This window comes from Balaenoptera physalus (assembly GCF_965194825.1).
Source record: "Balaenoptera physalus genome assembly, chromosome: 17".
Classification (NCBI taxonomy): Eukaryota; Metazoa; Chordata; class Mammalia; order Artiodactyla; family Balaenopteridae; genus Balaenoptera; species Balaenoptera physalus.
In genome coordinates, this window is record NC_138895.1 from 78,171,412 (window position 1) to 78,243,500 (window position 72,089).

Consider the following 72,089-nt stretch of genomic DNA (forward strand, 5'->3'; position numbering starts at 1 on the left):
CTTTGGTGTGTCATCACCTCCCCCAGGCACACCTGAGAAAAGTCACCTCAACACCTGAATCTCACACAGCAAAGAGGGTTATTTCTGCCATCACTCTTCTTTCTGGCTATGCAGGGAGAGCAATAGCTGTACCTATATATCTACATATTCTGTAGAGCAAAGGGTCACTTGTTTTCAGGGAACCCAGCACTTATTCTCTCCTTGCTCCCTTTAATATCCTCCCTAAATTCTGAGGACTCTTTCAGAGTCTCAGGGTCAGACACATCAAATATCTCAGTGACTTTTTGCTATTCCTCCCAAGCCATTCCTTTCCCCGACGCAGCAAATGGATGAGACCCCCTTGCAGCAAGCAGGAAGGGTCTCAGTGCAGCAGGAAATCTGAAGAAAAGAATCACATTTGTTAACATATTGAAATACCATCCCAGCACAGAGAAAAATGATGGTACAAGAGGACCACAGAGCTACTGCATTAATGAGCTGATTCCTCAAAACATTCACATCATTAGCATTTAATAAATTGCCATTATTATACAACGTCTAGATATGGAAAGTATCATCAGATTAAACATGAACCAAATTTTTCACTGTGTGCTCTGCGGGTGTTGTCTGTAGATGGGACTAATGGGCTGTTGGTGACACCTGGAAGGACAGTATGAATTTGGAAAGCCCTGAACAGCCGAGATGGAGAGAGTGAGTGAAATGTGGCAGTGACATCTGCAGAGTGGCTCGGATCATTGCTGGCGGCTGGAGTCCAAATCTGTGAAAGTAGGGGAACATAAAAGTTAATAAGCAGGGGAGGGAGACCTGTATCCTGTTCCCTGGACAGAGCTGCACCAGGATCCTTTTGAAGGCTTAACCGCCAATGTACTTCTGGTCTTAGCCCCCAGGACAGGGAATACATTACGGTGGAAGGACCCAGGGCCAGACAGGTCTGGGCGTGAGCTCTCCAGAATCAGCCTAGTGTCCCTAAGAGCTGGTTCCAAAGTCAGACACCCTGGCTCTGCCACGGAAGTGCTGTGACCTTGGGCAACTTGCTCCACCTCTTTTTCCCCTCCGTTTCCTAATCAATAAAATGGAAAGAAAATTGTGTGGGAGGGATGTAGAAAAACCTTCTCTTTGCCTGTGGTTTCCAGGAGAAATGACTGACCCTAAAAACTCCTGGTCTCTTGCCCCATCCTCCCCCCTTTCCATCAGAGGTGGAGTTACCTGGTGGATGAACCACAGGCATTGGTACACATATTTTGTTTGAGTGGAGCTAACTTACCAAAAGTCCTAAGCACAAGCGTTTCCATCTCTTTTAGGTTCTTACCTTGTCTGGATAAGTGAAGGGACTTCGGCATCCATGTGTCCACTCTGCAGACCCCAAAAATCCATTGAGTGGGCTTTTCTAAGGACCAACCTGGAGACAGGAGCATTAGGCGGCGTGGTGGTGCCACTCATCAAGTCTTGTTCTCTAATTCAGCTTTCCTTAATATTTTAGCTGACCTAAGGTCCCCATCATATTACATAGTTGCCATTTCTTTTTTTGTGGTGAGAACATTTAAGATCTGCTCTCTTAGCAACTTTCAAGTGTATAACATTAACTATAGTCACCACGTTGTACATTAGATCCCCCAGCACTTGTAACTGCAAGTTTGTAACCCTAACCCACATCTCTTCACTTCCACTTACCCGTCCTCAGTCCCTGGCAACCACTATTCTACTCGCTGTTTCTACTGTATGATCTAACTTCATTTTCCAATTGCTGCTGACCTTGTATCCAGAAGCATGAACCTTCTTATTAATTCTAAAAAACAGATATTTTAGCTGATCCATTACTTCCATCTGCCTCTCTGCTCTGTATTCCTTATTGGTTCCCTCAAACTCCTATAGTAATGGCTCCTGCCTTGCACAATCCCGGTGAGGATGAATTACTGAGATAATAAAGATGTAAAGTGTCTGGAACATAGTACATGCTCAGTAAATGTTTGCTATTGTAATTATTATTATTATTATTATTTTTAATTACTAGAATGGACACATATATTTTGATCTATTCAAAAAACATAGTACAGGGGCTTCCCTGGTGGCGCAGTGGTTGAGAATCTGCCTGCCAATGCAGGGGACACGGGTTCGAGCCCTGGTCTAGGAGGATCCCACGTGCCGCGGAGCAACTGGGCCCGTGAGCCACAACTACTGAGCCTGCGCGTCTGGAGCCTGTGCTCCGCAACAAGAGAGGCCGCGATAGTGAGAGGCCCGCGCACCGCGATGAAGAGTGGCCCCCGCTCGCCGCAACTAGAGAAAGCCCTCGCACAGAAACGAAGACCCAGCACAGCCAAAAATACATAAATAAATAAATAAAAACCCATTTAGCCATCCATTAAAAAAAAAAAAACATAGTACATAACAATGAAAATAATGAATTATTGATACACAAAACCAATACGGATGGTCTCACAGACATAGCACTGAGTGAAAAAGCTAGATATAAATAAAGTATCGGAAGTGTATTTTCGTTTATAAGAAGTTCAGAAATTGGCAAAACCAATCCATGATGATAGAGGACTCAGAGTGGTTAGACTTATGGTAGAGTGTTCATTAATAGGGCTCAAAGGTATGCTATTGTAATTATTAATAGATATTTCACTTTTAAAAATCACATAAGCTCTCATTCTCTGTATCCTTGTCTGTAAAATGCCATTAATAATTGTACAGGTTAACTAAGGAAATGTATATAAATCACATGGCACATAGCTGGCGCTCAGTAAACATTACCTCCCCTATCCTAGTTAAAATGTGTTATTCTTAGAAAGGCGTGTTGACTCTGCTCCATGTTGTGTTGACAGACAAGGGAAGAATGCTCTACAAATACTGCACCCCAGGATGGGTCTCCCAAAATGTATGTAACATATGTCCCCATCTGAGGTAACTGACATGCTGTATACGCCTCTCTCAAGGTTTTCACCCATGTACTCTCTTCTACAAAGATTTCTGTAGATCACCTAATGTCTGAGATAACTGACATGCTGAGATAACTGACATGCTCTATATGCCTCTCTCAAGGTTTTCACCCATGTACTCTCTTCTACAAAGATTTCTGTAGATCACCTAATGTCTGAGATAACTGACATGCTGAGATAACTGACATGCTGTATATGCCTCTCTCAAGGTTTTCACCCATGTACTCTCTTCTACAAAGATTTCTGTAGATCACCTAATGTCCTATAGAACCATATCCTCCCCATTTTACCCTGTGCATAAAAGATACCTGTTTGTGTATTTTATCTCAGAAGTGGAGTGGCATTTGAAGACAGGACATCCAAGTTCCCAAACTGAGCCTGCCAGTTACAGACCCCTGACCTATGTCTTGGTTGTTTTATATGTAAGAGGGCTGTGCATGATGAGATGCGTTGGAGCACTGCACTGAGAAGTACGCGAGAGAATCACAGGAAGGTGCTTGGAAACAAGAAAGTGCTGTAAAAGCAATGTTGTGTCAAGAGTGAACCTAGGTTAACGAGAAGTGGGTAGCCATCTTCCCTGTGGGCACTCTAGTTTAAAATAACTCAAACCTCAAGAAAATTGATGCCATCTGTGCTTGTTTCAACGTGTGCAACCAACTGTCTTCTCCTGGTAAAGTCAGTTTGCAAGGCATCAGGAGCTTTAAGTAATTCCATTTATGGAATTTTACGGCTCTGAGGATATAGTTGCCATTATTATTATCCTTTATCAGGCTTATGTAATATGCTAGGGCAGAAGAAAGGGAAAAGTTATTTAAGACAGAAACCCACCACAGCTACTTCTCACTTCCAAGAGAGTGACATAATTCATCTTCAGAGGAGAAGGTGCAGTTGTTTGTGAAAGCATCTTGATGTTTTGGTGAGAAAGTGAAGCGCCCTAGGCTGAGCCCAAATGAGAAGAAAGGAACAAAAAGAGAGAGAGAGGACTTGCTCTAAATCCTACTGGGAAGGAGTTTTGAGCCTGGGAAATTAAGAAACAGAGGGAGAGGCAAGAGTTTTTAGGGAGGGAAGAGAGAAAGGGAGAAAAAGAGAAGTGGAGTGTGGTAGACTTAGAGACCCAAACCGTATGACACCAGGAAGGGGTCAAAGAGAAATCAGTTGCTAGGAATTGGAGGGCAGTGATTCCTGCCATCCAATATGATGTTGCTACTGTTCTGTGCCCCTCAACGATAATCTGTATCCCCAAAGCCTTCCTTAAAAGTCTGTCATAACTGGTAGCTTCATAAAAGTGGTGCACTGGGGAAATTAAAAGAGAGAGAGAGAATCAGTATCAGAATCCAACAACATGAGAAAATGGTGCGGAAGGAGGGCTTTTACGCCAGGACACAAGTCTGTGAACAGGGCTGTCTATAACCCTGGGGAAACCGGAAATGAGAGAGGTAAGCATGAGTGTGTAACCCCCTGTATATCCGCAACCACGGAAGTCTCAGAAATTGTAGTGAAGGGAAAAACTGTGTGCTGTGGGGCCTCAGATAACCGTATTTAAATCTTTCTTTTTTTTTTTTTAACATCTTTATTGGAGTATAATTGCTTTACAATGGTGTGTTAGTTTCTGCTGTATAACAAAGTGAATCAGTTATACATCCGTATTTAAATCTTAAAGGCAAGAGTGTCCCCAAAATATGGACAAATTAAACTTGGAGGCGGATTTCTGGAATCCTCTGAATTGATCTCTATTCTTTCTAAAATTTGAATTGAGGAGCAAGCCCAGAGATCATCAGCTGCAACCGCCTCATTCTGATAATGAGAAAATAGAGACCCAGAGCTATGGGCAGCTTGAACAGTTCACTAGCTTATTGAGCAAGGTACACTTGATGAGTACAGTAAAGAGGTTTTATTTGTTTGTTTACTGTTTTAGCACTGCCTCCCTCTGTTCCACCGGATCTCCCTCATCCTCCCGTTAACAGCATCTCAAGCACATACTAAAGATTTTTAGTTATTTTCAGCTACAATTACAGTTCCATTTTTAGATATCAGAAAAACCTAAACTTATTACATCAACCCTTTAATCTCAGCATCCTCTTTAAAGCTCTTTCTACTCCAAGGCTCTGGCCACCAGGGAGGTGGGGTGGGAGGGGAGCAAGGGTAAGAGTCATGGCTGGTTCCATCAATACCTCCCTCCCTGCTCCTACTCTTCCCCAATTTCCTCTGTTCTTCTGGGCTCCTCCAGTGTCCAACAGGAATGAAAGAGAAGAGGAAGAGGCAAACAGTGCCTTTTATTTAGCTTGAGTATTTGAGGCCCTCTTGATTGTTAAATGTCCTATCGTGGCAGACATTCCAATGCAAGCGCTTTCTTGTGGAAGGACTTTGAGGGTTTTTGAGCATCTCCAGCTCACAGCACAGGGAAAGCCTGTAAGTTCACCAAACATCAAGCCAATCCATGCCATCGTGGACCGCTCCAAATTACTAAGTGTTCCTCATAATTGACTTAGGTTGGGGGACCCCATTCCTCTCCTATTTTAGGGGGTCCTCCACTTTTCAAATTGCCTTCAAAGACACCTCCTCAATCGCTCTCCAGTCTTTTCTCCATGAAGAGTGATGCTCATTGGATCTGTACCTGCATTTCATGGTGAAATGGGATCTTAGACTGCATGGGGCCTTGCCACCCATGTGACCTTGGCCAGTTTACTTTACCTCTCAATCCCCTGGTTTCCTTATTGGCAAAATAGGGATTATGATCGTAGTATTAACCCTAGTTTTGTAAGGGTTAAATGAATAAATATGTGTAAAGCTCTAAGAGCAGTGTCTGGCCCATAAATGTAAATGTTAGCTATTACTTTTATTATTGTCCTCAGCTGTGGGTCCTTAGCCAAAACTCTGAAGCCCTAGAATATAACCTACTTAATATCTGTATCACTCAGATATTTCCTAGTTCAACCACCTCATCTTCTATTGAGGAAACAGAGACCCAGAGGCACTGGGAGAGATCCAACCTTCACTGTGTTTTCCCTGTTTCAGTGTCCACAACATTCATTACCTGAATTATATATTTTGGAACATGATTGCATTTGATTACAGAGTGTCTAATCCTTTTCTCTATAATGGGATGCTGAATAAGACATTTTCTTATTTTCTACGATTTAAGGCTTAGAACCGAGAACAATGAAGCCCAAATTACCCCATATTCTAAAGAGGACTGTAAACAATTAGGCTGGACTTCTCTCCCAGGCTTGCTAAGAGGTTCAAAACATGCCCTATAACAGCCTTCAAGCCTCCCCCTCTCCTCCCCATGCTGTAAAGGGGAGGAATGAAGAAAGGAACAGAGAGAGGGCAAGAGAAATTGTCCTTGCAGGTATAGGTGTCCAATAAAATAGATAACACACAATTAAATTTGAATTTGAATATCAGATAAACAGGAATAATTCACTATGAGCATATCCTAAATATTACATGGGACATACTTATACTAAAAGCTTATTACTTGTTTACCTGAAATTCCAACTTACCTGGCTGTCATGTATTTTTGTTTGCTAAACCTGGCAACCCTATTGTGAGGAGAGTGGTGTTTTTGGTAAGAGTGATTCTGTCCCTTCTGAGATGGCAAGGGTAGATAGAGCTGAGCACCACATAGAAAACCACACACAATCCTCCTCAGAGTCTCCCATCCTTGGCGAAATTACTAAGAGGAGGTCAAGAGACAGACTAGGAATGTCTTTCCACTACTAACATATCATAACTTGCAAAACAGAATCCCTGCCTCCTCCAGCCCCTGGGAAGAGGGGAGGAAGTATTCTCTCACCTTAGGGTAGGGAAGATTAAAATCTCCCATCACATACACACACACACACACTCCATGGTACCAAAGTGATGGGAGAAATGAATGCAGATCACACATCCCTCCCCATTTCAGGTCACTCAATACGAAGGTTGAAAATGTTATTTCAGATTGAAGTTTTAATCTGGAGCCCATTTTTAATGATCAAGAAAGGCCAGAACTTTCACTTCTGCAAAGATGGAGTAGATGTACTTTATCCTATTCCATCCACTAAGTATGACTAAGAACCCAGGACATTGTATATAAAACAAACAAAAGAAAACTGCAAGGTAGAAAGAAGGCAGACAAATGGACAAGCTAGGAACCTGAGGACCCAAGAAATGATATGGTGATGAGTTCCCTGTTTTATTGTTTGTTTTCTGGTTCTTTTTTTCCTTGTATATCCAGACTGGATACTGCAGAACCCAGCAATCCAGAAATGCCGATGGGTACAGGCTAAGAAAGCCCCATGAAAAACCTGCTCTTTCTAGCTAAAGGAGTCAAAAAGGGGTAGCCTAGCAAGATAGAAAACGCTTAGACAATGATTTCTCTACTCTAGCTAAACACCACAGAAACAACCCTGAACCCCACCCTCAGCGTCTCCAACAAAGGCCAAGTGGAGAGCATGGACTTCACCCTTACTGGGCTGGAACAAGGCACCCAACTCCCTTGCTGGGACAGACCCAGAGAGCTGAGTGGGGAGCCGAGATTTTCACTACTACTCAACAGTAAGGAGGTCTCTCTCCAAGCCCCTTTCTCTCCCTTTTTTTGAGGTGTCAGTGGGGACCACATGGGAGGCTGGACTTCCACTCCACTTGGTAGTAATAAGTTCCATTCCCTCTCCACTAGGGTGGTGTCAGAGAAGATCTAGTGAACAGTCAGGACTTTCATACCATTCCTCATCAGTATTGAGGCATTCCACCCACGGAGTCAGGGAGGGCCCTGGGGGGGAGCAGTAATGAGGTATCCTTCACCCTCCCAGATGGAGCAGTAGTAGCAGAGACCTAGTGGGAGCCAGAGCTCCCACACCCACCCAGCAGCAGTAAGGAACCCCTTCCTCACCCACAAATGCCAATGAAGGCTGAATGGAGAAGCTGCAATTCCACCCCATCTGGCAGTAATGAGGTGGTACCACATCCATCAGACTAGTTTCAGAGGGTGCTTGCCAAAATAGAATACATAGCATCCTTTTAAAACTCTTCTAACATAATAACCAAAATGGCCCAGTTTCAACTGAAAATGATTCATCATACCAAGAACCAGGAAGATCTCAAAGTGAGTTTAAAAAAATAAACAACCAATAGATACCCAACACCGAGATGACAACAATGTTAAAGTTATCTGACAGGAATTTTACAGCAATCATTATAAAAATGCTTTAATGAACAACTGTGAAGACACTTGAAACAAATGTTAAAGTGGAATGTTTCAGCAAAGAAATAGAAAACCTCAGCAAACAAACAGAAGATATAAAGAGGAACTGAACAGAAATTTTAGAGCTGAAAAATAAATAATGGCTAAAGGAAGTTCTCTAAACAGAAAGGAAATGATAAAAGAAGGAATCTTGGAATATCTGGAAGAAGGAATTTTGGAACATCTGGAAGAAGAAACACAGAAAGAGCAATATAGGAGCAAATACAGTTTACTGTCTTCCTTCTCTTGAGTTTTCTAAATTACGTGTGATGGCTCAAGCCAGAATTGTTAACTCTGCCTGATGTAGTTCTCAATGTGTGTAAAGGAACCTCTGAGACAATTATATTAAAAATGAGAGAGGGTAAAGGGACATAAATGGAGGTTAAGATTTTTACCCTTCACTCAAACGGGTGAAGTGTTGACATCTGTAGATTGTGATAAGTCATGTATATGCAGTGTAATACCTGAACACTAAAATAGCTATACAAAGATACAGACTCAGAAGCACTCCTCCAGATCAAATAAACCAGAATTTGAAAAGAAAGTTCAAGTGAACCACAGATAGGCAAGCAAAAGAAAACAGAGAAGCAAAACAGAGAGGCCAAACAGAAAACAAAAAATAAAGTGGCAAACTTGAACCTTAACTTATTAATAATTACATTAAATGGAAAATGTCTAAGTTTACCAATTAAAACACAGAGATTAAGAGAGTGGATTTAAAAAGAAATATGACCCAACTATATGCTGTCTACATGAAATCACTTCAAATATAATAATTTTTATAAGTTGATAGTGAAAGAATAGAAAAAATACCATGGAAACATTAACCAAAAAAAAAAAAAAAAAAAAGACGTTGGTGTATTCATATTAGTCAAGCAAATTACCAAAGATGGAGAGAGACATTATATAATGATAAAAAGGTCAATCCACAAAGAAGACATAGAAATCCTAGGGACTTCCCTGGAGGTCCAGTGGTTAAGACTCTGCGCTTCCAATCCAGGGGGTGCAGGTTCGATCCCTGGTCGGGGAACTAAGAACCCACATGCCACATGGCATAGCCAAAAAAAAAAAAGAAAAAGAAAAAAAAAGAAATCCTAACTGTGTATGCACCAAACAATAAAGTTGAAGAATATGTGAAGCAAAAACTAATAAAACTGAAAGGAGAAATAGACACATACAATACAAAATTATCACTGGAGATTTTAACATTCATCCCTCAACAATTGATAAAACAATTAGACAAAAAGTTACCAAAGATACAGAAGAAGCCAACAATACCAACAACCAACAGGTTATAATCAATGTGTATAGAATGTTTCCCACTAACTCCAGCAGAATACACTCTCTCTTTATGTGCCTACAGAACATATGCCAAGATAGAGCATATCGTGGGCCATAAAACAACCTCAACAAATGTGAAAGAACTGAAATCATGAAAACTGTACTTTCTGACAAAAATAGAATCAAACTAGAAATCAATAAAAGAAAAACAAGAAAATCTTCAAACACTTTTAAACTAAACAACCCACTTCTAAATAATCTGTGAGTAAAAGAGGAATAAAACAATACACTGAACTGAATGAGAATAAAAACACTATGTATAAAAATATACAGGTCTCAGAGCAGTGCTGAGAGAGAAATTATAGCACTAAATGTTTACATCATCAGTATAATTACAAATCAATTATCTAAGTCCTTACCCTAAGATACTAGAAAAAAAAGAACAAAATAAACTCAAACTAAGCAGAAGTAAGGAAATAACAAAGATAAGGGCAGAAATTAATGAAATTTAAAGCAGAAAAACAAAGAAAAAATCAATGAAACAAAAAGCTGGTTTCTTTTAAAAGGTCAGTCAGATTGACAAACCTCTAGCAAGAGTGAAAAAGGAAAAAAAAGAGATAAGAAGCATTTTATTAATATCAGGAATAAAACAAGAATATTACTACAGACCTTGTAGATAACAAAAGGATAATAAGGAAGCACTATGCATTCTACACAAATCAATTTCACAACATAGATGATATAGGACAATTCCTCAAAAAGTACAAACTAACAAATCTTACCCAATATGAAATAGATCATTTGAATAGCCCTGTAACTATTAAGGAAACTAAATTCATAATTTAAAACTCCTGAAAAGACATCTCCAAGTCCAGATGGTTTTGCTAGAAATTTTTACCAAATGTTTGAAGAAGAATTAACAATTCTACACAATCCCTTCCATAAAAATAGGAGAGAAAGGAACATACCCAGCTCATTCCATGAAACCAGTATTACATTCATATTCATACCAAAACCAAAGACATCATTATAATAGAAAACCACAGATCAATATCCCTTATGAAGATAGATACAAAAATCCTTAACAAGATGTTAGTAAATTAAATCCATCAGCTTTTACATAATTCAACACCCACTCATGATATAAAACAAAACTCTCAAAAAATAAATGTAGAAAGGAAGTTCTTCAACTTGAGAAAGAATGTCTACAACAATGAAAGACTGAATGCTTTCTCCCTGAGACTGGGAACAAGGTAAAGACATCTCTCACCACACTCTTCAATGTAGGGCTGAAATTTTTAGCTGACGCAATAAGGTAATAAAAGGAGATGAAAGGCATACAGATCATTAAAGAATTGTCTCTATTTGCTGATGGCGTAATTGCCTTTATAATATGATCATCCCAAGGAATCTACATACAATCTCCTAGAATGAATTAAGTGAGTTCAGCAAGGTTGCAGAATGTAAGATCAACATACAAAGGTCAACTGTATTTCTACATACTAACAATAAACACATAGACACCAGAATTTTTTTTTAAATACCATTTACTATTGCTAAAAAATAAATATTAAACACTTTAGTGCCAATCTGACAAACCATGTACAGGATATATGCTGAAAACTGATGAAAGAAATCAAAGAAGATCCAAAATGAATGGAGAGACATACCATGTTTGTGGATTGGAAGACTCAACATAGTAAATGTCATCAGTTCCCTCCAAATTGATATACATGTTTAATGCAATTCCTATAAAATCCCAGCAAATTATTTTTGTAGATATATAAGATTATTTTAATATTTATTTGGAAAGGCAAAATAATTAGAATGGTGTGGTAGGTAGAACAATGCCTGCTCCTAAAATGTCCATGTCCTCATCCTAAGAATTGCAAATACGTTAGTTCACTTGGCAAGGGGAATTAAGGCAGATGAAATTAAGATTGCTAACCATTGTCTTAAAGCAAGGAAACTAACCCATATTATCCAGGCGGGTCCACGGTAATCACAAGATCCTTATAAATGGAATAGGAAGGCAGAGAGATGGAAGTTTGAGAAGGATTCAGACTGATGTTTCTGGCTGTGAAGATGGAGAAAGGATGTCATGAGCTGAGGAATATGGGTAACCTCGAAAAGCTGGAAAAGGCAAGAAAGTGGATTCTTCCTTAGAGCTTCTTGCATTAGAGACACAGCCCTGTTGACACCTAAGTTTTAGCCCAGAGAGATCTATTTTTAATTTCTAACTGCCAGAACTTTGATAATAAATTTGTATTGTTTAAGCTACTATATTTATAGCAGCCATGGAAAGCTAATACAAATAGCTAGAATTTTTTTAAAAAAAGAAGAAAATGGAAGGAATCACTCTATCTGATATCAAGACTGTTATGGAATTGGCAAGAGACAGACACACAGATCAATGGAACAGAATAGAAAACCCAGATATAGCCTCACACAAGTATGGCCGACTGATTTTGACAAAGGTGTAGAGGCAACTCAGTGGAGGGAGGATAGTCTTTTCAAGAAATTGTACAGGAGCAACTGGACATTCAAAGTCATAGATAGATAGATACATAGAAGATAGATAGATAAACCTCCACCCAAACCTCACATCTTGTACAAATGGTAACTCAAATATATCATAGATTTAAATATAAAACATAAAACTAAAAAAAGTTTTGGAAGATCATATAGGAGCAAATCTTTATGATCCAGGACTTGCTGAAGTGTTCTTTAGATACAGCACCAAAAAAATATGATAATAAAATGAAAAATTGATAAATTGGACTTCATTAAAATTAAAAACATTTCCTCTTTGAAAGTTCCTGCTAAGAAGATAAAAAGACAACCTACAGACTGAGAAAATTTGTAAACCACACATCTGACAAGTGACTAGTATCTAGGATATATTTTTTAAAACTCTCAAAACTCAACACTAAAAAATAAACAATTTAATTAGAAAGTGAACAACAGTCATGAATTAAGTTTAACTTAATTTCTAAGATTAGCTCTTGTGACATAGATGCTGCATAAAGCAGTGAAAATTTTGAAGAAGCATGGAATGGAAAGAAGATGAGTAAGAAAAATAGGAAATGCCCAAAGTCAGGGATTTATAGAAAATGGTTGGGAACGTCAAGGAAGAGCATGAAAATGGCTTATGTAATAGCTTTCCTGTGTCAATGATCAATACATAACTTTCATTTGTCTTATCTCCACCACCCGGACCCCATCCATGTCTTCATTTTTCTTCAGCATTTGAAAACTACTTATTCATTTAATAAATATATATTGTAGACCTATGCTAGGCTCTAAGGACCCAGAGTTGAACATACTAGACACTGCAATTCTCAGCTGGGCACATAAGAGCAAAGTTGAAATCGTGCAGGAAGCTTTGATTCAAACTATAATACTTCCCCCCTCTTCCTCCTACAGAACCCAGCCACATATTTTTACATCCCTTCCATCAAGAAAGGGTCCATTCCCAGAACAATCAGCAGGTACAGATCAGAGTTTATCCTATTCCTCAGGTGTGTTTCAGCAGAGAAGCAAAGTCTGAGGACTTCTGATTTACATAAGTGTCACGAGAGGGTGAAGGATGTCTCAATTTAACTGACACGCTGAGAACCTACCAGGTCGCAAGTGCTGTAGGCTAGTACCCAGGGTTCAAAGATTTCAAGAGAGATTCGGTCCTCATTGAGATTAGAGTTGACCAAGGCAGGCAAACCTGTATATGAAAAGAACAATGACAAAGCAAAACATTAAGTCACTTTTCTGTACAACAGAAATTAAACACAAGATTGTAAATCAACTATACTTCAATAAACATTTTTTTAAAAAGTAGGCTCATAGGGACCATTTATATGAGTGTACTTGTTTTTATTGGGCTGGGTGGGGTTTAGTTGGAAAACTGCCTAGCTTAAATGCTTCTTAAAATATTAGAAACCCTTTCCCAGCCCTCCCATCTTTCTGAGTCTGTTGTCACTGCCTCCACTGAATTTTTAATATCTGGTACTTGCAGATAACAAAGGTACTGATCATTAGATGTCACCATGAGTAACCAAAAGAAAAGGTAAAAGCTAACTATTTCCCAGCACGTATATACATAATACACACATAAGATCACACTGAAACAAAATGTCATAATAATAAAACATATAATTTATTGCGTCCTTACTGTGTGCCAGGTATTGTACAAAGCATTTTACAGCCATTATCATATCTAATTTTCACAACACTATTGTAAAGAGGTAATTATTACCCCTACTTAATGGGCAGGAAACTAAAGCTCAGAGCACTACACAGATCGTCAACAGGAGAACCAGGATTCCAACCCAGTCTAGAGTTGCTGTTTGATGGGATCAAAAAATAATACCCCTCAAGTTCAAACCAACTGACATATGGGCATATGGAGTCAGACAGATGGAAATCACAATGCCAGCTTTATTACCAGTAAAATTTGGAAGGAGGACATGGCTAAACTGTGCGAAGAAACAAGTTTAATGATACTCCTCTGAATTGAAGCTGCCCTCCCTCCAAAATGCAGGCCCTTACTGCCCAATGCACTTTACCCAAGGACCCACATTGGAATGCTTTCTCTTTGCAGGTTTACCCCAAAGAGAGGAGAGAAAATGCCCTTCAAGCCCAGGGTTCAGTGAGTAAAAGGAACCAGTGGGACCGATAGTATTGGGTTAGGGAAGTCTTCTAAGAGCAAAAGGAAGGAGAGAGAAACAAATGATCCACCCTAGCATGCCCTGGGGCTGGGCTCTCTTAATCCACTGGGTTTGATTTTTTTTATCCTATCATCTGCAGGAGGGAAGCTCTGTCTTCAGGAAAAGACCTCAGCTCTAATACCAGACACTGTTCCATTGAGAGTCACTCTGGAACTACAGATGGGTAGCTTGGATGTTGCCCCCAGAAATAGTTTGAATAATCAATTCATTATATGAACTCTAAAAACTTCTTCATATGTAATCTGAAAATATACTCCTAATTCTTTTTCCCACCTCCAATTATGTCCCGGCAAATTGTCTAATGTAGCTCGTTGGAGGTTCTGTGATAAGTTTTAAGATTTTCAGGGAGACACTCTGATAACTTAAAACCAATCACATAGGAATGTCCTGAAGTTGAGAAAACCCACCCCCAATATCATATTAGCAGAAAAAAAAAATTAAGCTCCCAAGATAAAATCCTTTTGCAATATAAATCTAAAAGAATTAAAGACCAAAATCAAATTGTCTTGCCATGGTTAGCTAAAAGTCTATAGATCATGACAAAACTCTCCATTAGAGATTCAAACTCTCCTTTTATAATGTATAGTTGTTCTTTGTAAATGGCTGGCAGCTACATTGCTCAGGCTCCCTTTCATCTAAGTGTGGCCAAATGATTGAGTCTGGCCAATAAAATAAGAACAGAAGTGATACGTGACACCCTCCCCACCCCCACCCCACTTCCAGGCCATGCTCATGAAAGCCTGGATATGATCTTCCATTGTCTCTCTCACTTCTCCCCTCTGCTTGCTAGATGTCGACACCAAAGGTGACCCTAAAGACCATCCACTGACGTTACCCACGTCTCCATCAACCTGGGCTCCCACATGACTGCACGGAGCAGACCTTCTCCATCACCACCACAAATGGTACTTCATGTGAAAAGTCTAGGGTTTGCTTGTTACAGCAGCTAAAATTAACTTAATTAAGAGCAAGTTAAAAAAGAAATTAAAGTCTAAAATTCAGCACCCCTCATTTCTGTTTTATTATGCTCAATCTCAGCCCATATGTCCATTCAGAGGTATAGGTAGAGTTGAGGATCCTTCAGGATTTCAGTCTGGGCTGCTCATTCATAGATCTGCTGATTCGGGACCACACCAAACAAATCTCTTTTGGGCTTCACTAGTCAAGTTCAAACTGTTAAAAGGATGCATAAGATTATCACGTCCTTGCCCCACAGCCATGACATTTAGAAAACAAGTAAATCCTCAGTTCTAGGATAGTTTTACCTAGGAAGATGATGTTCCCAGAACCTGAGAGACATAGCCACCAAAGATGAAACTGAGAGAAGGAAAGTGGAGAGCAAAGGGGATCTTTTTTTAATTCATCCTGGCCAAGTTACGGTTCAGTCTCATGATGGTTGTCTAGGGGAATCATGGTCGGTAAAACTAAACACAATTGGAGTGATCTCCCAGCAAGGGTGATTATAGAATCAGGTTATGCCACCATTTGCCATGCTGGGGAGGGACCCACCTATGCTCACTTTCTCACCTCCCAGAGAGGAGCATTTGAGAGACTACTGCTTATTTAGCAAAGGTTCAAGTTTCACAAAGGTGGCATCCCTGGTCATCAGATCCTTCTTCAGGTTCCTTCCCTTCCCTTCCTGCACCTTCAAAAACCTCAATTTCTGTTTACCCTCTGAGCCCTAAGTGTCTGGCACCCCTAGTTTAGAGTCAAATAAGTACTCCAACTAATCATTGTGAAATCACATCCAAAATCTCTTGTGGGCAGCTCTTTCCTCCTGTGTCCCAGTGGTTGTTGACTCTGCTTTTTTATTGGAATTACCTAGATGTGAGATACCAACTTTTAGGGTATTTTTTTTCCCCTCTAGTTCCCATGTTTGTTCCCTGTGAGGAATCATCTTCAATGGGTCTCTGAACAGAAACTGCTAAAGATGTCACTAAGCTCCATGCCCCCAAGGGCAGGGGGAGGACAAATACCTCTGACACGTGCCCTCAAGATGTTATCCCTCCTCAGCTTTTCAAAGTTCTTAGTCTTGGATAACATTTCTTTCTTTTATATCTTCTTTTATTTCCTCTGTATTTGGATGCACAGATATTAATTCCCATCTGTCATTCGCCTACTGTTCTATGGGGATGCAGCTGAGCTTCTGGGAGTTTCACTACCTCATACGTTGGCCCTTTTCCTTCTCTAACAAATGTAGGCTAACCTGTTTTACCTGAATTCAGTACCTTCCTACCTGTGCTTCCCCTTGCTTTCAGAGACTATAAAAGAGATTTCCAGAGTGTTTCATCTCAAAAACAACACTAGCCTTCATCCCCTCCTCATTTTGCTTTGCACTCAACTTTCCAGAATGCACAGATGGCGGTGGAGGAGAGACATCGTCCCATCTTTCACTGATGAACCTGCTTTGGTCTCTCGCATTGGCAACCTTCATGCACTTCAGCACGTTGGCAGGACAGCCTTGGACAGCTGAGCATCGGCACACATCTCAGCAGCAGCCTGGAGCTCACGCCCGCCAGCCTGGTGCTCTCACTTGTACTGTAATCCTTGCCAGCCACAAGGAAGCGCCAAGCATCGCCAGCCGTGGCTTTGATGACTTGCAGACATGTAGGCTGGATTTGTTAGCTCCTTATCAGCTTCCAAATGACTTTGACAAATTTTCTTCTTTGATTTTCTTTTTCCTTTTGAGGGAATGTTTGGATTCCAATTGCACAGCCTTGTTTATATACCAGTTAAAGCAGGAAGCAATTACCATCAATTATCATGTGACACTAGCTACTGTCTTGTAATTACCGTGACATTAAGTTTATATAGAAATTATTGTTGCCTCCTTCCAACTAAATACTAAAGAATGGCATGTCACGAGGGAAGAAAGCCCATCTACAAATATAATCTTCCCCTCTAAGAAAATCTATCTAGAGACCACTTTTCTTAAATGTTTGTGTATTTCTCATTTCTTAAGTCATTTCTTCATTCAAAAATATATGATGATGATGTGCTTGACAGCCTCCAAAAGGGTCCCCAAAAACGCATGTTTCCTGGACTTCTCCCTCATTAAACAGGGCTGACCTGTATAACCGGAAGGATATCGTTGGAATGAACCAGTGTGACTTCCAAGGTTAGGACAGGAAGGACATTGCAGTTTCCACCTTGCTCTCTTGGATTGCCCACTCTATGAGAAAGCAGCCCCCTGTCATGAAGACCCTCAAGCAACTCTATGAAGAGATCAACATCGTGAGGAAATGAGACCTCCTACCAACAGCCAATGTGCCAGCCACGTGAGTGACCCACGGTAGAAATGGGTCTTCCAGACCAGTCCCAGTCAAGTCTTTAAAGAACTGTGTCCCCAACCCATCTTAACTGCAACCTCATGAGAGCCCCTAAATCCAGCACTATCCAGCTAAGTTGCTTCCAGATCACTGACTCACAGAAATGACAAGATATGAATTAATATTTATTATTGTCTAAGTCATTAAATTTTGAGGGGATTTGTAATATGATAGTAGATAATTGATACAGATGGTGATTATTATTATTGATGGCTATGACGGTGATACGAACTCTTATTCCCTGGAAGAGAAAATATAATATCAGGCATAGGATTCTCCCCTTAAGAACACGACAAGTTTAATTACAGATAAATCACAAGGCTTGTGACTTGGAGGTAAATTACATGCTTATTTAGATGCTGATTTGTAGTTGCATTCTTAGTGACAAAGATGGAGTAAATACCCAGATTCTTTGATGCCAAGATCTAAAGAGGTAACTTCTTTTCTAACTAAGGAGAGGAAAGCAAAGTTCCTGGAAAGAAGAACTATGACAAAGACCTTGTATCACTCATATAGATTTTCTGTGGTGTATTTCCTACTATTCAGTGTCAAAAGAGATAAGGTCCCCCTTACTGTTAAGTTGTTTTATTACAGCGCTGTCTTTATCCATCTGAAATGTAAACTTCTACGTTTGTACAGATGTTAAAGTTTGTGAAAAGTTTTAGATAATTATATAAAGTGACAAAACATAACTCTCAGAGAAGATATAATTTTTATAAATTACTCTTTGTTAATTACTTCAGATACAACTGACCTTAAACTTATTTTGTTCTGCTTCCCCACCTAATACTAACACTGGGGGTTAACAGACACTGTTAAAAAAAAAGTCAACTCAGTACAAATGTAGACTTTCAAACTGACTGTTATAATTTTCTGTATTCTCTTTTTAGCAGTTCACAAAAAAGGCTTGATTTAAATAATAATACCTCTAATGATTTCTAAATCTAAAACACAATATGAAATACTATTCTTCTACATTTGAGTATAGTACTTTGGGGTTTATAGAGCATTTTCTTATACATTATCTCAGTTGTAGAATATTAACAACAATAATGACATCAACTGGTTGGGCATTTTGATGCCTATTTTACAGATAAGGAAAATGAGCAGCACAGCAACTTACCTAAAATCACAGAACTAGAAAAAGCAGAGCTAGAATGGAAAGCCATGCTTAGCAAGGGCCAGAACCTGGAGTTGGACCTTTGAGCATCTGACTTTAGACTGTTGTTACAAGCTGAGGCAAATAAGGGTGCTGCTAAGTGATATTTTGTTCAGAGTGGCCAGGAATTTGCCAGTCCTACCAGGACATTTTGCTCTACCCTGCAAGGCTCCCAAGGAAGATAAATGCACCAAACACACTTGGCAAAGCAAAGCACATTTTCCTTAGCTAGGTTGTTCCCAGGCCCCAACACAAAACCCTAATAAGACAGGCTGCATTATGTGACCCAGTTTCCCTAAAGCCAAAACTAATTCACTGCAGGACTCGGCCTGGACACCACGTGGAGAGGAGAGACAGCTTCCTGAGAGAGAGATGGGACAGACACTTCGACTGAGAACCATTTCATGGAATATTTTGCCTTGAGATCTTTACATGGCTTGTCTCTTCTTTTTATTCCAATCTCACCTTTCAGATTCAAAGGCCCAGAGAAGCCTTTCCTGACAATCCAAACTAAAGCAGCCAGCTCCCCATTTATTCTCTAACATAACACCTTGTTTTAATTATATCATAAAACATTTTGTTCCCAGAAATTACCTTATTTAGTCATTGCCTTGTTAATTAGCTGCACCTGCCCCTCACCTTCTATCTTAGAAAGCCCTCCAATAGCAAGAAATTTGTTTGCTTTGCTTTTTGGTTTGCCTCCAGTACCTAAAAGATCCTGGCCCATAGTAGATACTTTATGAACAAATAGATGAACCCCTTTGAATCTTGGTATGATTCCAAGTCCAAGTTATGTTTTTCACTTTCTTTATCAATCTTCTCCACTCCTTTATACTTTTATAGACACAGAACTACCAACCTTAAACTTTGGTTTTTCCAGACTTAGTCTCAACTTTTTGACCTTCCATCTCTAAGAGGAACTCCCCACATTCCTAAGAACCTCTTGATTACTTGGGGAGACTTCTCTGAATTTCTCCAGTACCATGATGTAAGAGAATGAGCATAGATTCAGAAGGCAGACAGATGTGGACTTAGCTTGTCTAATACCTGAGGCTCAGAAACTGAGGCAGAGGATATATGGGAAATCTCTGTTCATTCCTCTCAACTTTGCTGTAAGCATAAAGCTGTTCTAAAAAATAAAGTCTTAAATAAATAAAGTAGGTAAGGTATAGGGAACGTCTGGTAAAACGACACAGAGTGAAATGCATTTTTTTACTTCCTCGTAAAGCCCCTACTAAATTCCTAATTATCAATGAAGAGATGTAAATATATAAGTCCACCCAAAGAGAATGGGAAAGGAAAGAGGACATATTTTTCAAATGATCACAATTTTAATTTTTAAGGTGTAAATCAAATCCGTGGGTTACAACTAAACTAGCAGACTACAGAAAGAGGACAGTTTGGAACACCAACAATAACAAGCAGTTTTGAGCAACAGAACTTTGGAGAGGCTCGGAAATTAGAAACATGAAATAGCTCTGAAGGCAGGGTATAAGGGGTGGGCTGAAAGCAGGAAGATTGAAAGTCAAACAAGGAAAAATCAATCATGCATACCTGTGATTCTACTCTTCAAACAGCACCGCTCTCCCTGACTCTTTACCATATATTTCATCAACAAAGGATTCCTATCCATAATTAAGAATCCCTACAAATCAATAAGAAACTCAAGAGAAAAAAAAAAGTCAAGCGACAAGAGGAAACTTGTATGAGCAACGAACATATTTCATTAATGCTTAAGAAAGTGAAAATCAATACTGGAATGAGATAACATTTTATACCCATTAGATGGGCAAAAATTAAGAAGCCTTGAATTGTAATTCGAGTGTTGTTGAGGATATAATTCAGCAAAGTTCTTATAAACATCAGGCAAGATCATAATTTAGAAAATAATTTGCCATCATCATGTGTATTAGGCTGGGCTGGTGACTATAACAAACAGACCTTAAATCTCAGTGGCTTAACACAGAACAGGTATAATATTATGAAAAGTCTCTAAAATTTCTGTGTGAATGGCTCTCCTCCAAGTGGTGACCCAGAGACCCAAGCTCTGTCCATATCAGAGAATTGTGCTTCCAGTTTCAAAGATTGTATGAACACTGGTGTGCATGTATCTTTTTGAATTATGGTTTTCTCTGGATATATGCCCAGGAGTGGGATTGCTGGATCATATGGTAGCTCTATTTTTAGTTTTTTAAGGAACCTCCATACTGTTCTCCATAGTGGCTGTACCAGTTTACATTCCCACCAACAGTGTAGGAGGGGTCCCTTTTCTCCACACCCTCTCCAGCATTTATTGTTTGTAGATTTTTTTTTTGATGATGGCCATTCTGACCGGTGTGAGGTGAGGACCTACTGTATAGCACAGGGAACTCTACTCAATACTCAGTAATGGCTTATATGGGAAAAGAAGCAAAAAATGAGTGGATATATGTATATGTATAACAGATTCACTTTGCTGTACACCTGAAACTAACACAACATTGTAAATCAACTATACCCTAATACAAATTAAAAAAAATAAAAAAGATTGTATGAGATGCTTCATACCCAAGCATGCAGTGGGTTAAAGTACTTCCACCCACATTACACTAGCCAAACCACAGTCATATAATCTCATCCTATCTGCACACGAGGCTGGGAGTTATAGTCTTCTTGTGTAACCAAAGGAAATGAGATGGATGAGCAGCTAGAAGGTCTCTGGCATATCTTATAAATTCGAGCATAAACACACTATAGAGACCAGAAATATCCTGGGGTGACATCAGAGGAATCACTCAGGGACCCGAGAGGAATTCTTGCATATATACACCAGAAGACATGCACAATTATGCTCACGGAAGCATTGCTCATAATAGCAAAAATTTGGAAACATTCCAAATACCCACCAATTAAAAGCTGGAAACAACCCAAATACCAAACAACAGGTATAGGAATAAATAATTTTTTTCACCAAATGGAATACTTTTAGCAGTGAAATGAATGAACTGCAATCATAGACAATAAGAAAGGTGAATCTTTTAAAAAACAGTTTTATTGATGTATAACTTCTATACCAAAAAAACCCCACAAAACCCTGCACATGTTTAGTGAATACAATCTGATGAGTTTGGACGTATGCACACACCCATGATAGTACCACCACAGTCAACGTAATAAACATGTAGACACATCCATTACCTCCAAAAGTTTCCTTGTGTCTTGATTTCTGTGTGTATGCTAAGAGCGCTTATTATGAAATCTACCTTCTTAACAAAAAGTTAAGTGCACAATACCATGTTGTTAACTATAGGTGCACGTCGTAGAGCAGATCTCTACAATCTATGCATCTTGCATAACTGAAACTTTGTACCTCCTGAACAAAAACTTCCCATTTCCTCCTCTCTCGAGCCCCTAGCAACCTCCATTCTATTCTCTGCTTCTACAAATTTGACTATTTTAGATACCTCATATAACTGGAATCATGCAATATTTGTCCTTCTGAGGCTGGCTTATTTCCCTTAACATAACGTCATCCGGGTTCATCCATGTTGTCACAAATGGTAGGATTTTCTTCTTTTTTAAGGCAGAATAATATTTCATTGAATGTATGTAATACATTGTCTTTATCCATTTGTTTGTTGATGGACATTTAGGTTTCCATATCTTGGTTATTATGAATAATGCTGCAATGAACAGGGGATTGCAGATATCTCTTGGAGATACTGATTTCAAGTATTCTGGATATACACCCAGAAGTGGGACTGCTGAATCACATGATAGTTCTATTTTAAATTTTTTGGGAAAACTTCATACTGTTTTCCATAAGGGTTGTACCAATGTAGATTTCCACCAACAGTATCACAAGGATTCTTTGTTCTCCATATCCTTGCTAACGCTTATCTTTTGTTTTGTTTTTAGTAATAGCCATCCTAACTGGTATGAAATGGTATATCATTGTGGTTGTGATTTGCATTTCCCTGATGAGTAGTGATATTGGGTACTTTTCATGCACCTGGTGGCCATTTTTTGTCTTCCTTGGAGAAGTGTCTATCCAAGTCTTTTGCCCATGTTTAAAAACAGGTTATTTTGTTGTTGTAGTTGTTATTGAGCTGTAGGAGTTTCTTGTATATTCTGGGTATTTACCTCAACAGATAAATGGTTCGTAAATGTTTTCTTCTATTCCTTAGGTTACCTTTTCACTGTTTTATTTCCTGTGCTGTGCAGAAGCTTTTTAGTTTGATGTAATCCTAACTTGTCTATTTTTGTTTTGTTCCCTGTGCTTTTGATGTCGAATTCAGGAAATCATTGCCAAGACCAGTTTCAAGAAGCTTTTCCCCTATGTTTTCTTCTAGGAGTTTTACAATTTCGGGTCTTACATTTAAGTCTTTAGTCCATTTAGAGAAAGGTAAATCTTATGAAGAGTTGTTGAGTGGGGGAAAAAAAGCAAATCACCAAATAACACGTTTAAGTATATTATTTTTCATAAGAATTAAAAACTAAACAATGCTAAATAAGCACATTGTTGAAGGGATGCATTTGTGGTTTATAAAATTATTTTAAAATAGGTAAGACAATGATAGACACATAAAGAAAGGAATGTACAGATAATTTCAATGGTACCAGGAATATTCTAGCTGATAAGTTGTTAGGTGGGTTTACGGGTGTTCATTTTATTACCATACATATTAACTCATAACTCTAAACACAAGAGGAAAGTCTATATTTGTTAAAAGTCATGCTTATTTGCTAACTCTTTATGTTGCTATATAAGAATAAGGAAAAACATGAGGAGGGAGGCAATAAAGATAGGATGATATGTTACTCAAAGTCCCTTATTTCTTCCCTGGACCCCACTCCCTTTGGATGGAAGACTTGTTAACTCTGCAGATATTTGACTGTAGGAGATCCTTCTGTTATCTACCTCCAGTCACCAAAAAGGGATGGAAGAATCTGTAACATTGAAGTTTGGGTCTTTGAAGAATCTGACCTTTAGGATGAAGGCTGGAAGCAGTGCAAGTAATATCTCAATATTGCTTCACACTGTGTTTATTAGCAAGTAAAGGGTATTCAGAGTCCTATTGTTCTCAATCCCTTTGACATAATGAAATTTCTGTTGCACTGTCATTTTTTAAAATTGAATCAGAATATGGCCTGAGCTAGAGAGAAGTGTGAGCCCTAATATGGCAGATCCTAAGATGAAAGTGCTTGAAACAGTACCTGGAATAATGAGTGCATTTAATACATGTTTATTACTATTATTACTATAATTAATATTATTATTAATATGTATATATGACATATACATGTATGTATATGTATGATGCTGTCTTCATCTTTTTCTTGAGCATCATCTTCTCCTGATTCACCGCATCCTTTTTCTGGATCCCATGCTGATTATAACAATTTTTGTACCCTCTTCTTTTTCCCAGTTTTAGTTTGAAATGTAAGGGTTTCCAGTATAAGAACAAACATTTGTTATTTCTATAATTTGGATGTTGATACGTTCTATCCTATCCCTGTATCTTTTTGCCTTTGTACATGCACAGAGTTCAAGGACAAAAGTAGAAACGGGATGCAATTTGTAAATGAAGTCCTGTTGCTGATAAGATTGCTCAGGGAAAACATCTTAAGAGAGGAAAGTAGTTAAACAGAATATCGTCTGGGATCTCTTCAAAGCCTAAGGTCTTGCCAGCTCCTGGAGAGTAATGATTATATAATTCATCTTTGTATTTCAAGTCTGTAGAGCACACAGTTTCTGAACCTTTCACACAACAAATGTTTGTTCAATAAATTAGTGAACTAATAAATGAAGGGATGTTTACAAAAAAATTACTCACTGAAGTACAAAGAGTCTGCTTCAGGCATAGAAAAAGTAAAGGAAGTCTTACTGGTAGGTATTTATATATGTCATGTAAAACACTTCAGTGTTTCTCCAAAGCTATAAAAACATCTGAAAACACACAATCAGTTATATGACAATGAAACCTGCCATTTATTTACGTTGCTTAAGGGCTTCCCTGTGTTATAATTAATTTCGTTGAATCCTAAAATATTCCAGGGTAAAGGGATACTAGAGGTTATCTGCATTAGGCAAGGTAGGCTAACATCCATTATCAACAACTCCAAGTCATAATTATTTACCATGATAAAGTTTCAATTCTTGCCCATCACACGCTGAGGCATGAATCCTTCCAATACACTTGACCATGGGAGACCAGACATCTCATCAAATGCACCTAACGGCATTGATTTGCTATTATGTGAGATATTCCGTTTTATTCATGAATACTTGGAATTATTAGAAAATTATTTTTATCAAGTATTCACCTGAGTAACACTTAACAATACGCTGTGATGGAAAGAACCCTTACGTAGAGTCCCTCTGTCTTGGGTTCTCACCTCAACTTTTCATTTACCAGGTGTGTGCCGTGCCTGTAGGTGTGTTTAGGTAAGTGTAGGACTCCCAGAGCCTGTGAGTCTTCATCTATAAAATGGGGGAAATAATGCTTGCCTCAATGAAAAGATTAAATAATGAGGAAGTTCTTGGTTTAAGGAAGGTCTTCAATACATGCCAATCCCTTCTTTAATTTGTACCATTTACTTTGTTCAGGCTCAGCATCCAACACTATCCTTCTTCTCTTCCAAATGATGGCAATTCAGATTATTTGACACATCCATAGTGTCGTCATCTATGGTCTACTGCAAACAAATGGGCCAGGGTCCTTCAACAGTCAGTAATTTGGCATAGTTTACGATCCTTCAGTGACGACACTGTGGAGGTTCCATACGATGCCCACAGCGAATAAGTGAAGTGGTTCTGACAACTTCACCTATATTTCTTTAGGAAGAAATAGGACCAGAGAGGTGAAGTGGTTTGCCTGAGGTCACTCAGCCAAGTCAGGGAGAACTGGAGTTAGAAGCCAGACCTCACCCGCTGCCCTTCTTCTCTCTACCCGCTCCTTCCCTCTCTTCCCACAGGCTCACGGCAGCCACTATGGGCTTTTACGTTACAGTCACTTTTCAGCCTCAAAATGAGATGTTGTTTTCTCAGTCTTGCTATAATTAAGTCATCAGCACAACTCATAAAAACAAAACTGTGCCTTTTTAATTAGTGTCTTGAACGTGAATGAATGGTTCATTATTCTTTCCCATCTCTAGCTGAGATCATTATTAAAGTCTGGAGAAATAATGAATAGCCAGACAGGGAAATTTAGAACATCATGCAGAAGGTCCCTTTTTTTCTTGGATCCCAGAGCACAGGAGTGACCTGGGAGGGTTGGTCTTCTGAGCAAGCAGCCAGTGGACAGTGGAAAGCCAAGACTCATCTGGGTCTCCTTTAGAAAAGGTTTCCTAGAGGAGTGGTGTTTGTGGACTGAATTATGCCCCCCCAAACTCATATGTTGAAGCCCCAACTCCAAAGTGACTGCATTTGGAGATAGGGTCTTTAAAGAGGTAATTAAAGTTAAATGAGGTCATAAGGGTGGAGCCCTCATCCAATATGACCGATGTCCTTGTAAGAAGAAGAAAGGGATACCAAGGAGGCACACTCAGAGAAAAAGCTATGTGAGGACACAGGAGGAGGGCAGCAGCCGCAAGCCAAGGAGAGAGGGAGGCCTCAGGAGAAACCAAACCTGCGGGCACCTTGATCTTAGACTTCCAACTTCCAGAATTGCAAGAAATTACTTTCTACCTTCTAAGCCACCCAGTCTGTGGTATTTTATTATGGCAGCCCTAGCTGACCAGTACAGGTGGTTGTTGGATTTAGACAAATAACTAATCTTATATGGGCCCAATTATCTTGACTCTGGATCACAGAAGTCAGAGTGGTCTTTCATTTGTCCACTCTATAAACACTTGTTGAGGACCTACTATGTACCAGTTCCCGTGCTCAATGCTGAGAATGCAAGAGACATTAGATGTAGTCCTTGACTTCAAATATGAGATGCAGATGTGAATGAAAAATGATTACAGTGCACTATGACAGGTTCATTCAGTGAGGCTGATTGGCTGCTTCTTCAATGTTCAAGAAAGTCTTTGCAGCAGAGCCTATGTAGTTAAAAAAAACAAACAAACAGGTCATGAATATTGAGTGGGTGCTTGCTAAGCATCTTAGTGTTAAGGAAGAGAAGCTTTCAGGAAGAGATTTTATAAGGTGTGGAGCATCCAAGAGCAAACAGCTGTGGAGGCCAGGTCTAGAGACGTGGATATAAGCCAGTGTGGGTTCTAGGCAAACCCAGTCCTCAGCTTTCTTGCTCTGCTCTGAATCTCAGGGAGGCTGGTCCTGCAGGCTCCTGTATCAACTGGTTTCTAGCTGGCCTCAGACAATGGGAGAGGAGGGGTAGGAACAGTAAGGAGATGGGGAAAGCTACCAGGATTTCTTCCCATTACCCTCTGCTTCATGTGGTATCTTCATGTGGTGTGTCTCCTCCATGGGTCCCTCCATCATCAAACGGACCTTCCCATGATGGTTCCAGCTTTCAGGTTACCCTGGTCCCTGAGTGCCAGTAATGCCACCTCCTCCCTTTGTACCTCTGGCCTTGGGCTGGTGCTAGTGTCCCCCTGTCACTAAACTTTGGGTTGCCTCTGTCCCTTGTCTGCCTTCTCAGCAATGCAATCACCTCTGTAACTAATTCCCTGCATTAAAAACCTTCTGTATTAAATGTCCAAGTGGTCTCTGTTTTCCAATTAGACCCTGCCTAAGACATCTCAAAAAAGACCTTGGACTTTATTCTTAGTTGAAAGGAAGCCATAGAAGGTCACGCCATACACATTGGTGTGACCTTTAAGAATCACATTAGGAAGATGACTCTGGCTACAGGATGGAGTGTGGATTACAACGAAAGATACTGGAGAAAGGGAGACTAGCGAGAAGAATAATGCAAGAGCACGGGTGAGCAATGCTTAGGGCTTGAACCAGAGCAGATAAGATGGCAGGCTAAGCTGAGAACATGAGCAAGGACTTCCTCAGCAAGTTCTTAACACTCTTAATCTGTGTCACTTCTGACATCCTTAATATCACCTAAGGGCAATTAAGTATAATGCAAAGCTCAATGGACTGGTTCAAGTGCTTACTCTGCTTCTAATGGACTCTGTGACTTTGGACAAACCATTTATTAGGTACCCCATAATACCTACTTAGGAAAGTAACCCTCTGTTATTGAGTTTTACAGTCACCTTGCAAGATAGGTATTTTTAATACTCTCCCTACATTTTAAGAAAAATAAAAGAGGGAGATTCAAGATTCAGGGAAGTTGAGCAATTTACCCAAGCTTTCTCAACAAGCAATGGAAGCAGGAATCAAATCCAGGTCTGTGTGGCTCCCACGCCTATAATGAAAACCCATCTTACTGTGCTACTGCTTACCTGACTCACTGACCTTCAATCATAGAATGTTCCAGTTGGAGGGAACTGCAAAGCTTGTCTGATATAACTACCTTATTTAAGAGATGAAGAACCTAGGATTAAGAGCCCATTGCTCTTTCCACGTGCCAACTCACCTTTTTAAATTTAAAGAATCTAATGCTTTTGTGCTTGTCATATATATTAGTTTGGACTCTGTGTTTCAAAGCTTATTATTTTCCCACAGAGTTATAAGGAAAGATCATTTGTTTTCAATTATCAAAAAGAATTACACGTTGCTTATTCATCAAAGGCAAGCATTCTTGGCTTTCTCCAAGAAAGGAAAGGAGAACTCCCTGCTTTTGCATACTAATAAAGAACGCTAATACTGAATTGAGTGTATTTTTATAGGTAGACAGAGAACTCTGTCCCCCAAGTCCCAATATTCAACTCCAAAGTCCCAAATTGCAAAAAAAAATTTCACAGTCAATCTTACTTTTGGTTGCAATCCCTACATTATTATTTCACTTTATGATACCACTTTGAATAATCTTTAAATAATTTGAATAATCTTTAAAATAATAACTTCTATATCGAGTCAAATGAGAACATGTCTAAAAGTTATCTGGTGAAACTCAAATAGTGAAGAGATGCACTCCTTCCTTGGCTCGATATAATATAGCATACATTTTTTCTCTTACATCCCCATAAATGTTTCATGATATCTATTTGAGAGGACCTGCTTTATAATAAATAAAGGCAGCTATTTTAATTTCAGCAGCATTTATGGAGCACCTTTTTGGCTATGCACAGTGGTAATGATAAGATATGCAGCCACTGAATGTCAGCCCATCATTGGAGGTCACTGTTAAAGTAGACAGCGACGTTGCTTGTAATCGTGAGAAGGAGAAGAAGACGGACAGCAGGCACCGGCTCTGGGAGCTGGGTTGTAAATGAGGGCACATTAGCTGAATGAAATGCTTGCCAGGAGCAGGGACCCATAAATATTCCATGACACCCAACTGATTTCTCAAAATGAGTTCCAGTCGTCATTTGTAAATCAAGCCCATGAGTCTTTGGTTGCTCTTTCGCCCCCGCCATCCACTATGCTGTGTCTATGGCTAAATTTCTTCTGCTCCCACCAAACGATCACCCTCCATCCACTTTCCCTTGAAACTACCAAGCATACTGGAGTTTTCTAACATTTGGCTTATAAAATGGTCACATTAAGTAGACCGGGACACTTGAGAAAACTGCGGCAAAGGGAGGTAATGAAAACGAATGGAGGTGATGCAATGAAACACAACAGTGCTTAGAATGGAATGCCAGGGCTTCCTAACGCTTGAGCTCAGATTGTTTTCACTTAAAATGTTTCTCAACTTTTTCAGGTTATGGCACACAGAAAAATATTGCCGTTTGACACAATGGAGTTGATAAATGAGACTGTGTGAAGCTGGAGGAGATGGACCCAGAAGTGCCGTCCATGTAGCTCACCTCAAAGACTAAGGAATCCATAGCTTAGTTCCCTGTTGTATCTGTCAGGGAATTTATACCAGCTGTTGTAACAAACAACCAAAACCTTAGTGGGCTAACACAACCAAAGTTTATTTCTTTTTTTTTAATTGAAATATAGTTGATTTACAATACTGTGTTAGTTTCATATATCCAGAAAAGATGAAAACTCTAATTCGAAGTTTATTTCTTACTTGGGTCACTGCCTACCTAGGCACTCCAAGCAGTAAGTAGCATTCTAAGTATTGGTTTTGGGATCACAGCTCCTTCTGTCTTGTGGTGATACCATCCTCTAGACCCTCTTGGGAACCCTCCACTGGATTCTTCCCATACAGCCCACTGATAAGCAAAGAGAGAGAAGGAAGAATATCATGGGACCTTGTATAATCAGGAGTCCATTACTTCCTCCTTTAGTCCATTGCTAGATTCCAGCCAAATGGTCCATCTGGCAAGGGACTCTAGCACCCCTGGACTGTCCAGGAGGAGTAGATGGGGTGGTTGAGCATCTGGCCCATTTCTGCCACACGTAGAACTCCTCCAGGCTCCTCCTTTCCTCTTTGAGGAAACTGATCTGTGATTAGCAACCCTGGCATCACCTGGATCTTTTTTAGAAATACGGAAGCCCAGGACTGAGCTTTAGACTCTACTCTACATTTTAATAAGGTCCCCAGGTGATCTTGTTTCGAGAAACGTCGCCCCAGACCACCCACACCTCTGATCACCATCAAAACTGTTGCACCCATCAAAACAGCAAAAAAAATTGAATCACTAATGGTTTTCTATAACTATCATCTCCCAACTCAAAAGTGATGTGGATTGAATACATAAAGAAATGCACCTATCATGCAATGGAATCGATATTTATTAGCCACTTATTTCATGTCAGTGATAAAACCAGACACACCACACACATTATCTCATTTAAGAATTACCCTTATCCTGAGGGAGGGTTTATGATCTCTGCTAAAGAAAAGTGAGAAAAAACAAACTTGACAGGTAAAGAAACTTACTAAAGATCACTCAGCCGGTTAGTGAGGCAGTGAGACTGCGACCCAGAACCAGGGCTTCCAGTCTGGTACTTTTCATGCTCTGCCATGTGGTAGCTTGGCTACATTTCAAACCTGTTCTTTGGAAAATGGCCCAGTAGATAATAACTTGGAAAGGGCTCTGGAATTATGTGATTTGGAGAAGAAAATGGAATGCTCAATAGAAATTTAAAACATGCAAGTTGAAAATTTTTGAATTATTCAGTGGGGGAAAAAAGAGATTTCCTTAAAATTAGATTAAAAAGGAAAAAAAAGAGCTCTTATAGGCTGTTCCAGTTCATTTTAACCTCAGTGAGGAATCTGACATTTCTCATGTGCATATGATTAAGCACCCGGGAGAGTCAGGACACCCTGTCCCATGGCTGATTTCCATGAGAATTGTATGGCTTGTGGAGATAATTATAAAATTAATTCTCATCCCGATGTGAACAAGAAGAGGAAATGATATTCTGGTACTTCAAGGCCACAGCAGAGCCAGATACACTGGCCTCTACTCCTTCCCTAAGGACATCACTGCTCTAGATTTTGAGCTCTGAAATGCCCTTTCATCTTTGCTCCTCCCTATTTAATCACATTTGTTTATTCCTCCAGCAATTATTTGCACCTTATTAGGATGAAGTTGGAGTTTATAATGGTCTCAACAAGCAGAGTATTTCTCATGGTGTTAACTAGTAGTTCTCAAAAGTAAATAAGCATGAGAATTTGGGGAAAGACTATAAATGTAGATTCCTGAGCCCCATCCCAAGAAATTTTGACTCCGTACATCTGGACTGGTGATCAGGAATCTGAATGCTTAAAAAGCAGCCTAGTGTATTCCACACAGTAAAATACTGTTCAAAACTTGGGGAAAAAAAAGAAAATTCTGAAATACATGATGACGTGGATGAACCTTAAGGACATTATGCTAACTGAAATAAACCAGTCACCAAAAGGCAAACATGGTATTATTCCACTTACAGTTCTGGGGTATCTAAAATAGCCAGATTCATAAAATCAAAAAGTAGAATGGTAGTTGCTACGTTAAACGTGCTCAGAACACTTACATTAGCCTATAGTTGGGCAAAACTGTCTGACACAAAGCCTATTCTATAATAAAGTGTTGGATATCTCATGTAATTTATTGAATACTGTACTGAAAGTGAAAAACAGAATGGCTGGACGGGTACAGAATGGTTTTAAGTGTATCAGTTGTTTATGATCACATGGCTGACTGGCAGCTGGTATCTCATACCACTAGCCTGAAAAGAGATCAAAATTAAAAACTCACATTACAGCTTCTACTGAATATGATTCGCTTTCCCACCATCGTAAAGTGAAAAACGGTAAGTTTAACCATCATAAGTCAGGGACTTTCTGTATTTCATAAACTCTGCCCAAACCCAACCAGTTCTGCATCTTGTAAGTCCTACCGTGAAGATCACCTACCCTAAAATAGTACTAGTAATCACTCTTTACCTTTTATTTTGGAGGCACTATGGAGACTTATTTGATGTTCTTTTATTGTAATAAGCTTAATAAGCTTAATCTTGCTTGATCAGCAAGTTTTCTGTGCAGCCAACGGCCAACACCACAAAGCCTCAGCAGAGAACGACAGAAAATCCAGCACCCAATAAGCCTTCAATTATTGCTCTAGTCTGGACCAAGAGCCCTGACATATGTTAATGTACATTATGGGGTTACCCAGAATAATTTTTTAGCCAACCTCTTCCCAATGCTTGGTTGAAGAAAAGGGAGGGATGGAACCTCTTGCATTCATTCATACATTTATCCATGCATTCATGTGAAAAATATTTACTGATAACTATAATGGGCTAGGCACTAGAGATACCAAAACAAAACTTTCACCATCTAGCAAAGGGGTTGAATATGTAAACCAATGAGTGCAATAATGTGTAACAAGGGCTCTGATGAGTTTCTACTGGGATTAGTGGGAACACAGAAAATAGAGTGGTCTGTTCTACATGTAGAGTGAGGAAATATCACCTTGCACATAATGGATTTGATGCTTGAGCTAAGATGTATAAGATGATTAGATACTGCTAGGAAGATGAAGCAAGATAAACATTTCCAGCAGAGAAATCAGGAGGAAGAAAGGTCCAGAGACATAAAGAGGCTATGGTATCAATGGAGTAGCAAGTATTTTATCTTTTCTGGAGCACAGGACTTGAGAAACAAATCTAGAAAGACTGGTAAGGACCAGATAACCAAATGCCTTATCTTGATAGGGTATTTGAACTTGATAAAGCACAGAAAGGTTTTAAGCAAGAGAATGACAGAACAAGATACGTATTTTAGAAAGTTCCCTCTGGCAGCAGAATGAATTCCAAAGTGAAGTGGAAAGCAAAATGTTACTGGAGACAAGAACAGTAGTTGGCAAACCATTCCATTTGCCCATTCAAGAGATAGGGAAGGTTGGAACCAAGGGGTTTGAGGTTAAATTATGTCCCCCAAAAAGATAAGTACAAGTCCAAATCCCCTGTGTGTGAACATGACCTTATTTGAAAAGAAAGTCTTAGCAGATGTAATCAAGTTAAGATAAAATCATACTGGATAGGGGCTCTAATCCAACAACTTGTATCCTTAGAAGAACTGGGAAATTTGGACACAGAGACACACCCAGGGAGAAGGCCATGTGACAATGAAGGCAGGGATTGTAGTGATGCACCTACAAGCTAAAGAATGCCAAGGATTGCTGGCAACCTCCAGAAGCTATGAATAGACAAGGAAGAGCCTTCAGAGAAAGCATGACCATACTCACATCTCGATTTCAGACTTCTAGCCTCCAGAACTGCAAGAAAATACATTTATGTTGTTGTTTTTTCAATTTTATTGGAGTATAGTTGATTTACAATGTTGTGTTAATTTCAGGGGTACAGCAAAGTGATTCAGTTATACATATATTCATTTGCTTTAAGCCACCAGTTTATGGTATTTTGTTTACGGCAGCCCAAGGAAACTAATACAAAAGGGAATAGTAATCAAGAATGGGATGGGGCTTCCCTGGTGGCTCAGTGGTTAAGAATCTGCCTGCCAATGCAGGGGACACGGATTCGAGCCCTGGTCAGGGAAGATTCCCACATGCCGTGGAGCAACTAAGCCCAGGCGCCACAACTACTGAGCCCACGTGCCACAACTACTGAAGCCCACGTTCCTAGAGCCCGTGCTCCTCAACAAGAGAAGCCACCACAATGAGAAGCCCGCGCACCGCAGTGAAGAGTAGCCCCTGCTCGCCGCAACTAGAGAAAGCCCGCGCGAAAGCCCGCGTGTCAATGAAGACCCAACACAGCCAAAAATAAAATAAATAAATAAATTAAAAAAAAAAAAGAATGGGATGGAGGAGGATACGCCGTATTTAGGAAATAGAAACTTCAGGACTCAGAGAAGATTGGAAATAAGGGTTAGGAGACATGGCCAGTGGAGGTGGACCCAGAGCTTCGTACTTTCTTCAATATTGGACCGGTGAGCGTGAGTATCTAAGAGACTTCCAGCTGAAGGTAGCTGACAGGAAGGTGTTCACACTGGTGTGTAGACCAGGAAGAAGGCGTAGGCTGGACAGTCCCTAGTCACCCCAGGAGAGGGAGCCCATTGCAGGCAGAGCATACAACCTGATACCCTTGCTGAGTGACTTTGGAGAGAGAGAAATGTACACTATTCATTCAGTATTGTCCATCGTGTAACTCGAGAAACAGACGTTCCTCCTGCCTCCCCTTCCATCTGAGAGTTAAACTGTTTTACTTAAGGTTTGACAAATGCCATTTTATTCAATTGAGTGTTGTGTCCACTTGTGTGGCATGACTGTCATCCCAACTCTGTTTGCTATTGTAACAACCATTGGTGGCCGTGTTTCGTCCTTTTTCCTCCTTTACATTTCTTGCATCCGCTTTTCTACTTTAGTTCTATAGCTATTGCCTTATTTCTAGCCTCTTAGTCTGCTTCTCATCTCTAGTTTTTGTTTTGTTTTGAGTTTTTTTTTTTTTAAAGACTGAATCCACACTCCACATGCAGATTTTTTTCTTATATGTAAACCAGATCATGTAGGGGCTCTCCAGACCTGCTGGAGAGAGTCTCACCTGCCTTGCCTGACATGCCCTTCCACACCCAACTCTGGCTCCTTCTCCAGCCTCATCTCTCAGAGTGCATCCCTTGCATCCCTAAGTCCAATTATTATCCTACTACTCATAACTGTCTGAACTTCATTCTACTTCATTCATTCTGCTGCTTCTCATTGCTATTACTCCTCAAAGGCACACCACATCCTTTTGTTCCTGATCCTTTCCTCTTGTCAGGTCAAGGTGACTGTTCCAGGTGGTGATGGACAGTTCAAGGGTGGACAGCTGCCCTACTGTTCTTGCTGGTCCCTCTGCCCAGATTGACCTGTTCATCTATGTTGAGCTCTTATTCATGTTCGTAAGTGTCACCTCCTTCATGAAGCCTACATGATTCCCAGCCCAGTGCAAGAACTGACCACCTTCTCCTTTGTACTCCCACTGTGGGCATTTCTAGCAATGTTTCCTGCGCCATCCGCGTTACAACTCTGACTCTCTAGACAGACTACAGTCGCAGAAGGGTGGCTGCATCCCTTTTATCTTTTTAGTCTCAGCACCCAGCAAAGTGACACATACTAGGCTTTCAAAAAAAAGTGATGAATGAGAACAATAAGACTATTTAAATCCTACTGAAAGCCGGTCCTCCATGGGAAAAGCATCTGATGTGAGCACTGGGGATTTTCGCATCAGGGCTAGGTGATTTACGAGTTATATGATTTATCAGGCTTCATGTACCGGGTGTCACCTCTGCATTCAGCTTCACTCATCAAGAAAATGAACTCGATCCTGGGTCTCTGTCCTCCCAAGAACAGCTTGCCAGGAAAAGTCGTTAATGCAGTAAATTATCTTCCCAGCTGTTAATATCATGTTCCCGTCTTGTTTCCCTTCTTTTAATTCAGCTGAGCATCAATTTGCTCAGTAATATTTCCGTGAGTATCTTCATTTCATCAGCACCGTTGTCCCTCTGTTTGGCTGAGGGCTGAAATTACCAGGCTATGGCCAGGAGTGGAAGCAGTAGCCAGAACGAACAGTAACTTTTCCCCAGAGAGAAAGGCAGCCCCATTTCCAGCTTTCCCAGCCCTGCTTACCACTGAAATGCAGCCTGGCTGACACAGAGCAGGGAATTAGAAAGATCATCCTTTAGGAGAATGTTAGAAAATTAGGGGCATCTGTCTCCTCTAAACCAGAGGTTACAACATGAAAGCTAAGTGGAGAACACAAAAGACATACTGCCTTCTTTACCCAAGTTCAGTCTGCAAGCCACATCTAACAAACATGTTTTCATTCACTAAAAAAAATAGTTACCGTGGGCCTGCTATGGGACACTGAGCACTAAGGATGAAAAATAGCCCCTGAATTCACATCCCTTCTATTCCATTAGGTCAACAAATATCTCTTGAGTACCTATTGTACACCAAGCACTAGTCTCAGTCCTGGGGATGAAGGATTGATTTAGAGCAAGGCCATACCCTCCAAATCGGAGGAGATGTTTGGGCTGAAGGCTGAATGGCGACCAGAATGGGAGAAAGAACTTTCTAAGCAAAAAGAATAGCTCTTGCAAAGGCTCTGAGACAGAAATGAGCTTGACCTGTTCTAGGGATGGAGAGAACCTGGTGTGGTGAGAGCGAGCAGTGGGGTGTGGGGAGGTGAGGGCACGAGCAGGCACAGCCACGGCCTTCAGATCCGTCGCTCTGGATCTTATACTAAGCGGGATGGGGAGACACTGAAGGGTTTTAGAGAAATGCTGACATTATCTGCATTATCTTTAAACAGATCACTTGCTCACCCCCTGTGTGGAGAATGGGCTGCAGAGGAACTAGGCTGGAAGCACGGAGACCGGTGAGAACTCTTGGCTTTTGTCAAGGTGAGAAATGAGGTGATCTGAATGGGGATTGTCACGTTGAACGTGGTACGATGTATTCTGCGGTAAGATGGACAGGACTTCGTGATGGAAGAGAATGGGTTGTGCATGTAAAGAGGGAGCAAACCTAACTCTGAAGTGTGTACCCTGAACTACGCTGGGGATGGCAGTGCCATTTACTAAGGTGAGGAAGGCCTGGGAGTGGGGAGCAGATTTGGAGAGGAAAATCAGTAGGTCCGTTATGAACGTGTTAGGTTTGAGATGCCTATCAGACGTCCAAGGGGAGATGTCAAAGATGCAATGAGAGCTTAGAGAAGACGGAGGAAAGGAGGCGGCCTGGTGAGGGTGTGGAAACGCGGAAGTGCAGGGCCGCTTAGAAACACGGCACAGCTTGGAATGCAACTCCTATGCAGAGCAGCTGCCACATGTCAGGCATTAAACTTTAAATCTCATGTGCATTATCCCTTTTCACCCACACCACAAGGGAGATGCTGCTTTCCAAGTGATATAGAGCTTAAGGATGTAAGCACTGCAGCCTGTTTGCATCTGTACCCCAGCTCTGCTGTCTGTCTCTGTGACCTTGAGCAGAGTACTTAACAGGAGGTCTTTGTTTCCTCACCTGTAAACCAGAAATAATAACACAACCCAAATGAGAAGTAAAAGAGGTAATGCATATAAACATCAAACCACAACATGTAAATGCAATTACTAAGTAACAGGCATCATGGTTATCCTTGTTGATTATAATTCTGCTGTGGGTTGAATTGTGTCCCATAAAAATACGTTTCATTCCTAACCCCCAGTACATGTGAACTTACTTGGATAAAAGGTGTTTGCAGATGTCAGCAAGTTAAGATGAGTTCATAGCGGATATGGGCGGGTATTAATGAAATGCCCGGTATCGTCAGAAGAAGAGGGAAATCTGGACATGGAGACACATGTGGGAGAGTGCCAAGCAGAGATGGAGGCCTGCTGCCACAAGCCAAAGACTGTCAACAACTGACAGCACCCACCAGAGGCTGAAAGAGACGCATGGACCAGATTCTCCCTCAGTACCTCCAGAAGGAACCAGCCCTGCCAACATCTTGATCTCAGACTTCTAGCTTCCAGAACTGTGAGACAATTAATTTCTGTTGTTTTAAGCCACCCGTTTGTGGTATTGTTACAGCAGTGCTAGGAAACTACTACAAGTTTTATTTTGCAAAATAGGGAAACAGAAGTTCCAAAGAGGTGACACAGTCCTCCTAAGGTCACACAGTGCAAGACTGGTACCCCCGAACTCAGTGCAGTACGCTCCCTCCATTCAGCCCCTGGAAAACGTCACGGTATTAGGAGCTCAGCTTGCTGATGACTTAGTCAGTGTCCTACAGGCACCCAGGCTCCATGGGGAAGACAGACAGAAAACTAAGCAAAGTGAATGAGGCTCTGACATTGAGGGACTGGAAAAGGGCCCTGGGCGTATAGAGAGAGTGACCATTCCGACTTGGGCAGGGGTCAAGAATTTGACGAGGCAGGTGAAGGAACAGCCGGATGTGCACTCTCGTACGGAAAAGAAGATGCAAGGAGTGGCCAGCAGTCGCGAAGCCTGGAAAAGAGCACTGCCCTGGAGTCAGGCGGGGCGGGTCCTTTACAGACAAGCTGTCGGCCGCTGTGCAAAACACACGCGCCATCTCATGCAATCCTCCAGCCGGCACTTGGAGGAGGGTGTCATTAGACACGGACTTGACAGATGAGAACACGGAAGCTTTGAGAGGCCAAGCCGTTTGTCCCAGGTCACAAGGCCAGTGCCTACGGACAGGAGCCACAGGTCATCCTGAGTCCAGTGAGTCCTCCTTTGACCCTCATGCTGTCCTAGTTCTCAACCTGCTATACTGTCCCATTTTGTTCTTGTCCTTGGCTTTCGCTGCCTGACCCTGGAAAGGCGCTTAACCTCCCTGAGACTCAGTCTCCCTACCTGCAATCCAGAAATGGTAATAGTTATAGTTAATTGACGTTCAGCATGAAGCATGTTACCCCCTTCCTGCACACCAACTGGTAGCCTCGGTTGGGCCTCCCCAACACCAACAAGGTCACAGTGACATCAGGGCAAGAACAGCACTTATCAGAATTCTCCCCAGTTCCCGCTGAACATTGACAATGGAGAAGAAGAACAAAGAGCTTGCCTGTCTTCCTGCAGCCTTTTCAGGTGCATCAGAGGCAGAGAAGGCCAGTTAAGGAGGGGGAAATATTCTGGGAGTGGGTCGATAGGTAGAAACATGAAATGATGGCAGAAAAATTGAGGGATGGGTGTTTCTGGGCAGAAAAGAACAGATGTAGCAAACTGGGTTCACAGGAACAGCGATTTTATCTCAATTTGATGCTAGACAGCGACAGTCTGTTTAACAAATACACCTGCTGCCTGAGAGATTGTCAATTCCACTTCAAAACAGAGTCCCAAATGGGGGTAGTGGATCCCGTCCAGGCCTAGGACAGTTTTAAAAAGGCAAAAGGCTGAAAAGGTTGAACTGTGGGGAGGGCACAGGAGCCTAGAATGGAGGGCTCTGCAGAAATGAAAAGTGAGTCGGATGTGGAGCCAGGTCTCTCCTTAAACAGAGAAATCATCATAGCAACCATCGTAATAATGGGCAGTGTTTACGATTGCTTATTCTATGCCTGATGCTATTCTAAGCACGCTTGCACCCCAGTAAAGAAGGGGTTATTTTTATTTCTATTCTATGCATGAGGAAACAGAGAGAGAGATTTGAACCCAGGGACTCTTCCTCAAAATTGCTGGCCTTTAACTGCTACTCTACACAACTTCTTCGCCTTGTGCACAAGAAGGAACAAAGAGAGGAACAGGATTTAGTCAGCCCTCAGGGGATGCCAAGCTAAACGTCCCCCCTCAGAGTGTAAAACCCCAGCTGTGTGGTGATCGGGGGAGAAGGAAGTGTGGAGGGAAATGTAGAAATAAACTTACAGACTAATAGGAGAGATATACCTTAACCCAGAAAATAAAGAAATACGTCGTAACTTACCACAAATAAATGATGCCATGTGGGACTTCCCTGGTGGCGCAGTGGTTAAAAATCTACCTGCCAATGCAGGGGACACGGGTTCGATCCCTGGTCCAGGAAGATCCCACATGCCACAGAGCAACTAAGCCCGTGCGTCACAACTACTGAGCCTGCATGCCACAACTACTGAAGCCTGAGTGCCTAGAGCCTGTGCTCTGCAACAAGAGAAGCCACCGCAACAAAGAGTAGCCCCTGATCGCCACAACTAGAGAAAGCCCGTGCACAGCAACAAAGACCCAACACGGCCAAAAATAAATAAATAAATAACAATTTAAAAAAAAATGATGCCACGTTACGTGAAAATAAAGCAAGATGTGGTAATGAAGTAAAAATAGGGAGGAACATCTATTTAGAGTGAATGAACAAGAACTTCCTGAGAGGACATTTTCAGTGAATCCTGCATTATTGAAAAGGAGTTAGTCTTACATACAGTGGGAGGAAGAACATTCCAGAAGGCCTGAAGAAGGGAAAAATTTGAGGATCTAAAAGGTGGCCAGTGAGGCTGGAGGGAGAGAATGACCATTTCACCTGAAGGCTGGCATGACCTGGAGAAGACATGATATAATAAAATGCTAATATTAATACCTTTATAATAATAATAATAACGTCTACTTAGTCATACATATCTCACAGTGCACCTCCGACCTACTCTCTTATTTACTTCCAAATCTACAATCCTGGGCATGTGCCAGTAGGTGCTAGTCCCTCCATTTATTTGAGACAGGAGAGAGCTGAGAAGTTGTAACCCACCAAAAACATATAGTCAATGGTGGAAAAGCCAAGCACTGGACTTAGAACTCTAAAATCTCACTCAGTCCAGGCTCTTCCCCAGCGCACGGCACCTTGACTCACTGGAGCCGTAATTTAATGATGGGAAGTCCCCCGTTTAACCCTTCTCTTCAGCACATCGTTGAACGCTCATGTAGAACCACGACTCCTCAGTAGAGGCTCTTGCCTGTGGACCGAGGGGCCCTGTGCAAAGTTCCCGTCTTCTAACTTGGATACTTCCTGTAAACAGGGCCCAGTCTGCACATGACTCTAATAATCAAGAAAATAAATGAGATCCCAGAATCTCTTTTACTCTGGATAATAGCTCATTCCAGGAAGTCATTAATGCAGTAAATCAAACTCACAACTGTTGACACCATGAAAGTGTGCTGTTTACCTTCCTTTGATTCAGCTGAGTATCAATTAGCTCAGTGATATTTACATAAATATCTTGATTTGGAGGGCGGAATTGTCCATCTGCTTCTGGAAAGATTTAATTAGGTGTGTGTTGCTAGGGAAGAAGAAATTAATCCTTTTCAACATTAACCTTTTCAATTAATATATGTTCTGTGATGTATTGTAAAACATGCCTTGTTATGTAAATTCGATGAACTGGAACATTTCAGGCTGGAGAGATGATGTCTTTGAAAATATATCTCTCTTTCCAAATCTTGAAAATAAAAGGATATTTATATGCTCGTACACGTACATTTCCTCTTGGTGAGGGTTTCCTTCAACTCAACTTCTTGAAGGCTTCCTTCTGATGTTGCATAGATCCTTTACTCTGGGAAGGATGCTCACGTCCTCTCTACTCACCTGGGTAACTCCTGCTGGACCTCTCTTATTACCTTAACATTTTCTTCCTCCAGGGATGAGGGCTTCCTCGAATCCTGAGTAGGATCAGAACCCCATGTCATAGGCCTTCAGCACCGTGCACTTTTCCTTCAGTACACCCATCACTTGTAATGGCTCTTTTATGTGTGTCACACACAGGAACGTGCACTCCATAAATGTAGAGATCATGGAACCCTCGTCCACGGCTGTTTGTTGGGTGCCTAGCAAGGTGCCTGTCTCATGGAAATTATTCACTAAATGTACGTGGAATGAATGAGCAAAACCAGAATCATTAAGTAACAGATTCCTGTGATCTCACAGCTCATCATGCCAAATCACAGAAGCAAAAAAAAAAAATTGTTAAAGCTATGTGAATTTCAAAAGTAGAGATGAGTTTTTAAATGCAAAAGTAGCCCTCCCTTCCTCTTAAACACACTCTGACATGAATGGGAACTCCTGCTCCCAGATTATCCTCTATCATGAGCCTTGTGCAGCCAGGCGAGATCACTGAAGACTCCTGTGTTGCTCAGTTCAACATTTCGAAAGCCTCACTATTCAAGGAAAAGGTCTCTTCAACTTCATTCCTTGGGATGTTCCTCATCTCTTCTCTCTTGTCTACAGTCAGGTATTTCTTACTCCCTTGGAAGCTTTCCTTAAGGGCTAAATATTTTCATATAACTTCCCACAATCTTCACTCACTCTAAGATGGGGAGAATAATCATAATAATCACAGCCACCACTTATCAGAGGCCTACTCTGTTCTAGGCACTGTTCTAGGTTCTTCTTTCATAAACCCCTAAGCTTACAACAACCCTTAAGACAGCATTACCCATGTTTCCAGATGACAGAACAAAGACTCAGAGAGGTAAGTGATCTATACAAAGTCACATAAGAAATAGGATCCTGCCTGGATTTTTAAATTCAAATTGGTCTGTTTCAAAAGCCCACCAGCTTTGCCATTAGACCATAGTGCAACCATGGTCCCTTGCTGGACCAAAGCTTCCGCGTTAAGTAAAGGATTAGGTCTTAAATTATGACACTGTTAAACAAATTGACCAGCATTGACATGACTCAGAATAGCTTATCTCAAAAGATGTGACTCTATTAGTGTTATTGCTTCTATAAGAAACCAGCCTCTGTAAATTAGTTGACAAAGCTTGAACATATAGAGCAGAGACTGGCAATTTTTTTCTGTAAAGGGTCGGGATAGTAAATATTTTTGGCTTTGTGGGTCACATGGTCTCTACTGCAACAACTCAACTCTGCCATTGCAGACAGAAAAAACCATGGACAATTCCCAATGAATGGGTGTACCTATGTTCCAACAAGACTTTATTTACAAAAACGGGGGCAGGATGGATTTGGGCCTTGGGCTGTAGTTTGTTGACCTCTGAAATAGAGGGAAGGTAGACTTGATGTTTCTACCACTCTACAATGAATATGTAACTTAATCCTCACATTAATACTTTAAAATAAATGGAAGTACTACTTTCATTTTAAAGACAAGGAAATTGAGGCTTCAGAGAAAGATAAAGAGATCGAGGCCCAAGGTCACACAGCTATTAACCGTGTTTCTATTGCCCTGAGCCCAAGCAGGTTTCCAGTTTCCCAAGCTGGGCTGTTGTTATTATTTGTTTCCTTCTTTATTCCAATAAACTAAGAATATCTTTAAATTGCATCAGAATCTCTAGCCCGTCAGGGACCCTCAACTCCTCAGTATTCAAAACATCCTCCTTTGCCTCTCCAAAGCCCTTCCACCCATGGTGAGGGCAGGAGATGGTAATTCATGAGAAAAGGGAGCTGTCAAATAAGGATTCCAGTGACCAGTTTTCCTGTGGGAGTGATAAGAAGTGACAGCTCCAGACAGAAGGGGCCATAACTACCTAAGGACTGACTGGCACATAGCAGGTGATCAATAGCTCAACACTGAATGATTTAAGTGGATGGAAGAATTTGACATGAGAACACCAGTCATGTTGACTTAAGTTGAGGCAGATTATTAGACAAGAACTGGGGCTTTGGGTCAGACTGACTTTCTTCAGGTCCTGACCTCGCAACTCATTAAGCAAATAACCTCGGAAAAGTTACTTAACACTGGTGAACCTCAATTTCCTCATATGTAGAAATGTCAATAATACCAGTACCACTTTAATAAGCTGTTGTGAGGATTAAATAAGATAATGCATGTAGGGTACATAGCTCATTTTATAACTCAACAAATGGTAGCAATTGTGATGACTACAATAATAACAATCACCATTATTACCTACTACACTTGCACTTTGAGCTCTCATTGGCTTCTACAGCCAACATCTCCCATCCTGGAGAGAAGAACCATGAATACCAGTTAAGCATGCAAAGCCCTGCAGTACAATATACTGAATCACTGAATATGTTGGTGTGACCATGGTTGTATCTATCACCAAACCTCTCTTCAAAGGCCTGCATTCTAAAGAATTTTACTATAAAATTATACCAGTATTGGAACTACAAGAACGTAAAAATGATGGACATATGCCAATGTGGAGACTAAGGGTGAACATAGACAAATAAAGACAGTTTGATTTACTGCAGATTTTGAGATATATTTTTTCCTTTGTTTGTTTTGTGTTTATGTACTTCCATTAAGGAAGCCACAATGCTACTTATAAAATAAGAAAAACAGAACAAAGAAAACTTTCAATGAACTATGTCAAAATCAATGATATTTAGAAGAAAATAAAAACCCTCACCAAACTCATACGAAATTACTTCTATTAACTTAAGCATACATGAGATAACTATTTTGTTAACTTGATTAAAGAGTTTTATTTATTACATTTTTAGAAATCTCTCATGGACTTCTGCTTTTCTGCTTGTGCGCCATTCAACAGGCTACTTAGCTGATTTCCTTTTCCTTTCCTTCCATGTTTATTACTGATTTCTATTCAACAGAGGAGCAGTGAAATAATTGGCCTATTCAGAGGAAACACTGATGATCATTTTCATGAGTCATGTCTGTCCCATCACACAGACTGCTTTTGAACTTCCCAGGACAGTACGATGGAAGGTTCTCAGGGCACAAGTTCATCCACTTGTTATTCCAAATGGCCAGGCAACTCATTGACCAATTAAGTAACAGGCCGTGAGTTTTCTGAGACTTCTTTTGTTTTACAAAATGTCTTATTCCCACAAAAGAGGTTTAGAGAAGTATTATATGTCATTCCCCTTAGGCTCTCAGTATTCCCTTGTTCCTAAAAGGTCACTCTATGTATATGGAATCAGCAGAGGTGTGCTTGTCTCCAGCTTTGCCATTTATTCATCATGTGATCTTGGGAAAATCATTTACTTTCTCTATGTTTCAATCATGCCATCTGCCCTAACAACCTCACCAATATCGTGTATATAAAATGGTGTTTACCATTATTTTATTATTTCCCAAAACAGAAACTGAGCACCTACAAAGTCCCAGACTACTCTGCTAGGTGTCTAGGACTCTAAAAGGAAAGACACAGAACCTGCTCTCAAGAATTCAGTGGAGAAGACACACAAGTAGGCAATCAAATAGAGGGTGCTGTGGGACCAGAGTTGGTATGGGGGTGGGGGACACCCAAGTATCCTGAGGTCATAGAAGGCTTCACAAGACGTGATGTTCAGTTGATTCCTGAAGAAGAGAGAAGGAAGCAGGGGACACAGTCTGATCACTGGGAAAAGCACAGATGAAAATACTGGCACATCAAGGAGCCCAGTGCATTGGGAAAATGTCCTATAATTCATAGGGACTAAAGCCCAAGGGAAAATATAGGGAGTTGGAAGATATGATAAATATAAGCCTGGAGGAGAAATAATAACAAAGATTACTGAATGTTTTATATGCAAAACCAAGAAAAATAACCCTTAACATCATTGGGTTCTTAATCTTCATTAGGTCTCCTATGAACCTTAATATTCCTCTTTATCATTACCATGACCACATAAGGTAGGTACTATTCTATTACCAACCCCATCTGAGCAAATAGAGACCTAGAGAGTTTAAGACCTTCACAAAGTCATGCAGAAAGTGGTCTGTTCAAGACCCTAACTTAATTCTGTCCAAATAGTCACTGCTACTCATACCCACTGTGCTCTCCTGCCTCTACTGAGGGTCTGGGCTTCACTGCACAACCAATGAGGAGCCTGTGTTAGACACACTATAGAATGGACCACGTGATCCCCACCTCTTGGTATTCATAACCCTGTGTAACCTCTGCTCTTTCTTTTTTTATTTCAATTTTATTTTATTTATTCATTTATTATACAGCAGGTTCTTATTAGTTATCTATTTTGTACACATCAGTGTATACATGTCAATCCCAATCTCCCAATTCATTCCACCACCCCCCACCCCCACTTTCCCCCTTTGGTGTCCATACGTTTGTTCTCTACATCTGTGTCTCTATTTCTGCCCTGCAAACCTGTTCATCTGTACCACTTTTCTAGATTCCACATATATGCGTTAATATACAATATTTGTTCTTCTCTTTCTGACTTACTTCACTCTGTATGACAGTCTCTAGGTCCATCTACATCTCTACAAATGACCCAATTTCATTGCTTATTATGGCTGAGTAATATTCCATTGTATATATGTACCACATCTTCTTTATCCGTTTGTCTGTCGATGGGCATTTAGGTTGCTTCCATGACCTGGCTATTATAAATAGTGCTGCAATGAACATTGGGGTGCATGTGTCTTTTTGAATTATGGTTTTCTCTGGGTATATGCCCAGTAGTGGGATTGCTGGGTCATATGGTAATTCTATTTTTAGTTTTTTAAGGAACCTCCATAGTGGCTGTATCAATTTACATTCTCACCAACAGAGCAAGAGGGTTCCCTTTTCTCCACACCCTCTCCAGCATTTGTTGTTTGTAGATTTTCTGATGATGCCCATCCTAACCGGTGTGAGGTGATAACTCATTGTAGTTTTGATTTGCATTTCTCTAATAATTAGTGATGTTGAGCAGCTTTTCATGTGCCTCTTGGCCATCTGTATGTCTTCTTTGGAGAGATATCTATTTAGGTCTTCTGACCATTTTTTGATTGGGTTGTTTGTTTTTTTTATATTGAGCTGCATGAGCTATTTATATATTTTGGAGATTAATCCTTTGTCCATTGATTCGTTTGCAAATATTTTCTCGCATTCTGAGGATTTTCTTTTTGTCTTGTTTATAGTTTCCTTTGCTGTGCAAAAGCTTTTATGTTTCATTAGGTCCCATTTGTTTATTTTTGTTTTTATCTCCATTACTGTGGAAGGTGGGTCCCAAAAAGATCTTGCTGTGATTTATGTCAAAGAGTGTTCTTCCTATGTTTTCCTCTAAGACTCTTATAGTGTCCAGTCTTATATTTAGGTCTTCAATCCATTTTGAGTTTATTTTTGTATATGATGCTAGGGAGTGTTCTAATTTCATTCTTTTACATGTAGCTGTCCAGTTTTCCCAGCACCACTTATTGAAGAGGCTGTCTTTCCTCCACTGTATATTCTTGCCTCCTTTATCAAAGATAAGGTGACCATATGTGCATGGGTTTATCTCTGGGCTTTCTGTCCTGTTCCATTGATCTATATTTCTGTTTTGTTGCCAGTACTATATTGCCTTGATTACTGTAGCTTTGTAGTATAGTCTGAAGTCAGGGAGCCTGATTCCTCCAGCTCCATTTTTTTCCCTCAAGCTTGCTTTGGGTATTCGGGGTTTTTGTGTCTCCATACAAATTTTAAGGTTTTTGTTCTAGTTCTGTAAAAAATGCCATTGGTAATTTGAGAGGGATTGCATTGAATCTGTAGATTGCTTTGGGTAGTATAGCCCTTTTCACAATGTTGATTCTTCCAATCCAGGAACATGGTATATCTCTCCATCTGTGTCATCTTTGATTTCTTTCATCAGTGTCTTATAGTTTTCCAAGTACAGGTCTTTTACCTCCTTAGATAGGTTTATTCCTAGGTATTTTATTCTTTTTGTTGCAATGGTGAATGGGATTGTTTACTTAATTTCTCTTTCTGATCTTTCATTATTAGTGTATAGGAATGTCATAGATTTCTGTGCATTAATTTTGTATCCTGCAACTTTACCAAATAAATTGATTAGCTCTAGTAGTTTTCTGGTGGCATCTTTAGGATTTTCTATGTATAGTATCATGTCATCTGCAAACAGTGACAGTTTTACTTCTTCTTTTCCAATTGGTATTCCTTTTTTCTTTTTCTTCTCTGATTGCCATGGCTAGGACTTCCAAAACTATGTTGAATAGTGGCAAGAGTGCATTGTCTTGTTCTTGATCTTAGAGGAAATGCTTTCAGTTTCTCACCATTGAGAATGATGTTGGCTGTGGGTTTGTCATATATGGCCTTTATTATGTTGAGGTAGGTTCCCTCTATGCCCACTTTCTGGAGAGTTTTTGTCATAAATGGGTGTTGAATTTTGTCAAAAGCTTTTTCTGCATCTATTGAGATGATCATATGGTTTTTCTTCTTCAGTTTGTTGATATGGTGTATCACATTGATTGATTTGCATATATTGAAGAATCCTTGCATCACTGGGACAAATTCCACTTGATCATGGTGTATAATCCTTTTAATGTGTTGTTGGATTCTGTTTGCTAGTATTTTGTTGAGGATTTTTGCATCTATATTCATCAGTGATATTGGTCTGTAATTTTCTTTTTTTGTAGTATCTCTATCTGATTTTGGTATCAGGGTGATGGTGGCCTTGTAGAATGAGTTTGGGAGTTTTCCTTCCTCTGCAATTTTTTGGAAGAGTTTGAGAAGGAAGGGTGTTAGTTCTTCTCTAAATGTTTGATAGAATTTACCTGTGAAGCCATCTGGTCCTGGACTTTTGTTTGTTGGGAGATTTTAAATCACAGTTTCAATTTCATTACTTGTGATTGGTCTGTTTATATTTTCTATTTCTTCCTGGTTCAGTCTTGAAAGGTTATACCTTTCTAAGAATTTGTCCATTTCTTCCAGGTTGTCCATTTTATTGGATTAGAGTTGCTTGTAGTAGTCTCTTATGATGCTTTGTATTTCTGCAGTGTCCATTATAACTTCTCCTTTTTCATTTCTAATTTTATTGATGTGAGTCCTCTTTTTCTTGATGAGTCTTGCTAAAGGTTTATCAATTTTGTTTATCTTCTCAAAGAACCAGACATTAGTTTTATTGATCTTTGCTATTGTTTTGTTTCTATTTCATTTATTTCTGCTCTGATCTTTATGATTTCTTTCCTTCTGCTAACTTTGGGTTTTGTTTGTTCTTCTTTCTCTAGTTCCTTTAGGTGTAAGGTTAGATTGTTTATTTGAGATTTTTCTTGTTTCTTGAGGTAGTACTGGATTGCTATAAACTTCCCTCTTAGAACTGCATTTGCTGCATCCCATAGGTTTTGGATCGTAGTGTTTTCATTGCCATTTGTCTCTAGGTATTTTTTGATTTCCTCTTTGATTTCTTCCCTGATCTCTTGGTTATTTAGTAATGTATTGTTTAGCCTCCATGTGTTTGTGTTTTTTACGGGTTTTTTTTCCTTGTGATTTATTTCTAATCTCATAGCGTTGTGGTCAGAAAAGATGCTTGATATGATTTCCATTTTCTTAAATTTACTGAGGCTTGATTTGTGACCCAAGATGCGATCTATCCTGGAGAATGTTCCATGTGCATTTGAGAAGAAAGGGTAATCTGCTGTTTTCAGATGGAATGTCCTATAAATATCAATTAAATCTACCTGGTTTAATGTGTCATTTAAAGCTTGTGTTTCCTTATTAATTTTCTGTCTGGATGATCTGTCCATTGGTGTAAGTGGGGTGTTGAAGTCCCCCACTATTATTGTGTTACTGTTGATTTTCTCTTTTATCGCTGTTAGCAGTTGCCTTATGTATTGAGGTGCTCCTATGTTGGGTGCATATATATTTATAATTGTTATATCTTCTGCTTGGATTGATCCCTTGATCATTATGTAGTGTCCTTCCTTGTCTCTTGTAACATTCTTTATTTTAAAGTCGATTTTATCTGATATGAGTATTGCTACTCCAGCTTTCTTTTGATTTTCCATTTGCATGGAATATCTTTTTCCATCCCCTCACTTTCAGTCTGTATGTGTCCCTAGGTCTGAAGTGGGTCTCTTGAAGACAGCATATATATGGGTCTTGTTTTTGTATCCATTCAGTGAGCCTATGTCTTTTGGATGGAGCATTTAATCCATTCACATTAAAGTAATTATTGATATGTATGTTCCTATGACCATTTTCTTAATTGTTTTGGGTTTATTTTTGTAGGTCCTTTTCTTCTCTTGTGTTTCTCACTTACAGAAGTTCCTTTAGCATTTGTTGTAGAGCTGGTTTGGTGGTGCTGAATTCTCTTAGCTTTTGCTTGTCTGTAAAGCTTTTGATTTCTCCATCGAATCTGAATGAGATCCTTGCCAGCTAGAGTAATCTTGGTTGTAGGTTCTTCCCTTTCATCACTTTAAATATATCATGCCACTCCCTTCTGGCTTGTACAGTTTCTGCTGAGAAATCAGCTGTTAACCTTATGGGATTCCCTTGTATTTTATTTGTCGTTTTTCCCTGTTGCTTTTAGTAATTTTTCTTTGTCTTTAATTTTTGTCAATTTAATTACTATGTGTCTTGGCATGTTTCTCCTTGGGTTTATCCTGCCTGGGACTCTCTGTGCTTCCTGGACTTGGGTGGCTATTTCCTTTCCCATGTTAGGGAAGTTTTCAACTATAATCTCTTCAAATATTTTCTCTGGTCCTTTCTCTCCCTCTTCTCCTTCTGGGACCCCTATAATGCAAATGTTGGTGCATTTAATGTTGTCCCAAAGGTCTCTTAGGCTGTCTTCATTTCTTTTCATTCTTTTTTTCTTTATTCTGTTCTGCAGCAGTGAATTCCACCATTCTGTCTTCCAGGTCACTTATCCGTTCTTCTGCCTCAGTTATTCTGCTGTTGATTCCTTCTAGTGTATTTTTACTTCATTTACTGTATTGTTCATCTCTGTTTGTTTGTTCTTTAATTCTTCTAGGTGTTTGTTCTTTAATTCTTCTAGGTCTTTGTTGAACATTTCTTGCATCTTCTTGATCTTTGTCTCCATTCTTATTCCAAGGTCCTGGATCATCTTCACTATCATTATTCTGAATTCTTTTTCTGGAAGGTTGCCTATCTCCACTTCATTTAATTATTTTTCTGGGGTTTTATCTTGTTCCTTCATCTGGTACATTGTCCTCTGCCTTTTCATTTTGTCTATCATCTTTCTGTGAATGTGGTTTTCGTTCCACAGGTTGCAGAATTGTAGGTCTTCTTGCTTCTGTCGTCTGCCTTCTGGTGGATGAGGCTATATGTAATCTCAGCTCTTGAATGTGGGTGGCCTTTTTAACCAATAGAATACAGCAAAGGTAATGGGATGCCCCTTTCAGGATGGGATGTATTTAGAATTGTGACTTCCCTCTTGCTACCAGACTCTGTACCTAGCTGAGTTTGATGAAGTAAAAGGCCTTTTTGGAAAGGCCCACCTGGCAAAGAACAGAGGGCAGCTTCCAGCCAGCAGCCATCAAGGAGCAGAGGCCCTCAGTCAAACAGACCTCCCAGAACTGAATGCTGCCAACAATTTCAGTGAACTTGGAAGTGGATCCTTCTGTAGTCAAGCTTTCAGCTGAGACCCCAGCCCTTGCCAACAACTTGATTGCAGCCTTATGGGAGATCCTAAAGCAGAGGGGTCTCCAGCTAACCTGTGCCCTGATTCCTGACCCACATAAACTGTGAGGTGATAACCGTGTGTTGATTTAAGCCCCTAAGGTTGTGGTAATTTGTTACATAGCAATAGATAACTACTAGAGAGCCACTGAACGGTTTAAGCATAGGAATGATCAAGATCAGATCTGCATTTTATAGAGTCACTTTTGCTAACAGGGTAAAGCATAGATTAGAGGATAAGAAGGAGAGATTGTCTAAGATGTTATTTCACAGTGAGCCATGATGGTGACCCAAATATGGCAGTAACAGAGGGAATGCAGAAAGCGTAGAGGATGTTGCAGAAGATATATCAGAGGCAGATTCAGCAGGACTTTGGGTCCAACTTGATGTATGTATGGAGAAAAGGGAAGGGAGCATTGAGTTTAGACACAAGAGTCATTCCACTGGCCTTGCCCAGAGTTTAGCCCTTGTTGCTCTCAGACGCCATTCAATTGCATCAGTCAGATCCAATGTCCCATTGACCTCAAGGCCTCAATCACAGCCAACAACAGAGAAACTGTTGTGCATCCAGGTTGAACAAGGGAATTTCTTAGGCCCTTTGGGTACCAAATTCTAAAAGATTTACCAGAAGGGAATTTGGCACTTTGGGGAGCCATAGTAAGAGATTCATCCTCTTAGAAATTCAGCCCAGAGAAGGGTTTGGCATCAAGATACCACATCAAAATGCCCTCTGAGTGAAGTACTTTTCTCTGGAGAGAGCCAGAGTCCAGTAAAAGGCAGGCTTCTAAGATGCCTAGACCACTTGCTCCAGTTCCAGCAAAGCACACAGCTGAGAGGATGAGCTCATGATCTTAACGACTTACTAGGTGTACTGCCTCTTTACTACAGCTACTTCTTTACTCAGACAAACCACCCTTACTGCCATCCAGAATTAATATGGGGCTTAAATGAGGAAAGAACTTTGAAAAGGAAAACATACTTTTCACATGTCAGCTGATGTTAAGATGACATCAGAACTGAATCTCAGAAAAGACAAATATAATAATTTGTGGTATTTTTTTTATGGCAGCCCTAGGAAGCTAATACAATTAAACAGAAATTAGGCTCTGAAACCAATCAAAGCACATCTCTGTCCATCAAAATCTATTCAGTCCTTCTATTGGAATCCAACATCAGCACTGGGGTACAGAAAGGCTCTGGCACAGCTGGTGAGAACAGGTGGCTAGTCCCAGACCCCTGAATGGTTCTGAGCAACTAATTTCACCCTCATAACAGACTGACAGCTGAGGTCAGCACAGGAAACTAGAGCAGCAATACTCAAAGTGTGGTCACCCACATCCCATGGGAGCTTATTAGAAATGCAAATTATCAAGCCCCACACCAGAATCAGAATCTCTTGGCTGGGGGCCTAGAAATTTATGTTGTTACAAACTCTCTAGCTGAATCTTAAATACTCTACATTCTGAGAAGGAGGAAATGTGTCTAAATGGTTTAATGATTTACTGCACCTTTGACCAACACTATGTGTTAGAGATGGCCAGGGAAAAGGGGCATGTGAAATGTCTTCTCCTAGGAGTTTGATGCTCCGTGGATGAGGAAGGGTAAATACCCAATTGAACAACAAATAATTATTGAGCACTTACTATGTGCCAGATACTGTGCAATGCCCTGAGGATATACTGGTGAGTAGAAGCTGAGGATTTCTTGGCACTTAGAGTCTTATATTCATGTCATGTGAGGAGGGGAGGAGACAAGAGAGAGAATGGCATGGCAGACAACTTTGAGGGCCAGGAGAATTGGCCACATTGCCTGCAGAGTGCCCCCAGTGGTCCAGATCAGAGGTGCATATGGTGATACTGAAGCTTGTCTAAAGAAGATTCTACCGAGACTGCCTGTGTGCTGCATCCCCATGTTCAAGTGTGAGGATTTTTTTATCCCGGGACCACCGATGACTTTGGCCCTTGGCCAGTATTCCAATGAAGTGTCACCTTCAAAGCCACTTCCACTGATAGCATTCCCAGATCTACTCTGCCACAGGCATTTCTCTACCTTCTTGGTATTTCAAAGTACTGTCTTAAGTTTGCACTCCCCCAGAAACTGACCATAAGTTAGGAATTTGGCCCAGGTACCTTATTTGGAAGGTGATTCCAGGAAGCATGATGCAAGAGTGTGGAAGTAAAACAGTGATGGGAGGAAAGACAATGAGGCTAGTGTTAATGAGCAAGCCATCACCATGGCAACTGGGGCTCACCCCACAGGGGACCCTCTGGGAGACTGTGAACTACAGCTCAAAAGTGGGCTCCACAAAGGCAAGGAAGCCAGCTTCTGAACCTACCAGCTGTCCTCCCTCACTGCTTGAGGGCTGCTCCTGGGCTCTAAGCTCTGGCTCTTGTGGCCTGCTCTGCACCTGGGCAGAGCATCCTCCTGTAGCCAGAGGGATTTCCGATGCCATAGGTGTGGAGGTGGACTGTCTGCAGGTGACCTGCAGGGTAGCTGAGGGTTACAGGTGATACAGGTGACAGTTATCCTACAGAGCCTTTTTACTAGAATATCACTTATAAAAACAAACACACAGCATCTTGCATCTGAGCTGTACAACACTGTCAGCACCAAGAAAATCTATCAGTCTCTCCTCATGAATCTCAAGTTGGGCAAGATATAGTTCTCTCTGTCAGTTTCTGCAACCATCCTATGTCTTATGGAATAATGAAATGTCTTCCAATGAGATATGCAGTGTTAAAACACAGCAATAATCTGATTCCTGGCAACAACAAAGAGATGGTGTTTCCATTCTCCTACACGTGATTATAGCTAAACATAAGAAGACATTGGTTAGGATTTTAAAATACTGAAAATTATTGGTGGAACCTAATCATTTCCTACAGAGACAGGCTAATGGTCTGTGGATGCCATTGCAAATTCAGGGAACAGAGATTGCATCTCCTTCATTACTGCCTCCCTGGTACCCACGGCAGTGGCCACACTGAGCAGGAATGTGCTGTCAGCATATAGTTCGCTGAGCAACTTTCAGAGCTTTGAAGAGCTCTGAGTGTGTCTCACTTCACATAAGTCTAATTCGCTTAAACATTCTTAGACTTTCAAACCGACATGTTGAAAATTCACGCTTTCATTCACTTTTAACAAGAACTTTCTTTTTTCAAGAATAATCTGCAGGCTGCCTTACAAGCAATTCCACAGCCATCTGGAAGACTTGTGTTGCTACTCAGAAGTGTTAAAAGGGATATATATGGAGGCTGGATCCCGACAGAATTGGAAATGAAGGGAAGCACACTTTAGCAACACCCATCTCCCTTCACGGCTTCCCGTCCTTTCTCCTGGCGTCCCCAAAACTCTGGGCATGGATTCCATGCATGCCTCCAAGTCACACAAATGTCTTAGAGATTTAAGACACTACTCTTCCTGCAAAGTACATTTTGTTTTACCAAGGATACCTGGAGGAAGAGATACTTATTTCAGAAGGATTCCTCAATAATGACAGTGTTTCAGGTATGGTGATTCCAGGCAGGAAAGATAATCAAGGACAAAATAATCTGTCCAGTCCTCCAGAAATCATAAGACATCAGTGGACTTACATCTGTTCATAAGATGAACTCTGGGGGTCCAGTGGTAAAGAAGCCGCCTTAATCTAGGAGGAATTCTTGTATAGGATTATCATGAGATTATAAAAATAAATGAGTTCTAGCACTTGAAAAAAAAAAAAAGAATCCGCCTCACAATGCAGGGGACACAGGTTCAATCCCTGGTCAGGGAACTAAGATCCCACATGCTGAGGGGCAACTAAGCCCGCGCGCCACAACTACTGAGCTCATGCGCCTCAACTAGAGAGCCTGCCTGCTGCAAACTACAGAGCCCACGCGCTCTGGAACCCGCATGCCACAACTATGGAGCCCACACGCCTTGGAGCCTGCGTGCCACAACTAGAGAGAAAACCTGCATGCCACAACTAGAAAGAAGCCCGTGCGCTGCAACGAAAGATCCCACGTGCCACAACTAAGACCCAACACAGCCCAAAAATAAATAAATAAATTAATTAATTAAATAATAAAAAAATAAAAATCTTTTTAAAAAAAAAAAAAAAAAGATCAACTCTGGTTATCAATAAAGCCATTCAGTACGCATCCTCACAGCATTTGAATACGTGTTGGACACTGTCCGTGGTACTGAAAAACACAGAGGTGAGAACTCTGTGACCCTGCACATGTGGAGCATTCACTCTAGGGGCATATGATGCCGTCACCCAGACATCTGGGTTTGCTGGAAAAGAAATAATTATCTAGGTACAGGTTTAAACTAAAATGTATATTATAAGCATGGTGCTGTGTGTGGCCAGGGGAGGACATCACTAGCTGGGAAGTCTGAGCCGCCTGATGCAGCAGAAAACAGCTGGATAAGCCCAGAAACAAGGAGAGCAGACCATAGGAGAGAGAGTGGAGAAAGCCTCACGGTTCCCACAACCGCAAATCAAACAATCAAAAGAACTAAAAAGAGAAATTGCAGGACAAGTTTGAAGGATGGCACACACTTGGTTGGAGAGATCTGGTGGTTGATAGATCCGGTTGGAAACTTCCCTCTGATGGCTATTCCAGAAGGAAGTTTAGCGCAGCAGTTAAGAGCTGAGATTCCAGAAGCAGACTGCGTGTTTTAAGTCACAGCTCTGCCACTCATCAGGCATGCGACCTCGAGGAAATAACTTTGCCCTTCGCTGCTTCGGTTTTCTCATCTTTAGAGTGGGGATTAGAAGAGATCTACCTCCTAAGCTCATTATGATGGTTAAACGAACTAATGGATTTAAAACACTCACATAGTGCCTGACACAAAATAAGAGCTGTGACACTGTTAGTTGTCATTACTATTATAAAGAATGTGGACTACAAAGGCAGTGCTTTGTGTTGGTTTGTTTCTGGGATGCAAAGGGATCCTGGGATTCTGGGATTGCATCTTTGTATCCAGTTACCCGTTCGGCAAGCATTCATCAAGGGCTGGCCGTGTGCCAAACACAGGTACGTGCGGCCCCTGCCCTCCAGAGGCTTATGGTGGGAGAGCAGGAAGCAGACAGGGAAGACAAGCCTTGCGGATCTGCTCCAAGTATAAAACACATATTGGAATAAAACGCCTTGCGTTTCTCTTGGGAAGCTGCCCTAAGGCCTTCACTCTTCTCTCTCCCACATCACGCTGCCTCCTTGCATTCTGCCCCACTCCAGGGTGAGAAGGGGGGCTGACAGTGGGAACGTGAAAATGTGGGGTGGAGGGTGTAACCAGCACTATGAAGCTTAAAGAATGTGGGCGCTCTGGCTTGAAGGCAGCTCATTTCCTTTAGCAGCTTGTCTTGTCCTAGAGAAGTTTTAGGAGTGGGTATTTGCTGAATACGCAGGATGGCCACTCCATGATACCCCATTATACCACCCACCTCATAAGAAAACCACCACAGGGACTTCCCTGGCGGTCCAGGGGTTAAGACTGCAGTCTTCCAATGCAGGGGGCACGGGTTCGATCCCTGGTCGGGGAACTAAGATCCTGTATGCTGCGTGGCACGGCCAAAAAAAGAAAAAAGAAAGAAAACCACCACAAACCCTCCCTCAGTCTGGCTTAAGAAGAGTAGATGAGATTACCCCTTCAGCCCCCCGGAACCTATATTCTGTAAAAATGATATAATTAATTAATTAAAGGAAGAGAGAGAGAAATATGAATACCTACACCTTGATTCGATGCTGTGATGAAGCCTGTCATGGGTGTTTTACAGGCATGGGCTCATTTAATCCTTATAACTCCCCCAGGGGTCAGTGCTGTTATCACCCTGCTGTATGGCTGAGATAACTGAGGCACAGCAAATCTGAGCAACTTGCCCTGGGCCACAGCACTAGCAGGAGAGGCAGGATATGAACCCAGGCATCAGCCCTAGGAGCTGTAGGCCTAATGGCTGCACAGAAAGAGAAGCAGGACACAAAAGGGGGGCAGGAGGAAGATAAAGAGGTAACCTTTATGCAGCACCTACCACCAGGCATTCAAATGCCAGGCAAGGACCTTAGGCATCTCCTTTAGTCCTCAAATCAACACGATGAGGGAGGCACTATTCTTGTTCCCATTTTACTGATGAAGAGACTGAGGTATAAGAAGGGCAAGCAACTCGCTCAAGGCCACAAGCTTCTAAGTTTGAATTCTTAACCCCTGAGGTGAAGGGGAGAAAAATGGAGAAGGAAAGTGGATAAAAGATGAAGCACCTCTATGTATATTTTGTCTCGCCAAATAAATGGAAAATTCCTTGAGGTTAAGAATCAATGTCTTCCATTCCTCACTGCCCCTCCCTGGCTCTTACCATGAGACTGAGCACATAATAGCTCCTTAAATTGCAATTTAAGGTGCAAAGCTCTCCTCTCTGCAGAAGCCTGGTTTTTGCACGTGAACAGCCTGCATAAGATGCTGATATTAGTTTGCTCCAAATAATATGCATGCTCCTCTTTTGGTTGATGAGTATCTCCTTCCTTGAGATTCTTTAGTGATTCTAACCTACCAGCTAAAAATAAGATCCAGATTTATTATTTTTGCTCGTGTCCCTAAAAGATTTTGAAAGTCCAATCCTTCTCTTTTATTATCTTCACATATCCTCCCACCTAATTCACTGAAGGAGCATAACTTGGGGTCACTTTCATGTGCCGGCCCTGTCTAAAGACAGCCAGCTGCGCATTACAAAAAGGACACAGTCAGGCTGTGTCTGGCAGCCCCGGGGCGGGGGGGTCTTAGGTGAGCAGACACACAGTGAGGGAAATGGGCAGAAGAGAAGACAAGCTGTTTAGTTCTCTCTTCATGGTCGTTGCACTTTGCAAGTACTCTTTATAAGGAACTTCTTTCAATGGAGAAAATGACATAAATTTGATATGACAAAGTAAGTATGGCGTGATCAGAAAAAAATTGCAGTTCTAGGATCTTTTATGTTTTCTGATGCAGATCTACAATTAATTCTTAGCAAAGGGAAGGACAAAAATATCATTTTATTGTCAAAGATTGAATTGTAGCCCCTAGACTATCTGTTAGCGATTAATAAGAAATAGACTCTCATTTTTTGTTTTGGTCTCAGCTCAGAGTGCCTTTTTTTCTGGAGAAATAATACGATAAGCAGAAGCAATTCCTATAAGGATTTGAGGAAGCTAGCAGTAAGGGGAATATACCCAGCAAAAGTAATAAAATCAGAATTAAAGTTTTCTTTTAGCAGCCACCAATATACTGATTGATTCAGGCAAGAATCATCAATGGATGTGTTTTCCAGTTACTATTGCTGCATAGCCATTATCCCAAATCTCAGGGGCTCAAACAACGCTTTTATTTTGCCCATGTTTTGGGGCTCAGGAATTTGAGATGCGCTTGCGTGGGCAGTCCTCACTTGCAGTCATTCTTGTGATCACAGTCAGATGTCAGGTGGAGCTTCAGCCGTCTCTAGGGTTCAGCTGGGCTGGAGTATCCAAGGTAAATCATTTGCACGGTGGCATTTGGTGCTGGCTGTCGGCTGGCAGCTTGGCTGTGCTGTTGACCAGAGTGGCTACTCATGACCTCTCCAGCATGGCAATGTCAGGTTGGCCAGACTTCCTACAGGGTGCCTTGATCCTCCCAAGGCCAACATCCCATGAGGACAAGGCAGTGACTGTTAAGGAGATAGCTTCAAAGGTCACACAGCATCACTTCCCCTACACTCTAGTGGCCAAACCAATCACAGCCTCATCTAATTCAAGGTGGAAGAACACAGACCCCACTTCCCACTGGGAGGGGTCTCGAAGACTTTGGGGGCCATATTTTATAAACCACCACATATGTTAATACCACTGTGTAGGAGTTTATTGGGGAATAGGATATTAACACAGTCTCAAAGTATTTCTCAGAGATTATCTATTCATTGGAAAAGAAAAAGAGATCCTTTTCCAGTGGAGAAATCTGATACACACCACTTTAACCAAGTTAATATCACTATTAATGGGACATTAATAGCATTGTGTGCTTTCTAATATGCTGTCCTGAGGGGACACTTGAATCTAAACAAGAGAAAACAAGAAGATCAAGCCTAATCGAGGGATATCCTACAAAACAACTGGCCTGTGCTCTTCAAAAATGTCAGTGTAATTGCAGCAGATGCTCTCAATGCCGCCCCCCGCCCCTCCGCGTGCCATCAGCACTCCCTGTTATAGTACTTGCATTTGGAACTCCGCAGGAGGCAGGCTGGAAGGGCTGGGGAAGCTAAAACCCCTGGAGCAGCCTTCATCCAAAACAGATGGGAGCTAGGATCGGTGCCTTGCTTTCTTGTCTAGGATGGGATAACGCGGGGGCACTTGCTACACTGTCTCCCAAAGCTCCGGCGTTGGAATTTAAGTCTCAGCTGCTCATACTGGTTACTTGCGTGATAACACACTTACATTGGCTTCCTTCCCTTCCTTGTTCCACTTCCACATTCCCTAATCATACTTCCTAGAATCGCCTCCTAAATATCTACCTGCATTTGAATCCCTGTCTCAGCCTCTGCTTCTGGGAGAATCTGGTCCAACCCAGTCGTGAAGGACAAAGCAAAGACTGAGCAATCGCTCTAAATGAAAGGTGAGTGAGGAGACAAAGGGGAGCAAGAGAGATGTGTGGTCTCGGATGGGAACCAAGACTGGCGAGGAAAAGCTATGAATGACACTCTCGGGAGAATTAGCAAAATGTGACGGTGGGTTGTAGATGAGATAATAGTACTGTGTCCATGTCCAGTTTCCTGAACTTTATAGTGATATTGCAGTGGCATAAGGCTTTTTCTTGGTCCTGGGAAATGAATGCTGAAGTATTTAGGGATGAAGCTGCATGATATCTGCAGCTCATTCTCAAATGGTTTAACAAATAAGAAGAAGAATATGAGAGATTTAAAACAAATGTGACAAAATATTAAGAACTGGGGAATATACGTGAATAACACTTGGATGTTAATTGTTTTATTCTTGCAACTTTTCTGATCTTTCAAAATTATCTGAAAAAGTTATGAAAGAGTACTAGTGATTAAAAAAATGTATGATCAATGTAATAGAAATTAGAAGGAAAGGGACACGTATCAAAAAGGAGAGTATCTGTAGCTGATCTTTTAAAATGTGGCTACGAGCTTCCAGGCAGGTAAGAAATATATAGGATGATGGAAGAAGTGGGACGTCCTAAAGACATGTCAAATATTCCTCAGATTTTAGATACATCTGAAGATGTTGGGCTTATGGTGGATTATTAAAGCAAGTCAGAAAGGCAACTAACACTCCTTGATGAGGCTGGATGATGTACATACCGTCTATCCCTTTAATGGCAATGTCTACGTGACTAGGGCTGGTAGTTTTTGCATGGATGTGAGCCGCTCTGAGTTTCACAGCGCTGGCACTGCTTCAATATTGTGAAGGTGTTATTAGCTGTTTCTGCAGGCTCAGAGAGACTAGGTAGCTTGCTCAAGATCTCACAGCTAAGTGACAGAGCCACAGTTCAAACCCTGGTCTTGTCTGCATCAAAACCTTAACTCTTTCCATTCCTCCCTCGCAACATCCCAATTTTCCATTAAGAGGTAGAGATGCTGTGAGCCTGTGTCTAGTCTTTGGAAAGCCCAGCCTTTGGCACCAGACAGACCACTGTCCTATCACTGGTACTGACCTGCACGAACCGCTGGATGGGCTCCACACGGCAGCCCTATGTCCTTGGATAAACGGAGAAGGAGGCTGATGGGAAAGGCTCCGGTGTGCACGGCTGGTGGGAATTTACATCCCCCTTCTCCCTTCTTAAGCAGGTCGTGCGGCCACTGCAGAGTTCTCCAGGCTCGCCCGAGGTTCTTGGCGGACTGCATGCTCACCGGGAGTCAAAACGCCTGCCGAGAAAAGCTAATCTGAATTCGAATTTGAATCACCAGAGGTTCAAAGTATTTTATTATTTTATACAACTCAGAGTAACCTTAGCAATCTAACCTCCTGATGTTTACAGATGAGGCAACCGCGGCCCAGGGCAGAAGGATGCCTTGGTTGGAGCAGCAAGCTTATTAGCAGAAGAGGCAAACACAGAGCCATTAGACAACCCGGTGCTGATTCCTCTGGGGAGATTCGCTGGCATTCCCAGGCTCCATGTTTCTTTATTTTTAAAAAATCATGTTCTTGCCGTTTTACTGAAATAGAAATGCTCTGGCAAGCTTGGAAATGTTAACAGACCATCTGAGAAAGCTGGCATCAAATGCAGCTGAAAATCTAAAAAAGGATGGTCGGTGTTCCTGACTTCTTTGTCCCCTCAGTGTAGCTGACACGTTTCCAAAGGACAGCCTCAGGAGGGAGTTCACATGGGTTTAGTGTGGTTGCTAATGGTGTGAAGACTCATGGCAAGTCAGACCTGCTAAAGCAGTGAGAATGGGAACCGGGCGGCCAAAGACGCCTTGGACAGAATAAATCCCCCTGAACCTCAGGAAAATAGAAACCAAAGCCCAAGAGAAACAGAGGACATCTTCATGCAGAGCCTTACAACATCAGAAGAAACCAGATATCTGAGGGTCTGGAAGAATAAGAATATATTGTATGAGCAGGGTACAAAATCTCCAGAAAAGAAGCATGCCCAGATTTGCATGTGTGGAGGAGGGAGTGGTGAGAGAAAAGGTGCCTTTTCTACAACTGATCTGGCAGAATTTCATCTGCCTAGTTTTTAAAATGATACCCCCCAAAATCTCATTTGCTTAATGATAAAAAGACGTGTGCATACGTGCATGTGTATAATGTGTATTGGTATATGTGTGTATACATATGTATTGTGTATGTGTGTGTAGTATGTGTGTGAGTGTGTATTGTCTCTAGAACCTCACTTTTATTCCCTATACATTTCTTCTCTCCCCTATAAGCTATAGGTCTAGAGACTACACATAAAGCCCTTGCAGTAGGAATCTAGTTTTCTTTCCCTTCCCACTTGGGCTTAGTAAGATGAGATGCATATTTATATTTGAAAGAAGTCCAATCAGCAAAATAACTCTGAAATTACCCATTATTTGGCCCAGATTCATACACCTGGGCATTAAAGCAGCGCTGAAACTTATTTCCAAGTCACCACTGACAAGCACTCCTTAGACAAAGTGGCCAATGCCTGTAGAGTTCAGAGTATGGATGTCTGCACAACAAATGGGCAAACTCTAGGTCTAAAGCCCATCCACAACCCTTTGCATTGGTCCTAGGGGATGGTGGTGTTTAGAATGTGTAACCATGCTTGGAGGGATGATAAATTTTACAAAGCAATCATCAAATCGACGTGCTATCTGGCTCCATCAGATATACCAACATGATTGATGTTTGCCCATCAGTGGAGTCAAGATCTGATCTGCTGGCCCAGCAGTGTAATCAACACATAACCCACTCTGGGTCCCAGGACCTGATGAGAAACTTAGTAGGGGGCTGTTTTTATTATTGTTATTGTTATTATTCTTTCAAGGGGCCTCTCTGACTATTGAATTATAAGTGATTTCTCTTGCAGTTTATTGCAATTTGCCACTTTGCTCCTCATGTCAAAAACCCAATATAATTTTCAGCCAAAAAAATAAGGTACTACATTATGATAATGGCATCAGCATTTCATCCATCAGTGGCAACTGAATACATTACTTAACACATTTCAGAGGAATTCATGATAAATTTGAAAAGTTGCCCTTTTGGAAAGAATGAATTTAAATCTTTGGATTATCATCTAGGTTTGGGAAAAGCCTGGCAGTCTGGCCTACTGCAGACGAGGGAGCCTTTTTAGAGAATGGCCAGGACTGCCTCACACTCACGGATAGGCCAGGATAGGGATAATAAGAATTAGCTGGAAGGAAGTTTACAATCTGGATAGTGGCTGCTCCAAATCCCACAGTCACTGGCTTTGAAGAGCCATCTGTCTGGAGCTGATTGGCTCAGAGAGCTGGCACACAGAGATAATGAATCCAAGGTCACAGGGTCAAGTTCATGTGCATCTGAGCCAACTAGCTTGTGCAGGGTAGTAAAGAACCACGAGTCCACAGCTGCTGGACACTCTCCAGCCCCATTGGCTATGTGTGCACACAGCACTGGTTGCCAAGAAGAAAAATGGCAGGAGCTGTTTCATTCAATTCAGAAAGCTTTATTCGAGCACTACTTGAACAAGATTATGCTCTCCCACCTAAGTGGAGTTAGCAAGTTAGCAAGGTCTGATCCCAGCCCTCAAACAACTCAGTCTGGCAGTTGAACCAAAGAGGAAGACTAGCAATTCTCATGGAGCTAGAATAAAGGAAGAAGCAGATGCTGTAAAAACAAGGATGGGAGAGACAGTACCTTAGAGGGGAGGCTGCCAGGACCAGGTGGTATATTAAAAGGGCCCTTGGGACTTCCCAGGTGGCACAGTGGTTGAGAATCTGCCTGCCAATGCAGGGGACACGGGTTCGAGCCCTGGTCCTGGAAGATCCCACATGCCGCGGAGCAACTAAGCCCGTGCGCCACAACTACTGAGCCTGCGCTCTAGAGCCCGTGAGCCACAACTGCTGAGCCCACGTGCCACAACTACTGAAGCCCACGCACCTAGATCCAGTGCTCCGCAACAAGAGAAGCCACCACAAGGAGAAGCCTGGGCATTGCTCACCACAACTAGAGAAAGCCCGCGTGCAGCAACGAAGACCCAACACAGCCAAAAATAAATAAATAAATTAATTAAGTTTAAAAAAAGGCCCTTGAGGATAATTATTCTTTCACCAAGAAGAATCAGGAAGTCAGTTTGGGGTAAATATATCCCCAGGTGTTTCCTTGAACAGTGACCTCAGATCTCTCCACTACAAGTCTCTACTTCTTTCAAGGAAGTCTTCTCTATACAACTCCACCCCCTTCCAGTTTCAGTAACCCCTCAACTTTCTTCTCCCATCGTGCCCTAGAGATGATGTTTTACTGGGTTGGCCAAAAAATTCATTCGGGGTTTTCCTGTAAGATGTAACAGAAAACCAGAATGAACTTTTTGGCCAACCCAATACTTTGGGTCCCCCGCTGAAGCACACGCTAACCAGGAGTCAGCAAACTTCTCTAGTAAATATATTCCCCTTTCCAGGTCATGCTGTCCCTGTCACAACTCTTCAACTTACTCTGTCCTTGTAGCATAAAAGCAACCATAGATAAAACATAAAGGAAGTGACATGGCTGTGTTCTAATAAAACATTATATACAAAAACAGCTGACAGACTGGATTTAGCCCATGAACTATAATTTGATGCTTTAAGCAATGGGCTCAAGAGAAAGCAGTTTATTGTTAGTGCAAGGAACACAAGAGAGAAGGAACATGATACGGGGAAAGAAAAGCGGCCAGTAAGGATTGTGTTTCCAAGCCAGTTTCTAATGTGGGCTATTAGAGATTAATCCTCTGGATAAGCTATCAAAAATGATAGAAAAAAATCTCAGAATTATCTTGGCAAAGAGGCAAGAGAGCTGAGGTATTTATACTCCCACATGCATTAATCATACTTTAAGGGCTTTCCTTGTGAGGACATAATTCCCAGGAAATTCCAACCCACCAGATTCTTAGGCAAACTGGGTTTTTCCACCTTGACAAAATATACAGATGCGGGCCATTGGAAGTCAGGCTGCTTGCAGCGAAGAGAGATAAGGATCCAAGGGAATGGAGTGAGCACAGACAGGGTCTGTGACAGCCCAGTTCTTGCACAACTCAGATCCGGCCATGCCTCACATTAAGTTGACTCAATCTTAAAACTAATTCTTCAAAAGAGTAATGAAAATGTCTTAAAAGAAGGGAGTTCATGGGGTGCTGGGCCAGCTGCAGTCTTCACTACTACAGCTGAGCCCGAGACCATAGTTGATACTCATCATGTCCCTCCTCTACCATCCATTCTAGGCTTCTCTCATCAGCCAGCGCTTTTGCTGATCTAGGTTACTTGCCAAATGGGTTAACTTAACCTTAGCATTTCTCTAATCATGGCCATGTACTCTGAGAACAAATGCTTTCATGAAATAAAATGGTGACACTATAAATAAATCTCTCAGCACACAGTAGGTGCTCAAAATTGCCAATTCCCTACCTTCAAATTGTACCCCCCACACGTGAAATAAATGTGCTGGGTTTATTTCACAACAAAATAGAGCATTTTAAAAATTCTGAAACGCTTCTTCTGCCGGATTTCATATGCTAACGTGTTCTTGCCAAATCCAGCTGTTGGCTCATCAAAAAGAGCTCTGATGAGTGTTGATTCTTCTGGTGCTTCCCTAGGAGACACCGTAGCACGCCACGTGAAAAAGGCAGCAGCACTGGTGGCTGGCGGAGCCCAAAGCCAAAGAAATGATCCTGAGTCCAGAGGCAATTTCCTCTCCGTTATATTATCCGCCCTTCTCATTAGCTGCCCGATAGAGTGGGACTCCACAGGAGAGAACGGTTCTTGCCCTGGCATTACTGACTTTTCAGAACCTCAAGGCTCTTCCAAACAGCATATTTTCAGGCTCATTTCATTTCCTCCCTTTGCTTCAGCAGTCTGGAAAGGAATGCTCCCCATCCTTTGTCCCAGAGGGCTTGGCGAGGCCATGCCAGCCAAGTTGATGTCAATCTCTTTGGCAGGTCCCTGATGGAAGGAGGACCTTAGAGTCCATTGGTGCCAAATGGGTCCATGCACAGCTGAGGGTGGAATCCGCTTTTTCTGGCTCCTCGCTCTGGATGAGGAGAAGGAGACCATCAGGAAAGAGTCGGCATGGCCAAAGTGAGAGTCTGCAGGAGAGAAGATGGTTCTCTCCCAACCCTCTCCTCAGTCCAACAAGGGAGTTGTGGGAGAGGCTCGCAGCTAAGTATCAGACTGGGGTCTCATTTAGGAAGGAGTTCTAGAGTCCAAGAAGAGACCATGGGACAATTCACCCCATAAGGAGGCAGCATAGTCTGGAATCCTGGGCTGTCTCCTGCTTCTCCCCTCTGCCAACTGCAAAACCTGGGCCACTCACATCCCTTAGGGCCCAGTGCCCTCATCTGTAGGAAGAATCATTAATACATGCCCTGACTATTTCACCAAGATTATTGGCAAAGACACAAAACTAAGATCACAGGTGTTAAATTCTTTCGTAAACTGTAAAACACTTTATAATTGCCATCCGTTAGGATGAGCCTAGGTGTGTCTTCAGGGAAAGAATCTGCAGTCAAAAGTCTTGGGTTTGAATTCTAGCTGCATTTCCAATTAGTTAGAAGACATCAACACTCAGCCTCAATATTCTATTTTGGAAAATTAAGAAAGTAATTCCTCCTGCAGAGGTCTGCCATGGAGCTTAAGTGACCATGACTGGAGTTATGTAAGGGAAAGGATAAACTGCTATTTACCTGTGTCTCAAGCACTGCCTCCAGAAGATAAAGCAAGAGAGTATAAGACAAAGAAAGGTGGTTCCTGAATGAATAAGCAACATAAAGTGGAGTAATGTACCTAAACATTAACAATCATAATAATAATGACAATGGTAACAACGAATTTTATTAAGCTAGGCACTGTCCTAACCAGTTCACTCGTATTATCATATCTAATCCTCATAGCAACTATACGATAGTTCTGTTATCAGGCTGATTTTTCACATGAGTAAAGCAAGGCTTTAAGGAATTAAGTAGCTTCTCCAAAGTCACCCATGTAGTCCCTAGAAAAGCCAGGATTCAAAGCCACTTCTCTGACTCTAGAAACCAGATTCTTGTACAGACAGATGTGCACATACACGGGCACGACCAGACAGGGCACAGGGCTTCACGAGCGAGCACACAAGGGGAGGAAAGGCTAGCACTTACCGAGTGCATGCACGTATTCCATTATCTACTAACCACATGATCTTGGTGTGATTATTACCCCTGTTTCACAGATGAGAAAATGGAGGAATGGTGAGGTTAAATAACTCACTGCAATATTAACACCGAGTAAGGGGCAGAGCCAAGATTCGAACCCAGGCAGCCTGGCGCCAGTCCCTGCTCCGTCCACCCCGCGCACTGCTTCACAGACACAAACAGTCACACGTGGAGCGGTGCATGCACGCCCGCCTGTGCACACACACACGTGCACACACACAGACTTCTAACCATGAGACTCTTCTCCTTCTCTTGTTCTGCGGGGCCCTCGCTGACATGCAAAGGAGATGGAGAGCCCCACTGTCATGGTCATGAGTGGACCCCTTCTGGTTCTGGGAGATCAGAACAAGGCAATGGGAAACTGCAGAGGGGAGGGTACTGGGTCCATCTAGAAAGGCTGTGTTGGGTCACAAGCCTAGAATTCTGAAGAGTCTGCTGTCGCGTTGAGTTTCTTCCACATTCACAGAAGAATAAAGAAATGTGAGCCACGGCCTCTCTCAGCATCTCCTCAGGAGCCACCAGGCTTTGCTATTTTAGGTTGCTTGTGGCATATCAGCAGTTTCTTTTTGCACTAGAAAAACATCCCACCTTCGGTGGGGGCGGGGGGAGGTGCCTTCTCAACTCAGAGGCCTTTAGTGACTTCAATGAGGAAGAGAAAGAACTTATATTTCTGCAGAGCGAACAGGGAGTCTTAGAGGTGGGAAGAAAAGAAGACGCCAGTGGCTGGAAGCGCAGAGGGACAGAATGCAAGCAGAAGCGCGCGCAGCACGGCGACATGACACATCTACGGGGTCTTCTGTCTCCAGAGCGCCCCATTCCCACAACCTCCACCTCCATCACCCCAAATCGTTCCCCTCCACAGCACCCCGGTCACAGCTCTGCAGAAAACCCTCACCGCCTTTCCAACGCCCTCAGAAAAAATAAAACTCCTTCGTCAGGGCTTACAAGGAGCTGCCTGAGTCGGCTCTGGCCAAGCACATGGCTCTCGTCCCCTGCCACATCGGGCACCTCCTACCTCCACGCTAAACTGGTCCCCAGCAGGGAAGGTGCAGCCCTCACGCCAGCATCCGAGCTGCTCTGCCTCCGCCTAAAGCGCTTTCCTTCTGATCCTCCGTCGCGCCCTCCGTCTCACAAATCACATCTGTTCATCAGGATGTGGTTCAAACATCTTCACCTCCCCAGACCCCAGCACCCCACACGTGCGCACACCTCCCTGAGTCTGATTTCAGATCTCTCCTCGGGATCCCCTAGCAGCCTGCGTGGTCCCCCTTTCAGAACACACCCCTCACTGTGTTATAATCACTGATGCAACCAGACTCTGGGCAACTGCAGGACCAGGACCTGCTCACGCCGCACACGGGCCCCGCACGCACTGCGCACTGAACAAATGCCTACGGATTACCCTAATTTACGCTGTTGTTAGAATTAAGTGAGATGACGATGCGGAATATTTGGTGACCTGAAAATAACTATATAAGCTAAATGTTCTACTTCTAATGGCTAACGAGATAAAGGGAACTTTGCCCAAAGCCTGTTTGAAAGGCATCTCTGATGAAAGAAATGTCAGACAATTTTAAAATGCTGTTTCTTATTAGCAACACTGTTTATAATGGAAAGGTTTTTTTAAAATTTGTATATATAGGTGTGCTTTTGTTTTTATTTTTATCCCTGCCTTATTCCAAAATAAAAAGATTTTGAGGCAACTTTTTAAGGCGTTACCACGTTTCTCACCACCCCAACCTTGCCAAAAGGGTAAAAATATCACATTGCCTGAATTTTGGAATGTTCAGGAATAATTTTGTTTGAGAGTTTTGCTGACTGGGGTCCACAGTGCTGAGAGACCTCAGCGGGCCGGTGGCAGGTAACCCCAGGATCTACACTTGGCCCAGGCTGTGGAGAGATTTGAAAATGGTAAAACCTGAGCTGTTGAATCCCTCTTGGAAAGTGAGAGGTCAGACCAGCGTAGATACTCGAAAGGTATTAGTTTTATCAGAACTTACTGTGTACTCTGTATTAAAGGCTTTCCATGCATATTCTTATCTAAATCTCAGCAGAAGGAAGTCCAAATGGTTCCCCATTTTGCACCTGAAGACCCATCTTTCAGCGAGCTCTACCAGCTGGCCCAGCCTCAGGGCCAGAACCACACCCAGGACCCTCGGCCCCACGTGTGAGGCTCTGAACCCCTGTGCCAAACACCCTCCCCGGTCTGTTTCATCTCACCTCTGACATCTGCCCTGAGATGTGAACTATTACTACAGAGCAGCCTGCAAAGGCAGGACTGAAGGTCAAAGCCGCCCCCAGGTGCAGCAGAAAATCTGAAGGGGAACAGCCATCACAGAGTAGGTGGTAGAGGAAGAACAGGCTTCGGGTTCAGAGAAACTCAGGCTCAGATCCTGGCCTCTCCAAAGGAGCACCAAAACTGGGGGCAGTAAAAATGTCTGGGCTTTTATTTCCTCATCTGCACAAATAAAATTTTAAAAAGCAATTTTCATCATCCTAGGTCTATAAGGATTGGTTAAGTCTGTGCGTTTTCAGCACAGTTCACATAGGAGGCCCTTGAATTACACTGGCTTTCTTGGTCAGGGCAGGCTACTCAGCCCAGACACTACTGACATTTGAGGCTGGCGAATCTTTGTTGTAAGCAGCTGTCCTGTGCATTGCACGACCGTAAGCAGCATGAGATGCTCTCATCTCTACCCATGAGATGACAGTAACATCACCCCAGCTGTGACAACCACAGATATTCCAAACACTGCCAAATGCCCCTGGGATGGGGCAAGGTCGCCCCTGGAAGAACACCGCTGGGTTAGATGGGAGTCAGAGGAAAGGCAGTGGCCCTTGAAGCCAAAGTTACAAACTTCAAAAGGTGAAGGTCCCCTGCCAGTAAGTCTCACTTATCATTGCTGCTCCCGGAAAAGCCACTGCTGGGCGCGGGGAGGGCTATTTGTGTGTATCAGGTTGGCTAAGCCATAGTCCCAGATATTCAGTCAAACTCGAATCCCTCCGCTGGCGTGCAGGTATTGCACAGATGTCATCAAAACCCCTAAACAGCTGACTTGAAGAAAAGGAGTTTGTCCTGGATAAACTGAGTGGGGGAGGGTGGGGGGGAGGGGAGGGGATGACTGAACCAGTGGGAAGGAAGGCCTGAAAGGTAGGGCTGAGGTTTCCCCAGGCGAGAAGAACTTCTGCCGGTGGATGAGAGCTGCAACCCGTGCTTGTGGGTTTAAGCCTGAAGTAATCCTTCCGTTCTGACTTCCTGCCCTACAGATTTTGCACTTGCTTAAGCCAGACAATCGCACAAGCCAATTCTCTGTAATAAATTTCTAGATAGATAGATAGATAGACAGGTACACACATATATAATATATACACATCTATACACATATAACCTATATACACATATGTACAATATATAGATGTATGAATATACATACATATATCTATGTGTGTTTCTATACCTATGTGTGTGTATGAATATGTGTGTGTGTGTTTGTGTATGTGTGTGTATCCTACTTATTCTGCTTCTCCAGTGGACCACTGAATGATACAAGGCTAGCAAACCACATAAAACTTTGAGGTTGAACCTCAATCCCGTTGAATAAAGGGCAGCTCTGCAGGACTTGAGTGCTCTCACATTCAAGTTGTCATTCCCAAAGGAATCCTGACATCTTCTTTTCTGACAGCTGTGCAGATATGAATTGGATTCCAACTTCAAGCAGCTGTGTAATTATGTGCTTGGTACTTAACCTCTCTGATCTTCTATTGACTCATCTATAAGCCTCTTGGGGTTGTAAGAATCCAATGAGAAAATACGTGGAGTGCCTAAAAAAATATGGCACCCTTTACGTTAGATACACATAGACGTTGAAAAGATTTTTGCAATCTTCTAAAATATATAAATTACAATAAAAAATAAGGTTTATTAATGCATCCTGGTTATTTTGAAAGAAGCATTCATGTTCTTTTTAACTTAGTCACAATATAAAAGGATTTACAGAAACTAAAGATACTTACAGTAATGCCCTTATCGAAGAGGATGACATACATTTTAAAGAGGTCACAGTAGTGTCATGTGAAGCATTTAAGATCCATTAAAAGGTCTAAGTATTTGACTGAGGCAATAAAACATCAATAGTCTCTTTGTTCATTGAGATGTCAGCCTTTAGAATATTCCACATAAAGTTCTATTGATTATGGATCTGGACTCATTTGCATTTTAAATGCCTCTCTCTGGCTGGTCTGCGGCAAACAGAGTGCAACGTAATTGCTATTAATCCTCCGGGCACATGGGGTGGTGGGAGCGGTGGAGACAGAGAGGAAGGGAGTGCACAGGATACAGGAACTGATGGAAAATGGGGCGGGGATTCATTCAGGTTTAGGCAGTTGTGAGAGTGCCAAGAAGCAAAGAAGAAAAATGAGGAGGAAAAAAACATGTTTTAAAAAGAAAATAACAGATTGATTTGCGCCGGTGGAAGTGTCTGGGAGAGAGGTCCACAAAGGGGCTTGGATGGAAAGGATGCAGACTGCAGAGCATCCTGGGCTGACCTGGATGGCAGCATGTACCACTATATTTTAACCATCCATTTGCCTCAGCTCTGGGCTGTGAACACCTTGAGGGCGGGGCCGTGTCTTTCCACCATGGTGCCCAGCAGACATGTGCACACACTGCATGACCATTGGGTATCAGAAGGGCTCCACTGGTCAGTGAAGCCTGCAGTGGGCTGCTTGGGCTCACGTGTGGTCCTCGCTCCAGGACACCACTCCAGGCCCTAAGGAAGACTGGCCAAGACAAGGCCAAGGTCCTCGTTGGACCAACACTTTCCAGGCAGGTGAACTAGACAGGGAGGCACACTCATGCAGTCAAAGAAGTGCCAGCTTCCAACACTGGAGATCTTGCTCACTCTTGGGAACAAAACAGAACCTGGGCATAGGACCAGAGCCATGGGTCAGCCTCAGAGGCCAGGGGCCCAGGGAAGGGGGCGTGGGGTCCTTTAGGGCCAGGGCTGGGTGCAGAGATGGGGCAGAAGTGCACTAGAGAAGGCTGTTTCCGAGCCATGCCTCCAATTACAGTCACTCATTATTCACGGACTCCGGATTTGTGAATTCGCCTATTCGCTAAAAACATATTTGTAACCTCAAAGGCAATACTTGCGGAGCTTTGGGGGTCCTCTGTGGACATGTGCAGAGCTAAGAAAAATTTGAGTCACTCAATGGACAAGTTCCCAGCTGAGATGGGACCAGGAGATGCTCTGCCTCATTTCAACTCACACTGAAGCCTACTCAGTGCTACATTGTCCACATTTGGGGGCTCTTTGGAGGTGATTTCGCCGTTTAAGATGCACCCCCCCAGCGTAGTCCCAAAGTGCTGTCTGATGTTCCTATGCACAAGAAGTCTGTGATGCGCCTTATGTGTGTCATAAGCTTTGTTCAGGCATGAGTCCTGATGGCTGTGAATCCAATGTTAACGAATCAAACATCTGTATT

General features: G+C 41.7%; 1 long non-coding RNA gene across 1 annotated transcript; it reads right to left on the bottom strand.

Moving 5' to 3' along the window:
- Positions 1–1,384: 1,384 nt before the first annotated feature.
- LOC309646995 lies at positions 1,385–46,708 on the bottom strand. The gene is made up of 3 exons (XR_014255723.1): positions 26,605–46,708; positions 13,068–13,162; positions 1,385–1,399 (listed from the first exon to the last, which is right to left on the bottom strand). It is a non-coding gene; the product is annotated as an uncharacterized lncRNA (long non-coding RNA).
- Positions 46,709–72,089: the final 25,381 nt, after the last annotated feature.